Here is a 72089-nt window from a genome sequence, read left to right as displayed (position 1 = left end):
TGCTGTAACCTATGGACCAAGAATTTATCCAAAGTTTTAAGTCATGCTGTCATCAGCAAACTTTGCAGATCCTCATCACCTGCATAAACTATCAGACCCGCTCTTGCCAACACATCCACAGACCTGCTCTTTCTACTACATCCACAGTCCTGCTCTTGCTACCACATCCTACAGACCTGCTCTTGCTACCACATCCACAGTCCTGCTCTTGCTACCACATCCTACAGACCTGCTCTTGCTACCACATCCACAGTCCTGCTCTTGCTAACACATCCACAGTCCTGCTTTTGCTACCACATCCTACAGACCTGCTCTTGCTACCACATCCTACATTCCTGCTCTTTCTACTACATCTACAGTCCTGCTTTTGCTACCACATCCTACAGACCTGCTCTTGCTACCACATCAGCAGTCCTGCTCTTACTACCACATCCACATTCCTGCTCTTGCTACCACATCCACAGTCTTGCTTTTGCTAACACATCCACAGACCTGCTCTTGCGCCTTCAGTCTTCTGTTTGTTTGGTCCTGTCAAGCAGCTTCTGAGAGGAACCCACTGTGATAGTGATGACAAGGTTAACATTACTGTGAGCAACCTTTTAAATTCATTCTTAAGATTTCTATGCTGATGCCATTCAAAGCTGATACCTCGATAGCAAAATGATGCGTCATTAAATAGAGTCCATGTTAAAAAAGTAAAAAATACTATAAGCTTCTACTTCTAGAACTTCATTTTATAAATTGACTAGCTGTACAACCCGGCGTTGCCTGATTAATAAAAAAGTATTTGGACAAAAAATTGATTTGTATTTAACATATAACAACATTTGCCATTCTAATTTTCCAACTACATATCATGAGAGAAGTGTTTTGCGTAGTTGAATTAAATTAAAAAATAAAATAAAAACAACTGTAAAAGTTTTCAAACTTTGTCAAACACCTGTAACTTCTAAACTTCATATCATGAGAAAAAGGTTTTAAGCAGGACAATTAAATCAAGAATAAATAAAACAACTGTAAAGGTTCTCAAACCAATGTAGTTTTAAAATTTCATAACTTTCAGCGGCGTATATCTTTTAATAACGTGCAGTGGAACCTCGGTTCTCGAACATAATCTGTTCCACAGGGTTGTTCAAAAACTGAATTGTTTGAAGTCCGAAACAATTTTTTTCAATAGAATAAATGTATGTCAATTTTAATCTGTTTCAAGGCGAGAAAACAGCTTTGGTAAAACACCATAAGCACCATAAACTGTACTTTTTACTACATACTATAAATAAAAACGGGTAGATAGTGATCGTGTTTAATGTTACTAAAAGATTTTTTATTTATGATGATGGAAAAAAAAAAAATTAAACATTTTATATGTTTTGCTCTTAAAACATCAACAACATTAATGCTTAAGATACAATACCAAAAGTTGCAGAAGTTGATAATGAAACAGAAAAAAATGCAATAGATCAGTTGCACCAAAAATTGTAGGAAAAAGAACTACAAACAGCAATAGCACGTTCACTTCGCATCTTTGAAGGATAATCCTCCTCCAAAACAATTTAGGGTAACTCGGCTGGAGGGGTTATTTTTCTAGAAAATTTGTTCGGTAACGGAGATGTCGTCTCAGACGATGCCTACCTTTTTATAAAAAATTTATGAAGCGTAAATTGCTTCTCTGTTTGTTAACGAATGTTTCCAAGCTGTTTTTAGAGCTGTTATAATTCTAATGCCCATGCTCTGTTTTAATCGAGAACCAAATTTATGTTCGAGATCCGAGACGAACAAATCTCAAAATATTTGGTCAAAAACCGAGCTGGTCAAAAACCAAAGCGTTTGAGAACCGAAGTTGAGCTGTACGAGGGTCTGTCAATAAGTAGTGGAAATCTGGTCATAACTTTTGTTCTATTTTATTTAGCAATTTAATATTTTCTAGACTTTTATAAATGAGAGTTTTCATCACTTACCCAAAAATTCATCATTTTAGTGATTCAAATATTTAATATTATTTATATTCAAAATGGAAGCCAAGCTGAAAACATGCGCACTCATAGAGCAAAGAGCTGTTATAAAATTTTTGAGAGCTGAAGGCGTAAAAACAAGAGTCGTACACAGAAAAATGAAACAACAATATGGGGAAAGCTGTAGGTCACAAAAAAGCTGCTATTGGTGGGTTGATGAACTCTAAAATGGGCGAGAAGACGACCTCTCCTGTAAAGAAGAAGTTCAAATCTCAGAGACCGACACGGAAAGTAAAGCTCACAGTATTCTGGGATAGAAAGGATCCTATAACTTGGGATTTCAAGAGCCAAGGTAACACTGTTAACTCTAAAAACTACTGTGAGCTTCTGGCTAGGGTGAAGCAAGACATAAGGAACAAGAGAAGAGTCCCCCAGAATAGAGATGTCGTGTTTCACTAGGACAATGCTCGCCCGCATACTGCTGCCCATACAATGGCCAAAATTGAGGAACTGGGCTGGGAGGTGTTAGTACACCCTTTTTATAGTCCAGATCTAGCACCAAGCAATTTTCATCTTTTTTGACCATTAAAGAACCACATGAGAGGCAAGCGCTTCACTACTGATGCAGCCGTCATGGAAGCTGTGCGTGAATGGTTTAGAACCTAGCGGCCAGAATTTTATTCTACAGGAATTGAGAAACTTCCAGAAAGGTGGAACAAGTGCATAGAAAAAAGAAGGGGACTATGTCAAAAAGTGAACAAAAAATTGTAGCTATATTTTATTGTAATAAAATGTTATGACAAAATTCCCACTATTTATTGACTGACCCTCGTATATAATCAGTACACAAGTTGCCAAGTTTTATGTTCGAGATAAAATATTGTCGATATAGTGATATATATTTGCCCTAACGAAAAAAAACAAAGAAGTATCGTGTAGCATAAACTTAGGTCCTAAAATATTTTTTAACAGAGGCATCGTAACGCATGGACGCAAGGCTAAAATAATTAGCACGCACATGGTGTATGCCGTGTATGAAATGGTATCTGATTGCTATGCCGTTTTAGCTCAGTGGTAGAGCGTCTGGTTAAGAAACTTTTCGATGCATTCATCGTGAGTTCAAACTCATCAGAATGCGGATTTTCAATATCAAGATTTTAATACGTAGCTATAGCCGGAAAGCAGACAGACATAAGACATATCGGCGGACATATTTTGATGAATATATATATACTAGCCGTACTACCTGGCGTTGCGCGAGTATTAAAAATCAGCTTATAAACAATCAGAAGTAATGAGAGTTGCTTGTCACTTGCTATTAGCCTGGCAGATTGCCAAAGAAAATTTTTAGTAAGCTAACTAGTTGTTGTTGTTATGGTTGTTATTTTAGTTTCATCATAAAAACAGATGCATACAGAGACATAAACTAAATAAATATACATATATGAATGAGCAATCTTAATACAATAGGGAGTGATGAAGGCCCACGTGCACAGTAGCAGAGCTAATCAAAGTGCAGGGACCGAGTTGAAAATTTTCTTAATGTAAAAGTGCTCACATATTAAGACCTATAGCCATCCCAATGAGTCAAGCAGATGCATTTGAATTTGCAACAGATTGAATTTTCAATGTATCTGATCGACATTGGTAAGTCATTCCAAATACTGGACAACTGGTAAGTTACCTGTCGATGTCCAGCTGTAGATGTAGACTTAGGGTAAGGTAAGGTATATGAAGAATAACGAGTAGCATAAAAGTGTTGTTGAACATGAGTGTCAGAGTAGAATGATGAATGAGCAAGAATACCTAAACAGAGTTTGTATAACTCTTTAATTGGAAGAACATTAGCCATTTTGAACAGATCAACTGTGTAGTCTTTGAATTTTTTATGGAAGATTATTTGCATTAGACGCTTCTAAATCAGAAATATTTTATTCAAATGACACTCTGCAGCATTGCCCCATGCTTCTAAACAATAAATTAGTTTACTGTAATTTAAACTGTTATAAAGCAATATCAAATGTCTGTGTGAAAAATTTCTGAGGCTTTGAAAATTATACCCAAATTTTTATGCAGTTGACTTCTCAAATAATCAATATGAGAAGACCAGTTTAATGAGTTGTCAATAACTACTCCTAAGATTTTCACATTTGTAACATTATTTATTAGCTTACCGCTGATACTAATGACAATCACTTACTAACGCAATCACCCTGCGGGGTATGCAAAGCCTTTGAGTATGTGCGCCTATATAGCGACTTATATCGGCAAGCTAACAACTCATTCTTTGGCCTATTGGGTAGGGTGTCGGACTAACAAACGGTATGATCCGATATCAAACCTTCTTCTGTACAGATTCTTTATTCCAAAATTTTAATAGATATAACCAGAATACAGACACACAACCTACAGACATAAAACATACTTTGAGAAATATATATAAAGTTCTTTATGACATCTGTTTAATATAGATAGATTCACCTTGTTTATTGAATGGCCCTAAAGATCATAATTGGTTCATTCAGTTGCACAAATAACTAAAATCTCTGGCATTCTACAACTTCACAGTATTTCGTTTCATTGGTAGCTTACATTTTTATCTGCCTTTATTCAGGACTTTTGTTGGATAACAAAATTATAAATAGCGCTTGTACTATTACAAACAATTCTATAGTTTTCATGTCAGTTAAGCATCACATGAACTATTACAGGGTTTGTCTTCTCTTGATTTTGTGAACAGCCATTTCTCATCACGAAGGAGCTCTGAAAGTCTTTTGTTGTATGGAGCAAAGAAGTTGTCTAAAATTTCCAGTGTTGACCTCCAAACCAGATTCTTTTTGCCTTTATTTTTTACTTGACCATGTTCTCGAGCTTCGAAGACTCCAGATGAAATTTCAACGCCAAAAAAGTTTTTTATGACATCAGTTACAACATTTACCTGCAATAAGGTACAAGCTAGTCACTGCTAGCCAAGTGTACAAGAGTTGTGCACTAAATAAGACAGGGAATACATTCTCAGTCTATTATACTGTCCGACAATTCAATTAAGGTGTCAGTCTGGTCCCCATTGTAAGCATTTGAAAGGGGCCTTAGGCTACTGTGAAACAGCAAGTCACAATAAAAAAGGTTTATTGTAAAACTTAAAGGTGCCTTGATTTATTTTAGCTCATAAATCTAAGAGTAACATTGCCCATCAGAAATGTAGTCTATGATAGGTCAGTATTCAACATCTGACATGGACCTCACACTACAATAGCTAATGTTCAACAATCGAGATAGATTTCAACCTATTGCTGTCATCAATAGCAGTAACAGAGCTCAGTCAATTATAACTCAGTGATCAATATCTAACAGCCCTTTTCTTAATTCTAATATATTTTGTTCACCACTGGACAAGGTTCTCAGGCTACTATAAGCCGATGGTAAACTGCTGACTTACCCTATCATTACTGTATTCCTCCATAGTTTTCACTAGCACTTGCTCGGGGGGAACAAATTTGAAAGCTTCCTCCAGAAATACGACATATAGACTGTGAGTTAACAACGACTGCAATATGCCAGGTTCATGTTCGTTAAACGTAGTATTTTAATATCTCCAAAACATAAAGAGCGAATGATTTATTACAGTTGGCATGAACAAGATAGGATAGAAAATAATAACAATGATAGGAAACAGACATGAGCACAAGGATTATATTCCTAGATATGATCCTAACACAAGAATGCAAACTCTTACACCCAAATTTCCATCATGAGAGTCCGGTAGATAGATGCAAGCCACTTCTTCATTTACTGTCAAACACTTCTGCAAATCATCTAGTAACCTTCGCAGCAGATTGTCAACGAATTCAGAAGTAAATTCACTCGTTGGCATGTTTCTAAATTGACGGATTTTCTTATATTTCTGCCAGTGAAACAGATAAGAGATAGCTCTGAAACACACATGGTATATTCGTTTTATACAGCAGTGTAGGTAAGATCTCTGATAATAGAATATATTTCAAAGGAGCACAGTAGGAGTTATGAGTAAGCACTCTTCTTATTACCAGATAACCCTGTATATCTATTTGTTTTACAATCTATTCAATTTTCAGAATCTGGGTCGGATAATATCTAAAACATCTCTGGCTAGTCATACCTGTCTGTTGGGTTCCTTAGTTGGAGGTAAAATCTAGTAGCAGGAGTTGCCATGTAGCCTAAAAACTGCATGCCAAACACAATCTTTAGATGCGTAGCATTTTTCATCACCTTCGAATTTCCCATAAGAACGCCTAAAGCAAAGGGTTTAACTTTGAAGTGTTATCCTGCAGGTATATGTAGCTAATCATTGGTGGAAGGATTTATCGCATATGATGGTAGAATATAACATTGGTTACAATAGTTCTTATTTAGTTTTTATGGTTGCATTGGTGAGGGCTGAAAAGAAATATGTTCACCCAGTTTAAACAAAAGCTTTTTAATGATTACCTGGCAGCACAAATTTTTATTGCAATAACAGCAGCAGATGACATTATAGATTGATGTTTGAATAACATTTTTGTATAATTTTTTTCAACTACCAGGTTTTCTTACCTCTCTGATAATCAATCCTTTGGTCAGCACTTAAGGCTCCAATGAGGTTAGGCTGATGATCGATATATATATTATATGTAATATATATATAATATATATATTATATACACAAAGAGAAAAAAAATTTTGTAATTTGATTTAGCTAGGCTTAAGATTTAATAATATGTTGATAATGATCTAAAAATCACTGTTACTCATAACCCATATCCATACTGATTGAAAAATGATTTGATAATGATAATTAATGGCAAATTAATCAAGAGCTGGAGTAAATAGAGTCTATCCCACATTCAACTGACAACTCAAACTTCAATCACAACTGATCATTCTTATATCAGTGAAGCAAAATGAAAAAAATCAATCATATGACACTGAAGAATGATTTGATAATGATCACTAACTAATTGTTGACAGCCGGGACTATCAAAACTCAATTACATATGTCCTCATGAATCTGTTTTAAATCATTGTTGAAATAAATCAAATTTGAGACAGTTGCCATTTAATATTGATTCCACAATCCCCTGCAGTTTCCAATCCACTGCAATCTACATTTCTCTATATATACAATATATATTATATATATACTAGAAATTCCCCTGTCATACAGCCCACGACCAAAGTGATAATGGAAAAAGAAAGGGTACTGCCGGTTGAGAAATGCAATATTAGCAGTCAAATGGCACTGCAGTGCAATGGGAGAACTGCAATGGTAGCTGCAATGGTAGCTGTAATGTACTGGGTGTTATTATGTACAACAAACAGCAATAATGAAAGGAAAAGATTATATGTTTATATCTCTTCCCTGCAATAGGAGAAAAGCAATATTAGAAGTAAAATGGCAAGCTGCTGTGTAATATACACAGGGTAGGGGGCTGTATATCATTGGTCATAGGCACTAATATCAATAAGTTGTGATATTTATCTAGATTTTTGTATTTTGATCTAAAAAATTATGTTAAATTTAAAAATCTAAACAAATTTTAGCTGCTTGTCATAAAAATAGATGTATATCTATAAGAAAATGTAGGTCTATTACTAAATTTTGCAGATATTAAAAACAGCTTGGCAGTACCGCGATATTGGGCACAGCCACAGTATCATCAATAAAATCTTTAGAAAAATAATAACAGTAACATATTGCACACCATCGGTCACTATATACTTCAATTTTGTAAATTCAAATGATTATTCTTATAACTAAATCTTATAATAATCGTATAAAATCGAATAATTATTCTTACAATTAAATATTGTAACAATCTTGTAAGAATCGTTAAGAAAATATCATCGTAATTTCCTTTACTTGCACTGCTTTGGACATCAGTTGGAATACCAAAGTACTCATTATAAGTGTCCAAAATGTCAGAGTCCGGTAGAATCGGCAAAAAAGAAATTATTACTGTTCTGTAGTTCAACGTTAATTACAGAAACCTTCAGCAATTGGACAATGCCATAGACTGGTGAAATGTGCACGTTTTTCTCATGAAATGTGCACGACTTAATGATTCTACTCTCTGTTGCACAGCCTTATCGGCGTTTCGTTGGCTGGTTTTAATTTTGATTTAAAAAGGCTTGTCAAGTTTGTATGGCAATTTTAGGCCAAATTAATCTGTCTATTTATGTATAATCTGATCAGATGGGTTAGTTTTAGGATATTGTGTCAACCTTTCAAAAACTTGGTAAGATATTTAAATATGTTTACATGTGTTTTGTTTCATTATTATACTTAAACGACTCTACACCAAAATGGTTAATTTTTTTGATTGGATTTTGGTACAAGGGTTTGGTAACGGCCGTTGACGGATAATTTTTCGGGAGTTGTGTGCGCATATGCATTTATCATAAATCTCCTAAACAATCGCTTCGCTTGTATTTGGTCATGGGATAACATGTAAATAATATATATATAATAATAAATATATATTAATATATATTATATACATAACTATAAAGTATTCATATTTTCCCACGACCAAACGAGCGGAGCGAATGTTTGAGAGTTTTTATGATAAATGCATGTGCACACAACTTACAAAAATTATTCATCAACAATGTCGCAAACCCTTGCATCGAAATCTCATCAACAAATTTAGCCATTTTTGTAGAGTCGTTAAAGTATAATAACGATACAAAACACATATAAGCCTATTCGAATATGTTACCAAGTCTTTGAAAATTGTCGACATATTCCTAAATCTTACCCATCTGATCGGATTATACACAAATAGACAGATTAATTTGGCCGAAAATCGTTATTAAAACTGGCCAAGCCTTACTTTTATTAAAATTAAGACCGGCAAACGAAATGCCATAATAATATATATATATATGTTTATATATTTATTTATTTTATTATTTATTATTTTTAAGTTATATTTATATATATATATATATTTCTCAAAGTATGTGTGTGGATATGTGTGTCCCTCCAGCTATAGATCTTACAATCTTGATATTAACGTTCTGTTTTTTGATGGATTTGAACTCATGACGGATGCATCGACAAGGACAAATGCATCAAACTCACGACGAATGCATTGATATTCTTATTTGGACACACTACCACTGAGCCAGCACGACATAGTGATCAGTTATTTTATCATATACCGCATATCCCATGCACGTGCTAATTATTTTAGCTTTGCGTTCACGAGTTACAATGCTGCCGTTGAAAAATATTTTGGGACCTAAAAATATACAACGCGATGCTTATTCGTCTTTTTTCGTTGGAGATAATTTATTCGGCCCCACGATATCAACAATAACTCATCTCAAACTTAAAATTTGGCAATTTGTGTACTGATTATATACAGTAGAACGACGGCTCTTGGACCCTTTGAGTCTCGAACAACTCGGTTTTTGAACCAAGGTTCCACTGTACATGATTAAAAGATATACGTCACTAAAAGTTATGAATTTTACATTTACACTTACATTTATAGGTTTGAAAACCTTTACAAATATTTTCACTTTCTCTTTTAATTTTTTTCAACTACACAAAACACTTATCTCATGATATGTAGTTTGAAACTTATAATGGCAAATGTAGTTATGTGTTAAATACAAATCAATGTTCCATCCAAATTATTTTTAATTACCCGGGCAATGCCAGGCAGCGCAGCTAGTATATATAAAATGACCAAAGGTTGGTAAAATGTATAAACGCAAGCTAAGCAATTATAGGTTTAAAATAAATAGGATTAAAAGACACTATAAACAAAAGTTGTAGTGTCAACATTCGTTTATGCACCTCGCAGCAAATTTTTCATTTCCTAAATGCTTTCTATAACTTACAAGAGATCATGGAAAGCTGCAGATTAGGCGAAGTATTACAGTGTACTAGCACATGTTTGGTTACCTGGTCCTGCATTGAAGAAGTTACCATTCAACTTTGTAGGTCTTGCCATAGCTGTTTTCATAAAATACTCAGTTGGACATGCTGTAGTAGAGGCGTAGTAATCCTAAAAAACATTTTGTAATTATGGTAAAATGATTAAAGACAGTTATCATTCCTTTCTTCCCTTCAAGTGACATTTTACAAAACAACAAGCGGGAGATTATCTATCTGCAAATAGCTTCCTTCCATTAGAAAATTTAGCATATGACAGCAACTGCTTGCTTCCATTTATATACTTAATAGGTTTCATGTCAAAGGACCTCTGTAAATAATTTTCACATTCTTCATATCTTACCTGTTTGCGCTACTACTACTACTACTACTACTACTACTACTACTACTACTACTTCTACTACCACTACTACTACTAATACCACTATAACTACTACTACTATCACTACTACTATTCCAACTATCACTACTACTACTACCACTATCACTACTACTACCACTATCACTACTACTATTACTACTATTACTACTATTACTACTACTACTACTACTACTACTACTACTACTACTACTACTACTACTCTTAATACCACTGTTACTACTACTAATACTAATATTACTACTACTACTAGTATTACTGCTACTACTACTATTATCACTACTATTACTAATACTACTACTACTATTATTACTGCTACTGCTACTACTAATACTACTACTAATACTACTACTATTATTACTACTACTGATGCTACTACTACTACTACTACTACTAATGCTACTACTACTACTACTACTACTACTATTACTACTACTACTATTACTACTACTACTTACACTACTACTACTATTATTACTACTACTACTGACATGGAGCTTTTCAGCTATTACTGACCAAAGCTAACTTCTGTTATACCTAGCAAAAACATTTCCTCCTAATTTTGGTAAAGAGCATTTCTTGTGGTTGTTAGAAAACAGCGCTCGTTATTATTTACAACAACAATATGCCTTGCCATTATTGGCACTTTCTGCCATTACTAGCACTTTCTGCCATTACTAGCACTTCCTGTAATTACTAGCTCTTCCTGTCATTACCAGTACTTCTTGTTATTACTAGCACTTCCTGTATTTACTAGCACTTTCTGCCATTACTAGCACTTCCTGTAATTACTAGCACTTCCTGCCATTACCAGTACTTCTTGTTATTACTAGCACTTCCTATAATTACTAGCACTTCCTGTCATTACCAGTACTTCTTGTTATTACCAGCACTTCCTGTAATTACTAGCACTTCCTGTAATTACTAGCACTTCCTCCAATTACTAGCATTTCATGTCATTACCAGCACTTCCTGTCATTATTGTCATTACTAGCTCTTCCTGTAATTACTAGCATTTCCTGTAATTATTAGCACTTCCGGTAATTACCAGCACTTCCTGCCACTATTATCATATAACGTCCCTGCTATTATTCATAATTGTACCATCTGTTCAATGAAAACTATATTTCACTGAAGTGGAAAACTCATTATTTCCACAAAACTTATGCAATAATCTGCATATTCTGATAAGCAGTCATCTTTATCTACTACCTGTTGTCTGTGGACAATGCTGGATATGCCATGCATCCATATTCTATAGAAATCAGTTGTTCCTGACTTTCTGATCCCTATAAGATGGAGGTTGGGTGCGCAATAGATCTTCGCTCTACAACAGATTTTTCCTGGGAATATCCTACATTGATATACATATTCTCAGAAAGCCGAAATATAAAGCCAGTCTTTGGTGAAAGTTAATATATATCATTTGTTTTGGTGGTGACACGCTTGAAATACACATAAAGCAGTTTAAACTAGCTAGATAGCTGTATATGATCTACTGGGTATTAAGTTTTGAACGTCACAATGGAGTACCTGCCCTCAAATGTCACTAAGATGGCTGTAACTGAACGGTTTCTACTTTAACTATAAAAATGGCCGAGTTATAGTTCACATCTTCCATTAAAATACCAATAACTGATTATCTTACTGCTCTGCCGTCTTATGCAATGTCAAAGTACTGACTATTTTGTTTTCATAATAGATAAAGAAGGAAGTAAGTTGGTCAACTAAAATATCTTGAACTTCAAATAACACATCATTGAATCTTTGTTTATTATGGGTATAAATTAAATCATCATGATTTGATTCAACATCTGGATTATGAAATCTTCCTTCTGGTCTTGAGCTGTGGTTGCACCAGCTGATTCATAAATATAGATTTTTTGTGGCCAATCTCAGAACTATTTTATGTAAGTTATCGACCAGGTTTTTTATTCACACCAGGCCGAATTTAGATGAAAAGTGGGTGAGGTCGCCCATCTTTTATTTGCAGGGTAAGATAACTTTAGTTAATATATTTTAGTGAGTCATACTTAGCATTTTTTTACTGTTTCAAACAATGTTTCTTGGGGATGTTGTTAGCAAGTTTGCTGATTACTCTGCTCTGTCCAGCTTATCACTGATAATGAATAACTATAAGGAGGGCGATCTTTTGTTAACATAACCTGTTTCAACTATTATAACATCAGCAAAATAATTGAAGCAGATGTTTCAATTATTCTGCCATTGCTATAATAATCGAACACCAACAACAATTCTGTTATTACTACTATTATTACTCGTGAGTGAAGCTACAACAAAAGCATGCACAAATTTTAAAACTAGTGTGGTGTTTATTTCAAATGATAATGTGTGACTCGTTGTGAATGTGATTTCATTGGCTACCGGTACTCAAATTGTAAATTCATCTAGCATCGGTCATCGATCGAGCATTGCCCAATAAAATTTCTCTCTGGAAAAATCGGTTGTGGGCTCGTTTGCTCTGATCACTTCATGTAGTTTTTAGTCAGTGAGAAAATCAGGCCAAGAAATAGCCTAAAAATAGTTGATGTGAATGCAACTTCACAATCTGGTAAAAGTAGTGAAAAAAAATATAAAAACAAACTTGGTTAGCCAATAGCTTTTCTAGCTTTCATCATAAAGCCTTGTTCCCATATCGTGTGTGGGACCCTGGCGGTAATCTCACGCAGCAAAACACTTGGGGTGCTAGACTCGGCAGTTTAGTTCACATAAAGCTGCATCGCTGATGATTGCACAAAAATGGCCACTCACCATATTGTTTCAAAACTGCTGACCTTCACTTGTACAGTGCATTTTGGGAAGGTTTTTCCTGCGGTTCCTTGCAAAAGTTAAACAGCGTTAAACTCTTGTATTGATCGCCAGTAACAACCGGCGGTACTTGGCACGTAGGTTCCCATTTCACCGCAGACAGCAATGCAATCCTGTCACGGATGTTTTCAGCATATATAAGAGCCAGGCTTTAGCCTTGCCTGGCAACAGTAATGATCTCAACAAATTTACTATAACTTTTCTTAGCAAAAGACAGAATCTAACCGCCTAAATTAATTGAAAAACAAAACTGTTTTCCATGGTTACATAATCCATACCTCCTGTAATTAATACATGTTAGTTGAAAGCAAATCAGTTGTATAGTGATGTAAATACCCAACACAAAAGACTTGAGACCCTCATAACAGCAAAGTATTTTCAGTTTCATAGCTAATTGCAATTTAATTGATTATGAGACACTGGCTGCTAAGTCTGTCCAAAAATAGAAATGTCTAGAACGTTCCACAAGACACAGAGAACTATCTATGCTGCCTGTTACTGGCTCTCAAGTATCTTCTTTTACTAACTTTTAGATGAAAACTTTTTCATGATGAAAATCTCTCCGGTTTATACAGAAACATGAGATTTTTGATTAGTCTTGAGGAAATACAGAGATTTGAATAAATAGACCTTTTGTTAGCAATAATATACCTGGCTGAGTTGATGTCTTTCATGCCTACAGGCGCATTGCAGTTTTTTCCAGCTAGGCATATTCCCCAGCAATGTGCTCTATACTCTGGTAGGTATGTCGGTTTAGGAGGGCAGCCTGATAAGTCTCTGTAAACTACCTAAAAATGTGCCACTTGTTTAGAGAAAGTAATTCTGCAGTGACAGTAGAGTGTAAATCTAGTTCCATTCCCTAATACCTCTTATTTTGTCTCTATTGTTAAAGGCCTACAGCAGGAGTTGATTTTCAGAGAGTCCAATCAAACTAAAAATGTCAGTTTTAAATCTTAAATTCTTAAACTTAGTTCTTAAATTTAAGTCACTCTTAAATTAGTTTGAAGCTTTTCATATACTTGACACTACATTTGGAGATTTAATGAAAAGAACTGAACAAGTTAGAGTGGCACAAATCACCAACATTTTGACTTAATTTATACTAAATCAAAGCTCATTACTCCATTATAAGAGGTAATCCAAACAGAAGGGAAACAAACATTGAAAACACTTTGGGCATATACTTAGTAGCCATGATAGCAGAGCTGCTTGGCTTTTACCTGTATGGTAGTTGTGGTTGTTGTCAACTCCTTAGACTTTTCTTTTGCTGCTCTGGTTGGTGGAAGCTGAAAGGAGATACTCAACTGCTAGGGTGAATATAATTTAATAGTGCTCAGCTCCCTTTGGTAATATAACTGGCCACACTTGTAAATAGTCGGGTTTCCTATTGCAGTCTTGCTTGGAAATAATCCAACATAGTTAATATTTAATAAACATGATTGTGAACTGCAATAACTAGGACTATATACCCTGATCACTAGCACTGTCTACTCTCATTGATAGCACTGTCTACTCTCATCACTAGCACTGTCTACTCTCATCACTAGCACGGTCTACTATCATCACTAGCAGTGTATACTCTCATCACTAGCATTGTATACTCTCATCACTAGCACGGTCTACTCTCATCACTAGCACGGTCTACTCTCATCACTAGCACTGTCTACTCTCATCACCAGCAGTGTATACTCTCATCACTAGCATTGTATACTCTCACCACTAGCACAGTCTACTCTCATCACTAGCATTGTATACTCTCACCACTAGCACTGTCTACTCTCATCACTAGGACTGTCTACTCTCATCAGTCGCACTGTCTACTCTCATTACTAGCACTGTCTACTGTCATCACTAGCACTGTCTACTCTCATCACTAGCACTGTTCACTCTCATCAATAGCACTGTCTACTCTCATCTCTAGCACTGTTTACTCTCATCAATAGCACTGTATACTCTCATCACTAGCACCCTTTCTTCTCATCGCTAACCACCCTCAACTTTTCTTCAGACATTGAGCTATGAACTTTACTTGTAGAGCAGGCATCAAGTTGTATATAATACATAATTTGGTGAATCACAATCAGTCCCTTGTACAGCATTTAGGAAAATAAGCACATGTGACAAATACAATTCTTTAAAGGGCCAGACAACTCCCAGATTTTTGAGTTCATAGCTATCCACTATAATAAGGGCAGTTCTGTCCATCTATATAAAACGGTTTTGACAGCATTAGTGATAAAAAGATGTTTTCCCATAATTTCATTTTATGTCTTTATACAGTTTTATTTCCCTAATAAATGAATAAATATGATGGATATATATATGATGAATAAAAGCAATAAATTAATATACGCAATAGATGAATAAATCAGTAAATGAATGGGCATACAAGTTGGAAGTTTGACGAGTTATTATTTTGTAAGAATATCTACTCATCAATGCCCCCTCACACACATCACTATCAACTATCACACATCACTACTATGAACTATCACACATCACTACTATGAACTATCACACACATCACTACAATGAACTATCACACACATCACTACTATCAACTATCACACATCACTACTATCAACTATCACACATCACTACTATGAACTATCACACATCACTACTATGAACTATCACACACATCACTACTATCAACTATCACACATCACTACTATCAACTATCACACACATCACTACTATCAACTATCACACATCACTACTATCAACTATCACACATCACTACTATGAACTATCACACACATCACTACTATGAACTATCACAAACATCACTACTATCAACTATCACACATCACTACTATCAACTATCACACATCACTACTATGAACTATCACACACATCACTACTATGAACTATCACAAACATCACTACTATCAACTATCACACATCACTACTATCAACTATCACAAACATCACTACTATCAACTATCTCACATCACTACTATCAACGATCACACACATCACTACTATGAACTATCACACACATCACTACTATCAACTATCACACATCACTACTATGAACTATCACACATCACTACTATGAACTATCACACATCACTACTTTGAACTATCTCACATCACTACTATCAACTATCTCACATCACTACTATCAACTATCACACATCACTACTATGAACTATCACACATCACTACTATGAACTATCACACATCACTACTATGAACTATCACACACATCACTACCATCAACTATCACACATCACTACTATCAACTATCACACACATCACTACTATCAACGATCACACATCACTACTATCAACTATCACAAACACCACTACTATCAACTATCTCACATCACTACTATCAACGATCACACACATCACTACTATCAACTATCACAAACATCACTACTATGAACTATCACACACATCACTACTATGAACTATCACACATCACTACTATCAACTATCACACATCACTACTATGAACTATCACACACATCACTACTATGAACTATCACACACATCACTACTATCAACTATCTCACATCACTACTATCAACGATCACACACATCACTACTATGCTCAGGAAGGTGTAAGAATGTATTTACTTTTGATCAGGAAAGAAATGTCATAGAATGTTGTATTGAAAAAAGTTTTACATTAAAAAGCGTGTGAAGACTCAAAAGTTTGCCTCAAGTTTTTCCAGATCTTCAGCTTTCAGTTAGTATCAGTAAAATTTATGCCCAACAGCAACACTCTAGTCTGCTGCTGGACTGGTAATTTAATTTGTAAATATTGTTAGGGAATATTTGCTGCTTACAAAGCTAAGTTTTGTTTGCTTAGCGATAATGACCTTGCTTCAAAAACTGGATTTCATATTCTTAACAGCAAATCCAATTAAAGCAAATTAGCACAAATTCGTAGTTAACTGTTGAATGACAGCAAAACTTTCGTGTACAGTAATACTTCAACTTACGAGTGCTCTAACGTACGAGAAACTTGAGATACGAGCCAGCTTTCAAGCAAGTTTTAGCACTAACATACGAGCCATGTTTGAGATACGAGCACTTGAGTCAGTTGCCAAGTATGCCGGAGGTGTTTTATGAGAACAGCATCACTCTGTATTTTTCAACTGTTCAGGTTATACTGTTGTACCGTGTTTTTTGTGCACGATTTTCTGTGCAGAATTATGTGAATTAAACATACTGTGCGTAGACCGAAAGTTTGCCAGTAAAATGAAAGATAATACAAAGAAAAAGCAAATGATAACAATTGATATTTAACGGAAAAATATTGAAAAATATGCGAAATGTGTATGCGTGATTGAGCTAGCTCGGGAATATGACAGAAATAGATTCATAATATCAAACAGAAGGATTATATTCAGGGCATTTAGTTCGGAAAAGGACTAACCATAGTTTCTAAACGGTGCAGCGATCTTCACGACCGCTGATGGCATTGGACAAACATTTGGCCGGTGACAGCGTAACTGAAACGATGCTATGTGAAAAGGCCGGCGCTATCTATCCAAACTGTTTAATAGACATTCGGACAAGCTGGCTAGTGGTCGTGCATTAACCATTTGTGGCGACACTTGTGTTCGTCTTTATCGCAACGTGTTGCAAGGGCGACAAAGGTAAACGTCGTTAGATAGGTTTATCTTAAAACGGCCGGCTAGTCGTGAAAGCGAAAAAAAGGAAAGATTTCTCGCTAACCAGCAAGAAACTTCAAACTATGAACGCTGAAGAAATTTTAATTACGTTTAGTTGAAAATGAAAGTTTGCTTTTAGGTTTGCTTCTAAGTTTGTCTTTTAACACTTTGATAAAATCCAAATTTATCAAAGTCGACTGTTGTAACGAAGGATAACTTATATCTCCCTCCCTGGCAAACGCGAGTGTTAACTGCTATTGTATGTATTTAATTTTACATTTTAATTAATCACATTTCCTTGCATCATTTTTTATTTGTTGCTTTTTGAAAGCATGTAGTACGTAAGGAGAATAACCAACATGTTATTTCTGTTACAATATCTTGTTTTGAGTGTTTTATTTGCTTATTTTAGAGTATGGAAACCAATCAATATATATTTAATTGTTCTATATATAAATAAATTGCACCAACATGCGAGTAAATTGACATACGAGCACAGTCTCGGAACGCATTAAGCTCGTAAGTTGAAGTATGACTGTATATGAAAGATAGACTCTCCCTCAACAACAGTTTTGCATGAACTAGTATGATATTTTCAAGAAATATTTTGTGGATACATATGATGTATCATTTTAGGTTATCCAGTTCGAATGAGAAAAGGATGGGTGAGCGGAGCCTATACTCTCATTGTACAAAACCGTCATGGGCTGAGGCTACACGTTTAATATAGTGGTCATTCTGCAAGTAGTCTTCATTACCTATTACCATATACATGTACCAGACATATTGCAAGCATTGAAGTCTTCATATGCTATCTTCTCTAACCAGTCTGTTGATCTATTCAAGACCATGCTGAGAGCATTAGCAAAAAAAGATTGCCTCACTCAGGAATCGAACTAAGAGCATCATATTCTAAAGCGAGCACTCTTTTCCTACACCATTCAGTCACCTTAACATGTCATAAAATAATAATGAGCATACTGATTACACATGACGATCTCTCACGGTGCACAGGACTGGCAAGCCTACTACTTTCTATAAAGCGCTATCTATTACAGTAAATTACAGATGGGACAGATCAGTTAGATAATACGTGCTCATCGAATAACAGTACAAATGCTTCATATAGCTTTGCCACCGTAATCGTTTTCAGTATTTATTAATATGTCATATGATGTATCAATATTGATGTGCGCTTTTAATGAAGTAGAGCTATTACCGTAAGAGGAAGATGTAAATGGCCGTATTATACTAACTTAGGAAATGTATAACTACACTACTACACTACACGACGCTACACAGAATGTTGCTGCCCCCACCCCCCCCCCTCGTGCTGGTGCTAGTTTTTAAATTCTCAGGCAGATTGCAAGTTTTCTTGTTAATTTTGTAAGTAGAGAGGCGTTTTTTGGCATTTTGTTAAGGTTTTATTGAAAATCATGCTGAATGAATGACTTATTTGGCCGCTATGCAACCAGTGTAGTTATTATTACAAACAGCCAGCAATTGTAAAGCACTCTGGAAGGAAACATCACCGCAATGCTCAACCAGCATATATGTTGCTGATTCTACATGGTACCCCTTTCTTAATATCACTGCCATAGAACAAGGACCTTCATAGCCATTATTTCATATACAATAATCAATATGAATAACAATAATAACAATAGAAATAATGACAATGAGATCTGTTTTGCAGTAGATTCCACATGTATTTTATATAAATAACAATAGGACCATGGTCAGCAGTATTCTCTGAATTGAGTAAGTTAATCAATAATTGTCAAGAATTAGTAATCAGTCTTTTGATTCACAGTCGGTGCAGTTACTTCTAGTAAATGAATAATACTTTATGTTTAGTTACTTAGTAGCCAGGCATATTTACCATGCTGGCTACTAACAACCCGTAACTTTTGTAGATAAGTTGTAGGCAATGGCCTCTTAAAATTTGTAATGACCTAAATATGTTCATCCGTTTTTATAGTTAATATTTTACAACGATTAGCACAAATTATAATGTCCACTTTAGCTTGTTTTCAAATCACTTTTGCTTACGTTCTTACAATAACTACAAGACAACTTAAGAGAGATTTCAAAAACTTAACATGATGATGCTAATGTATATGTAGGTTATTCTACACTGTCGTTTTCATTTCTAAAGAGAGCAATGCTCTCTTTAGAAATAGCAGATAAATGGAAGCAATTATGAAGACAAATACCTTTGTTTCCATTTAAAGAAAAGAATTAATTTTTTCTTCTATTCACCATTCCTACTAGCGCTACACACTGGTCTTTTCACGGTCAATGATTTGTAAGACCAAAATGAAAGGTATGAATTGTTGTTTAATATTATTAGAGCAAACCAACAACTGCCAGGCTTACATGTCTACTGATTTACAGAACTAGTGCGTATTACAAGCTTTGAATGTCTTCATACATGTATATCATAATTTACCTTGAATGTCGAGGTAAATATTTGCTAGAACTTTATGCCAACATCAAAGAGTTTGTATGCAAAATTGGTAGTTAGTTGTTGGACTACACTAAGTGTAATAATTGTTATAAAACAATAAGTATACAGAGAGTACTATGTATACAGAGTCATTAATAGACAGAAATATTTGAGACACTTCAGTCTCTCCCCGCTCACCCTGATTGACATTCGCCGATGGAATGAACTAGAAAGCAACAAAGGGGTCGTTATGTTCTGTTTATACATGTAGTTCGTTGCAAAATACTAATAAATTGTTTTTCCATAATTTCATGTTATGCTTTCATACAGTTTATTTCCCTAAAATGATTTTCTAGACTTCCATAAAGTTCAAATTAGATAAATTATGTAAACCATTTCATAATCTAAATATTGTATGGTAACAGTTCTTGACAAATGAGTCAACACACTTTGGTTATAAACAGGCTAGGTTCAGTCTCCAGTTTATGAAGTAATGGAAAGTGATGTCACCAATAGCAAAGCAGCTAGTTATGGCAAGGACCTTGTTTAGTAATCAGCCAGCAAACATAACATTCTATATTGAGTTTGCAGGTATAACCTTGAGCAAGTTTAGAGTTGGCCTCTCCGCCACTGCAAAAGTCGAACTTGACAAACCGTGTTATAAAGAGTTTCAGTAGTTGTAAAGGAATTTATTTTTAATAAGGTTTGGTAGACCTCATATTCTATAATTATGGAATTGTAGGTAAAATGAGTATAGCTACACATGACAAGACACAGTCAACTACCTCATAACTCCAAGCTTTCTCATAGAACATAATGTTGGCAGCGTACATGAGATACAGGTCACAATCAACAGCCATGCAATAACAATTGTACAATTGATAGTTTTTAAAAGAACTGTTATGAGAAGCTCTGACAGAATAAATGGTTGTGCCAGAAGAAAGACCTTTTTATATGATAACTGAAGACAAGTGATGGTAAATATTAGTAGGTTTCAAAGAAGAAATGAATTGGCACACTATTTGGAAGCTTGACGAGTTATTATTTTGTAAGAATATCTACTCATCGATGCCCCCCTACACACATCACTATTATCAACTACCTTCTTTTTTCTATCAATTCTTCAGCTACTTCTCATGTCTGCCACTGCTTGTTGCATTGCTAGCTGCTTTCATAAATGACCTGCTTGTGACAGACGCCTGTTTCTATCAGTCAACACCTGTCATCCATTGGCATCAGCGCTTATAAATAGTGATCAACTACGGTGAGTCAGTCACCTAGTAAAACTAGTGTATTTATTTTGTGCACTAACCTGTCTAGCTTGAGGAACAATTCTCCTTGAGGATGGTCTGGAATACCAGACCATACATAACAATAAAAAAATTCCAGCACCGGTAAAGAATATCTTCTCTCTTGGCATGGTTCCTTATATACAAAGTAGACTTCAATATGATAGCAACGCTACTAGTACATGCTAGCCATGTAGCAATAAGCAACTTGTTGCTAACAGTGTTGGCAAACGTTCACAGCCTAGTGTTATTTAGATCAATGATTGGCTGTGCATATAGTGTAATCAATCCTTTTCATCAATACATTTCCTTGCATGTATTGTATACAAATATATGTACATGTATACAATACATGTGCATGTATACAGTACATGTATACAGTACATGTACATGTATTTACATTTGCCACTACATGGTTAAACTATCCACTAAGATTCATGAATCGGCAGCTGTCAATGGCTGCTGACTTGAAACTACCCACTTTTATAAACCAGTGTTCAGAGATTACAGAGTGCTAAAAAGGTTGTTCGAACAGGAATAAAAGTTAGCTATAATATTGGGGAGGCTTCCCTACACCATTCGCTTCCATCACCTTTATGAGCAGCTACCAGGTTAGCATTTGTTTCTTGTGTAAATAAACCAGTCAAACAACAGGTTTTTACACCTACATGTAACATAGTTGGCTTGTTAGGAGATATTGCTGCAAATAGCCCCATCATTTGAGTATTCACATGGACTCATCAACAGAGTGTTCGTTTCTAATGGAACAAAGTTGTGTGCGTGCTTGCTTGTATGTATGTGTGCATGTGTTTTATTTCTTTTATTAGTAAAACTATTACATTACATATTACATAAACATAGTTAAAATATTGATTGAATGAAAAAATGAAAGCTTGTTATAAATGCTCACATAAATAAGGTATGATGAGGCTCACTTGCATGGTAGAACTTCAGCTAGTCGAGGCGAAGTTGGAATAACTAGACAATCTAAATAACATTGAGCATTTCATTAAAATTAGAAAAGTAGGCTGGTCTTGGTTAATTTAGGTTTACTGGGAGATTCCTGATTTCTCTTTCAAAGTTACTAAAGATTGAAATTTTACATGTTTCTATTGTAAGTATTTTAAAAAATTGTGAAAAAAATTCAAAAAGATCTCAAAATGTAGTAATTTTATAACAAGGCTCATTCCCTTTTCTCATCTTTACCAGAAAATTGTTGTCAGGAACAAAAAACATAACATAAACAAAACATAACACAGCCAATCTTGCAAAGCTTGATCTCCCAACAACCAGTGCTCCTGAATCATGAGCTTTGGTGACATTCCCAGCATAATCTGGATGGCACGCAATACCTTCATTTTATTGCCAGTGCGTTCAGACCTATTCTTCTAGTTTGAACAAATTCAGAGAGCAATTTTTTTACTAAACCCAGTTGATAACAGTGGTTAGTTTCTGTTACCATAAACTCAGTCTGAGGAGACGATGCAATAAATACTCAACAGGTCTTGGGCAACAAGCTTATTGGCCACTTCTTGGCCAGTTCTTCTCCTACGAACAATTATATCGTCTCCACATGGTTGTTGTAGCAAATTGCGTTATGCGATCTGGTGTATGTTGCAAAATTACGTAGATATAAATCGAAGTCACTGCTGGTAGTGATGAATGTTATGTATTTATTAGTCACCACTACCACGGTGAATTCTAAAATAAGATTTCACAAGATTACAATATTGTAAAAAGCAAAATAATGATGTCACATGTAAAATACATTATACATGATAAATAAAGAACATAAATATACACAGCGTACATATGAAGTGAGAATAATGTATGCAAAGATAATTGCTAAATAAAAGTGCATAATATTTACCTTTGCTGCTCCAGTAAATCGCATGAGCAATATCATATCGTAGGTAGGTATATAAAGTGAAATATGAAAGCCTACACAGAAAAATGTAAAATGCGAAGTAAAGCTTTAGGTGGCAGAAAACCTACTGACAGCCCCGACAGAACAAACAGCCGCCAAGAGGGAATATTAAGTCACTTTGGACCCTATTGGTGGACACAGGATTACCCTACTTCCGCTGACCAATCACTGGTGACAGCACCGACATGACCCCGCAAGCAGGCCTGTGAAACGGCTACATAATAATGCACAATGTTCATGCTGGGCATGCTGACTTTTAATTGCTAAAGTACACAAATGAAGCAAACTAGTGTGAGAAATCTAGTGCGAGAATGTTACAGTTGTATTTAAAGTTTTGATAAATAGTTTCTGGTGGAACAGTAACTTTTTTTATATACACACTTCTATGCAAGAATTGTTGTTATTAATTCTACATATTCAGAATATTTATTTTGTTTTCTTAGTTTGTATTAATTTTATAATTCTTGTATCATCTTTTATTGTAATCGTAGCAAAACTGACTTAATTTAGTTATTATTTGCTAACTATTTGCTAATTATTTTACATTTACATCTAAACCTTTTTATAGTCGTTTTATCTTTTTCAATTTATTTGACCTGCATGAAACATTTCTTTCATGATATGAGTAAATATGAGTTTAAAAGTTGTTTGAAAAAGTTTGAAATCCTTTACAGTTGTTTTTATGTTCTCTCTTAATTTATTTCAATTATACCAAACACTTTTCTCACAATATGTAGTTTGACAGTTGGAATGGAAAATGTTGTTATATGTTAAATACAAATAAATTTTATGTGCAAAGACATTTTTATTACTCGAGTAACGTAGGATAATACAGCTAGCAGTACAGTCATTGTAGGTACCTAAAGTTACTAAAGTTAACATAGTATTTCAGTACTACTTTTAATGATGATGATTTTTACCAGGAGGTGATTGCATTAGTTAATGACTATGGGTTTCTATACCACTCTATGTATGTCTATAGCCTATGATATTTTCACATGTCAACGCTGAAACGAATGAAATCAAATAATTGTATACCAAATAATTTTTGATTGTAATCGTAGCGAAATAGACTACATATTTAGCCATTACTCTTTTATGATCTCACATTTACATTTAAACACCTTTACATTTAAATTTTCGTTCTAATTTATTCCAACAAAACACTTCTTTCAAGTTATGAAATTCTAAACTTACAGTTGTTTGAAACCCTTTATAGTTGTTTTATTAATTTTTAATTTAGTTGTCTTGTACAAAACATGATAACATGAAATAAAAATTTTCTCATGATATTAAGTTTAAAAGTTACAACTGTTTCAAAAAGTTTGAAAACCTTTACAGTTGTTTTTATTTTTTCTCTTAATTTATTTCAACTATACAAAACTCTTCTCTCATGATATGTAGGTTGAAAGTTAGAATAGCAAATGTTGTTATATATGTTAAATATAAATCAAATTTTAGTCCAAAAAATTTTTCATTACCCGTGCAACGCCGGTAGCACAACTAGTATATAATATATTGCGAAGGAAACTGCTAGTTCCCATTACTCTCTACAAGGTAGTCAAACTACATGTATAACACTGAGTGTTAAATGCCAATGAAATATATATTCACTGAATAATTATATAAGTATTCATGCATGACAGGCAGTCATGAACATACATGCAACGAGTGTGTGTGCAGTGTGACACTGCTTCAACAAAAGATTCCTCTTTCTTTTATATTTTTATTTACAGTCTAGACTCTACCCCTTTTTTGCTCTACACACGATTTCTTGTTGGTTCCTCGACTTTCTTCTCAGTCTCTCGGCTTTCTTCGCGGTAGTTTGAACAAAAAGCTGAGAAGAAGGGTAGTAGGAGAAAAGAATAGCGAAAGGTCTATTGTTACAGTCTTGATCACAGAGTTCTGCTTTTACACTCTCCCCCAGTGGAGGTTCTGGGGGCTCTCTACTGAGTTAGGAGAGGAGAGCAGTTGAGACCAGAACTCCTGCCTGGCCACCTCGGTCTCCGAAAATGCTCGGTCTCCCTTCAGGCGCCGCGCCCTGATGCGCTGAGTCGCCTGCAGCGCCATGCGCTGCCATTTTCTGCTGTCCTCCAACAGATCTCAGGCTTTTTCTTTCTGTCACCCCTACAGTTCTTCGTCGGCTGGCAGCATGCCGAGCCGGTGAGTTAGCCGCTCCACCCAACCTTCGGGCTCCGTTAATGAGGTGGAGGCATTCTCTGGTGGTGCCGTCCTTTTAGCCACCTTCTTTCTGAGCAGAGAGTTGTTGATTCCTTGTCTCGTCAGACTTAAAGGCTGACATGCATCAAAATTCATATTGCAGTTATTTGGTATCAAAAGATTCACCATGTCTTACTGTGCTGTGTTGTAGGTGCACAATATCAATGTATGTCAATTGTAATTGACAGGCTGACTTTTTGGTAGTTGTACTTTTTATGTTTCACGTGTGAAGTTATGGCATCAGTCAGTGCTGATGATGATAATAAACAATTCTAGTGATGAGAGTAAATAGCAGTAGTGATGGGAGTAGACAGCGATAGCGATGAGACTGAGCAGTCCAAGCTATGAGAGTAGACAGTGCTAGGGATGAAAGTAGACCGAACTAGTGATAAAAGTATACAGTGCTAATAATGAGAGTAGACTGTGCTAATGATTAAAGTAGACACTGCTAGTGATGAGAGTACACATTTTTAGTGATGAGAGTAGACAGTGCTAGTTATAAAAGTAAACAGTGCTAGGGATGAGAGTGGACAACGCTAGTAATGAGAGTAAACAGTGCTAGTAATGAAAGTAGACAGTGCTGGTGATGAGAGTAAGCGGTGCTAGTGATGAGAGTACACAGTGCTAGTGATTAGATTAGACAGTGGTAATAGTGAGAGTAGACAGTGCTGGTAATGAGAGTAGACAGTGCTGGTGATGAGAGTATACAGTGCTGGTGATTGCAGTAGACAGTGCTAGTAATGAGAGTAGGCAGCACTAGTAATGAGAGTAGACAGTGCTAGTAATGAAAGTAAACAGTGCTAGCGATGAGAGTAGACAGTGCTAATGATGAGAGTAGACAGAGCGAGTGATGAGAGTAGACAATGCTAATGATGAGAGTAGGCAATGGTAGTGATGAGAGTAGATAGTGCTAGTCATGAGAGTAGATAGTGCTAGTCATGAGAGTAGATAGTGCTAGAAGTTAGATCAGTCTCGATGTCAATCAAAAATTGAACGAGCAGCCACTCTATCTTTTCGCGGAAGAGGTAACTGCCAGAGTCGTGTCAGTCTAGCACTTGCATCTTGACCGGTTCGGCACTACTCCTGCCTTGTAAGACAAATTCCCGAGGCTAAGATACTCCTGAATCTGCTAGGGCAGTTTTCTGAAGTGTCCGCTGAGTCACACCGATCAGAGTGAGGCGAGCCGTTCATGCCGCATTTAAGGCAGGCTTGCGATTGCGTGCCGATCGGTTGCCTTCAGACTCTGTTCCAAGACTAGCCTCAGGGAACCACACTCCTAGAGGAAGTTAGTGAGATGGTGTCTGATCAAAATGGAAGAAAAGCGTAAAACAAGTCAGACCAGCCTTTAGGACAGGCTTTCGACGTTGCGCCGGCTTGGGTTCTTCAAGTCAATTTCTAAGCGCACTCCTAGCAGCGCAGTTTAGTGTGGCTTGGTCTGATTCAAAACATGTTGCCATTTCTGTGATGTCTTCTAAAGATTCAGTTTTTTAGTTCTTTTAGAGCCTCACAGTAACTCTGGATAGCTATGGCCAGAGTTTCCTGTACCGTGATTGCAGTCAGTGTCACAAGGTCAGACTTTCTGTGTCTCAGCTCTCTATTACTCTCCCGGCTTTTCTTGATAAGAGTTCATTCAGGCAGAACATTTTTGGCTAGCAGCTTGTTGGTTACTGGCATACTGTTCAAAGACCTTTGCTAGGCAGTCTGTCCTTCAGTCCCCACTCCTTGAGCGAGGGCCATTCATATTTTATAAAGACAATCTCGGCAAGTTTCGGGCGGCGCTGCTCATGCAACACGGCCTACCGAGTTCAGTAAAATCTTTTTCACTACTCACTCAAGCATTGCTCACCAACCCCTAGAAGACGGTGATGCTGTTTTCAGCACACGGCCTGCCAGGGATCAGGCATGCTCTCGCTTTTAGACTCAGTTTTCTGAAGTCGGGATCCTTGATCTCTCCACTGCCACAAGTGTAAAAAATACTGCCAATATCTTTTACTCTCCACAAGACTGTCAAGCATTAACATCGAGTGTTAAACTCTAATGAAATATATACCTAAATAAATAAATATACATCAGTATACATGAAAGATTGGCTAAAAACTATATAAGTACATGCAGAAAGTCCGCGCATATAGCTTCACCTTAACTCTGCCTTTTATAGCCTTTTTATAGGCTCCATCCTTTTTTCTTTGTTTTGTGTTCGGTTTTTTATTTCGGCCTTCTCGGTCGACCAAGCATCCTCAACAGTAACCGAATCGTCTCCTGTGTTTGGAAGTCTTAGCCCCGTTACCGGGGTAGCCAGAAAGTCAATCACCATGACCTTGGTGACAACGGTATGTCATAACAATACTTCACAGTTGCATAGTTATGAGATGTTAGAGATTCATTTTTTTACAGCAGTAATTACTAAGGGTAAGTTTTAAAGATGAACTTACACAAATTTTAAGTAGATTTTATCATAAATTGTTGATGCTTTTTATCATTTGCATTTTTTTTTATGTTTGAGGTGATCTGATTGCCAGAATGTTTTTAGATTAAAATTGAAACAATGTGATCACAATTAAAACGTTCAAATCAATCGAAACTGTGATTATGACGAAACTGATTATTATGGTAAAATTATGATTGAAACTGATGGTTATTGGTGAGTTGCGTTGGGCGCAACGTCATGACAGGCTGCAAAATTTGTGCTCTCTCTGTTGCTTTTTTTAAATTTGAAATAATTCTTAAAAGCAATGGGTAATAAGTCAAAAAAGAGGAAAAATCCATCTTCTAAAACTAATAAAGAAGGGCAGATAGACGAACTGGACAGTCAGACTTCTGAAGAAGAAACAAGTGGAGTATTAAAATCCAATCAGCTGCCATACATCTTGCCCAGGATCATATCTCTTCACAAAAAAATAGATCATGCCGAAAGGACTAAAACTACCTACGACATTCTGGGTAAGCCTGAAAACCCACAGATAGTAATAAATTGTACTGCTGCCGGTTATGAGATTTTCAATCATAGTTTCATGGTTCACCTATCATCTAACTATAAAGTGGAATCGATCAAGGAGAATATAGACCATTCTGGTCTAGTAGTGCGCTCGAGTGTTTCAGCCTTGCATACTGTAAATTTTTACAACACTACAAGTAGAATACTTGTGAACAAGCTTACAAATCTTGACATCTTCTTTTCCCACTATGAACAGATATTTACCACTTTCACAAAAGATCAAGAGAAGGCTCTTAATGTGCAAATAAAAACTAAGTGCATTGATGAGCTTTCAATGCTGTCTTCATCTAATTCTCCATCATATACTAAATCAGTACCTTTGTGTCTGTCTACAATCAATCATGAAGCCTCAACAAGTGCTTCATACACTACTTCTGAAAAAGCTACAGAAACATGTGAAAACTGCTCAAAATTGAGTACTACGGTAGAATTCTTAATCACCAGAGTTGCGGATTTGGAAACAAAAATTGACAAGTTACTATCAACATTTATTTCTACAGAAAATCTTAAGGATGAATTCATCAGGTATTCATCATGGTCATCAAATCAGTTTGATAACAAACTTTTAGCTATGCAAAAATCATTATCTGATGAGCTCAAGGAACAACAAAGTTCTTATGCTGAGACAACAAAGCGAAATTTTTATTTTCAAGATCAACCACTAAGGAAACATTCAGCTAATGCTACAGTGTGCACAAACCCAGAAAGTAAATCGTGCAACAAACAAAATACGCCGTCAACTTCAAATCTTACCCTAATGGATGTTGATCAGCTTATTCCAGCAACAGCTGTCAAGCAACCAGCTCAATCTAAACAACAGAAGACTGCTTTTGTTGGAAACAACAACATTGTGGTTTCAATTCGACCAAACTCTTCTCTCCGTAAATCATTTAATCAAGACATGGTACGGAAAGCTATAAACAGTCAGTACGGGCCAACCATCATTGAACTCGTTACTCGTTACAACTTCAAATCAAACAATCCTAGAATTATGATTCAATTCCGATCCCGGGATATCGCTAAAGGGATTACAGACTGCTGGAAATCTGATCTGTTTGATGGATCATCCTGCAGACTGTCCATTGATTCAGATTCTCTTAAAGAGAATGTAGTTATTGTTAAAGGTGTCCCACTTGATGCAGACGACAATAAAATACATCAAGATATCAGAGATATTGACCCTGATGCCTTCATAGAAAGATTGTTCAAAGATGGTAAAAGATTGAGGTCCTTGAAGATTAAATTCTCCTCTTCCCTATTCTACCAAAATGCCATCTCACATGGAATAAGTATACCATCAACTCATTGCTTATGTCATGCTGAACCTCTTAAATGATGGATCTCTCTAAAGGATTTTCCATTGCCCATTTAAATATAAGAGGTTTATCTTCCAAAATGGATGAAGTTAAGTATTTGACTTTTAAGTATAAATTTAAAGTTATTTGTTTTTCTGAGACATTTCTTGGAACTAGACATGGTGATGATTACTTTAAAATTTCTGGTTACAATATGATAAGAAATGATAGGAACTATAACCAGGGCGGTGGCTTATTATGCTATATTCACAACTCCATTAATTTCAAGCGTTTGGAATTTGCTATTAACGAAATTGCTGCTGATAGTCTTTCCATTAAAATCATTCTAGTTATTTCGAGACCTTACATAGTGTCTTTTGTTTATAGACCTCTAAATTCAACAGTAGATTGGATAACAAAATTTTCAGACTTCGTGAAAGAGTGTTACAGCAACACTGAAGAAATTTTGATATTAGGTGATTTCAATACAGTCATACTTCAACTTACGAGCTTAATGCGTTCCGAGACTAAGCTCGTATGTTAATTTGCTCGCATGTTGGTGCAATTTATTTATATATAGAACAATTAAATATATATTGATTGGTTTCCATACTCTAAAAAATGCAAATAAAACACTCAAAACAAGATATTGTAACAGAAAGAACATGTTGATTATTGTCCTAACTTACCACATGCTTTCAAAAAGCAACAATTAAAAAATAATGCAAGGAAATGTGATTAATTAAAATGTAAAATTAAATACATACAATAGCAGCTAACGCTAGCATTTGCCAGGGAGAGAGATATAAGTTATCCTTCATTACGACAGTTGACTTTGATAAATTTGGATTTTATCAATGTTTTAACAGACAAACTTAGAAGCAAACCTAAAAGCAAACTTTCATTTTCAACTTAACGTAATTAAAATTTCTTTGGCGTTCATAGTTTGAAGTTTCTCGCTGGTTAGCTAATTTTTCCTTTGTTTTGCTCTCACGACCAGCCGGCCGTTTTAAGATAAACCTATCTAAGGACGTTTGCCTTTGTCGCCATTTCAACATGTTGCGATTAGGACGAACACAGGTGTCGTCACAAAGGGTTAATGCACGACCACTAGCCAACTTGTCCGAATGTCAATTTTTATAGTTTTGATAGATAGCATCCGGCCTTTTCACATAGCATCGTTTCAGTACGCTGTCACCGGCCCATTGTTTATCTTTTAACCAATGTCTGCGTAGTCTCTCCATAAGCGGTCGTGAAGATCGCTGTGCCGTTTATAAACTATCGTTAGTCCTTTTGCGAACTAAATGCCCTGAATATTATCCTTCTGTTTGATAATTGTGGATGTATTTCTGTCAAATTGCTGAGCTAGCTCAATCACACATATATATTTCGCATATTTTTCAATAATTTCCCGTTTAATATCAACTGTTATCATTCGCTTTTTCTTTGCATTATTTTTCATTTTACTGGCAAACTTTCGGTCAACGCACAGTACTTTTAATTCACATAATTCTGCACTGAAAATCGCGCACAAAAAAAACACGATACAAAAGTATAACTTGAGCAGTTGAAAAATACAGAGTGATGCTGTTCTCATAAACACACCTCCGGCATACTTGGCACGTGACTCACGTGCTCGTATCTCAAACATGGCTCTTATGTTAGTGCTAACACTTGCTTAAGAGCTGGCTCGTATCTCAAGTTTCTCGTATGTTGGAGCACTCATAAGTTGAAGTATTACTGTATCAATTTGTTGAACCCAAAAGAAAGTTCCAATTGGAAAAGGAAAATATGTAATCCGCTGTCTTTAAAACAGCTGATTGGCGAACCCACAAGAGTAACTGTAAACTCCTCGACATTAATTGATCATGTGTATACAAATTTTTCTCATCACGCCAAGTTTTCTGGAGTAGTTAAATTGTCTATGAGTGATCATAATTTAGTATTTATTGTGAGAAAAATTGGTGTTGTACATAAATCATTTCCTCGGAAAATCACTTATAGAGATTACTCCAGATTCGTTCCTGACAATATTTCAAATAAGTTTTCCTTAATCAGTTGGAATGATATTTTGATTAGAAAGAACACTAATGACATGATTAACCTATTTAATCAAAAGTTTTCTATAGCTGTCAATGAGTTAGCACCTCTTAAAACTAGAAAATTCTAGTCAGAATCATTATCTATTTGGTTTGACAAAGAGGTACAGCAAAATATAAAGTTGAGAGGAAAACTGAAAAAATGCAAAGATTGGACTGCTTACAAAAAGCAGCGCAATTTTGTCACAAATCTCATTAAAAGAAAAAAAACAAAATGTATCGACGAACTTATTAAACAGTCAAAGCTTGGTGATACGCGTAAGCTTTGGCAAGCTTTGAATGTTAAAAATAAGAAACCTCAAAGCTGTGACACTTGATTGTCAGCTTCAGAACTTAACTCACATTTTGTGTCTATTGCAAGTAAACTTTCAAACTCAATTTTACCGTCATCTAATCCTTATTTGTCTTGTCAAAACACTGAGTTGAAAACCACATTTAATGAGTTTCCAAAATTTACTCTTCATGATATTGTAAAATATATCAGTAACATACCTAACTCCAAAGCCTCAGGCATAGACAATATTTCTGTAAAAATGATAAAAGCAACTCTTCCATTCATTGTACCTATTATCACTGATATGTTTAACAGAATATTGATTGATGGCTGTTTTCCTTCAGCATGGAAATATGCACGAGTTACTCCATTGTTTAAAGGAGGAGATAATAGCAACCCATCAAATTTCCGCCCTATTTCAGCACTCCCTATTTTATCTAAAGTTTTTGAAAAGCACTTAAATATTCACATCTACTCTCATTTGCCCAAAAATAATATTTTACATCCTTATCAGTGTGGTTTCAGAAAAAGTCATTCATGCACTGATGCTGTTCATAAACTAATCTCAGATTGCTTGGATTTGAAAACCAGAGGTGAGAAGATTTGCTTGATGTTTTTGGATTTCAGTAAAGCTTTTGACTGTGTCAATCACAAAATATTATTTCATAAACTAGAACTTGCTGGTTTTAAAAATAAATCGTTGCAAATACTTCAATCCTATTTTCACAAAAAAGCGCCAAAAGGTCGTCATGAATGACAAGGAATCATTGACACTAGATATTGATGTTGGAGTTCCACAGGGGTCACTTATTGCGCCAGTATTATTTTTAATATATATAAATGATCTTCTTAGACTTATTCCAAGAGGCTTTGCCTACGCCGATGATACTGTTTTTGTCAGTTATCACAAAGATCTGCAACTTCTTGAGACGAACTGCAATCTCATCATGCAAATTATCAGCAACTGGTGTACAGCAAATCATATGACAATCAATTTACAAAAATCACACTTTCTTCTTTATAATACTGATGGAAACCTTCGAAACAGCTTTACTCTTAAGTTTAACAGTCAATCCATCACTTGTAGACATGAGACAAAATTGTTAGAATTTGTTTTGACAGATCGACTCTCTTGGAATAATCATGTCGACACTATTTGTAGTAAGGTCACGAAGTCATTGACTCTGCTCCAGTTTTGCAGGCCATACATGAACTCAAAATCTGCTATTGCATTTTATTACCAGTTTATATTTTGCTATATTATTTATGGTATCTAAATTTATTATAATCTAGCTCCAAGATATGTCACTAAGGATTTATTTTTGTTGCAAAAAAGAGCATTTCGACTCATTGCAAATCTACATCATATTCCTGCATATATTATTCTAACGAATGATCTTTCCAAATCTCTGCGTCTTCTGACTCTGCCTATGCTAAATATTTATTTTACTTCAATTCAATGTTTCAAGATTTTTCATGGTTTGTGTCCTCGTTTTTTACATGACAATTACAGGTTCTCGATTCATTTCAACTTACGTGATGTGAACAAATTGCATACAATCGCTAACAATCATTTTGAAAATGCCATTGCCAGCTGCTTTAACAATCTTCCACCTAATATCCATTCTCTTAGCAGAGAAAAGCTTTTTAAACACTATTTTTCAGACTATTTATTCAATTTTAATGGCTAACTGTTGCTTTTTTTCCCTTGTTTTTTGTTTTACTATTGTTGCATGGCCTAATTTGAAAAACATTTCTATTTGTGAAATGAAATTATTGCCAATAAAGTACATATATATATATATATATATATATATATATATATATATATATATATACTCAAAATATGTAGGATGGGAGGCCCCCTAATAAGAGGCCTTCGTATATATAAAAATTATCTAAAATGTGTATAGCAAATTGATAATAGGAGGCGGAACATTTTTGCCTCTTATCGAGGATATATTTTTAAATTCGTTAGAGGTAGTTTTGAACTTGGAGTTGTCTCCTCAAGGATATGTGTCCAAAATTATTGAATTCATAGGTAAAATTTGTACACACTTAAGAGTTAAGTCTCCTTACCCCAAATTTTGCAATAAAATGCACACCTGATGGCTGCCAGCTGAGCTTTTATAGGCAGGTTTTTATCAGGCATGAAATCAAAGTGTTATGTGATGTGAATAATAAACAAACCAATTATGAATTGAATTAGCAAGAAGTTATTTTTTGAATATAAACCTTTAAAACTGATGGTTTGATTTCGATGATTGTGGTCTATTTTTTGAACTTATGTGTAAATTGGCTACTTTTCCTCAATATAAAAAACTCATAGCATTTTATTTATTGTACAACAAATATAGTTTGCAAATGTGGATGTTGGCTGACTGGTTATTGTCATGGCAAGAAGGGACTGAATGGTAGGTACTAAAACAGCTGGTTTACCTAACATTTTTATCCAAAAAGTTGTAAATGCATTAAAACCAATTAAAAGAGTTTGTATTTTATTACTTCACAACAGTGCTAAAAATAAATAGCAAACAGCAACAAATTTATGCAAACATAGTATGATCATGCAGAACTACGCTAAAAAAATCATCTCTTGATATTAATGTTAAGAAATCAACAACATATTGATACTTAATTACAAAAACGATATAATACCAAATAAATTTAAAAGATATATTCTACAAAAGTAGAGACATTATTATTCAAACACATACAAAGTATTCACAATGTGTTTTTATTATTTTTTATGATTCATCAGTGTCAGTTTATAAAACAAAATATTATTATAATGTTTTACTTCGTATTGTAAAATGACACTATTAAACTATACAGTTATATATCCATGTACATATACATATGTACATGTATATAGTTTTAGTGCGCATGTAACAATCGTAGGATATGGAATGTTCAACAATAGATAGAATGTTAATTTTGACTTCTCCCCTGGTATTCTAAATCACTGCAAGATAATTTAGATAAAAATAGCAAATTTGATGCTTCTATGGAAGAAATCGTATTTACAGGGGAGATAAATCCTAAAATGTCATTTTTGCCAGATCTCTCATAGAAGTGGAAATGACAGCTACGGCAGTTCTTCAGCTTTGAATTATCCATACAATAATTAGTCTAAATCACTGCAGAAATTTCCACTGAAAAACTGTGCCAATGGAAACGCAAGATAAACTGTCTTGGCCCACGGCCTATACGGCATCAAAGTGTTAATTGACTTCATAACAAGTGTTTGGAAAACCATGAACAGGCCATTAGGCAAGCCACTAATTAAAAAGCTTACACTGTTCTGGCTACATTATTACAAACATACTGTAAGAATCGCTTGCAGCTAGTTTTCTGATGAAGGCAGCAAAAATTCAGTTATTTTATCTTAGTTCATTGGCTATCATTACAACAATGCATCAATAGTTACAAAGAACATTTTTTTGCTTCTACTAGCACTTTATATTTGTATATTTGTATTGAATAAAACGTTGACGTTTGTCAATAAAATGCTACCTCACCAAGCGGAGAGTGGTTAAGCGAATTACTTCATCTAATGAAGAACAGGTTCAGGCTTTCCTTTTTTACCGGTTTTAATAGGCAAACATCAAACAGAGCAGACAGTAGTCAATAATTTCTATAGTACGCAACAATTTTGTCTGTGCCTCTGAAGCTAGGGGCAGAGATTAAAAAAACTATTTTTATTGGTTTGGCTACTGGTGGCATACAGCTTAAGAGTCGACTACCCTAACACATGCAATAATGAGCTGTCTTCTTTAAGGGTAGAATAATTGTGGATGTAATTATTCTCTGCACTTTATCAACACGCATGACCATCCCTCAAAGTACAGCGGACTGCCATGGGTACTAGTAATAACAATACAATGATAATTGTAAAGTATGAAAGCCGCAGTCTGAAAAAATACATATTACATACATATACATATTTTAAATAAACTGATAACTAACAATGAATAAGACATGTAAGATAGATTTTAGAAAAAAAAACTAGAAGGTGCTATGCTAGATAATGAACACCAAGACTGATGAATGAACTATAACAAATAAAAACAAGCAATCAGACAGTAGGGGACACAAAAGTGGATGACAAAAAGAGGCCTTAAGAAAGAGGCAGGGTGTCTAATAACAGCAGCGCAAGACTAAGCACTGCAAACCAATTCCAGGAATGGTAACTAAGTGCAGGTTGTGTAAGACAAAGGGTGAAACAGCCATATTGTAAACAAGTGCTCAAAGATTGCACAAACTGAATACAACCTCTGACTTGATCAAGTGGCCTCAGCAGATTACTGGAGTATCTGTAAGAAGCATAACATACCACACACAGCATAATAGTATAACCATAGGGTAGAGCCAGTGTCTGAGAATGACAAAGTGAAAGGTTTAGTACTGATCAAAAAAGAAACAACAGATTGTCAGATTAGTTGTATAACCATCATATGTGATGCCAGAGTAAAAAGAAGAAGGAAATATATAAAGGAGATGTACAAAGTGCAAGATTTGAGCATCGAAGGCTGTAGAATTTTCAACCGAAAGTAATATAATGTATGTAGTGATTGGAGTGATTGATACATTATTCAGCCAGCTTGTGTCATATCTCATTGAGGTCAGTGCTCAACAGTCTTTCAAACAACTCAGAAAACAGTGCTGCTAGGAGCTGGTCAGATTTTAAGGACGACTATTCAGTAAAATGACTCGTTAAAGTCAAAATCATCAGGCTAAGGCCTTGGCTCACCTCCTACCAGCCACCCGGTTGTGAAGACAGTTTTTAGAATGACACTAATAATATAAATAATAGCAGTGTCTGTCCATATGTCTAAAGCTAGATATAGAGGTTAGGAAAAACATTGCATGGGAAATTGAACTCAAATCTTTGGCTGAGCAGCTGTGCACACTAACAACTAACACTAAAAATGGCTCAGCTTAACCACCTTGCAGCTATGTTGGGCAGTGGGCCAAGGCAGTTTATTCTTGCATCTCCGTTGGCACCCCCTTTCAGTGGAAATTTCTGCAGTGATTCAGACTAATTTTGGTATGGATAATTCAAAACTGAACAGTTGCCACAGCTGTCATTCCCAATTCTGAAAAAAATTTGATAAAATTTTATTTTAGGATTTATCACCCCTGTAAATAAGATTCTTTCCATAGAACCATCAGATTTGCAACTTTTTATAATATTTATTTCGCTGCAATTTAGGATGTCATTGGTGAAGTCAAAATTCATCTTCTATCTACTTTCTAACTTTCTATATCTTACGATTGTTACAACCACATGTAAACTATATACATCTAAATAAGTATATGTAAATGTGTGTATAGTTGTATGGTTTATTAGCTTTATCTTACACAAAAAATTCAAAACCTCTTTAATTATGTTTTATAACCTGAAGCTGATGAATCATAGAATATAATAATTGGTGATTATTATTAGCATTATTATTAGTGGTATTATTTACAGCTAATATCAGCAGTCTTACAAAACGAGCTGGGATATTTCAAAATATCGCATATCCTAACTATTTGTTCAATATGTTTAGTTCTTAATCATTTTCCTCACTATCGGCATCTTCTGCTACTCCTGCTACAGTTTTGTTTCAGTGCATGCATGTGTAAAGCTCTGTGTAAGGCAGCTCTGCCATGATACTGGCACATCAGTTCCCTCGGAACCTGGATTTTGACACTCCCATAGAACAGCTTGTAGAATTTCAGGTGGGGCGATAATTCTGGTATGACACTTTACTGCATACTCATCATTTTCCTTACCCAGTATCCACCGATGTAAAGAAGGAAATTGTGCTTTGGCAAGTTGTGTTGTTGACCCTTTCCATATACATGTATGTATAGCTGCTACATAATTGACACAATGCACATGGTTTTCAGCGATTGAAGGGAGGGACTGACTGGTTTAGACCTAGACACAAACAGCCGGTCTGTTAGTCAGTTGAAGTCTGTACCATTTTCCTGGGTGCTATCTCCTTGGCCATAGAGTCTGCGTGTGTAGGTTTCACAGAGAGAATAAAGTCGCTTTGAAACTTAAATGATTCCCAGAGTCCTATCATTACCTGCTGAAGGTCGACTTCTGAAATACTCACTCACCTCACAGTGTTTTCTCATAACAAGCTCAATTTTGCTGTTATTTGTCTCTGATGGCATATGTTCTGTGAATCTAGTAGCGATTGCAGACAACTTGAAGCGTACACTATTTGAAACAGACCATTCAGGCTCTTTAAAAGTGTTTTCCAGCTTTCTAGACAGTGACTAGTCAATGTTTATTAAGTTAATTTTTTGAGAGTCATGTATGTGAGCTACACAAATCATGTCAAAGCTCAAACAGTGAATGCACTTATCTTGTATCTTATTATTTTCTATTATTCATCTGTGTCAGGTAATAAAACATAACTAATCTGTGTCAGGTTATAAAACATAATTATAGTGTTTTGAATAGTTTTTGTAAAATAAAGCTATTAAACCATACAATTATTTACATACATGTATGTACATATTCATATATACATGTATATAGTTTACATGTGGGTGTAACAATAGTACGATATGGAATGTTCGAAAATAGATAGAAGATAAATTTCGACTTCACCAATGACATCCTAAATTACAGCAAAATAATTATGATAAAAAGTTGCAAATCTGACGCTTCTATGGAAATAATTTAATTTACAGGGGAGATAAATCCTAATATATTCTTTTTATCAAATTTATCATAGAAGTGGGAATGGCAGCTGCGGCAACTCTTCAGTTTTGAGCTCTCCATACCAAAATTAGTCTAAATCACTGCAGAAAATGCCACCAAAATGGGGTGCCAAAGGAACATCATTTCTAGAACTGTTTTGCCTGCTCGGCCCATAGCCTATGTGTAATAATTTTACAAATTCAGCTTGCCAGACTGACAGGGTACCAGTTTTTCTGTAATAAGAATTCTGGGCCTCCTTCTGCTCTAAGCCATGGTTGGAGGTTTGGGAAAAACGTTGCGTAATAGGTAAGGTTTCATACTGGGTAAATATTGAAAAGTTGCAACGAAAAAATTATTTTTTACAAATAAATTGCTGCTTTGATAATTTCCCGAGGTAAAGTTTTTAGAATTCAGCCCGTTCATGAAACATCACTGCCAGAGACAGCTAGAGGAAAAGCACAAGGATAGCGACAGCTGAGAAAATTAGGTTTTCACACTAATCAAGAACAGTCCCAGCAATCTTGTACTATGAGTAGAAAATCAGCAAGGAGATGCAAACAAACATTTGTAAAAAATATTTAAAAGAACTGATCAGTTTACACTCTCATACATTTACAAGTAGAACTGCTTGGAGTTTGTATTTGATGGAGAACAGGCTAATGAAAAGGCTGTACTAATGAACTACCAATACAATCATCCAGGCACCTTGCTTGTAGCTGTGCATATATGCAGGATAAGACAACTTGTGCTTAGAGGCCACTGATGATGGATAGTCAAAGCTGCCATGATTTTTCACAAGCTTTTTAAAATTGTGTGGTTCTCCTTGCTGTCTGTTACACTTTAATATAACGCTTGCTGTGCTTCTGGAAATGTCAGCAATTATTATATGGTTTAAACAGTAATTAAGATGCTTGCGACATTTTAGTCTCAATTTTAATACATAGTTCATTTGCTTTGATGTCTTAACGGCCTCTTTTCCTGTCAAATTCAAAAATAGTTGGTCAAAAAGTATTGAAGTTTTTCCATCATTTGAAATTTTGTTGGTTGTTTTTGGTGTTCTGACAGACAGGATGTTTTAAGATTAAAATTAGCAAAACTCAATTCCAGTGACAATGCTCACACAAAAAAAAGTGCTCAGACCTCTCCAAAAATTACATCCATAGTCATGCTAGTTGTTTATAAAAATAGACATACTGTCACGTTATCAATGGATACTCACGTGTTCATACAGTATTTAAAGGAAACCAGTGGGACTAATTCTAATCAAACTATCTTTATAATATTTGAAACTGGCTATAGCGGTGTATCTAAGGATAGGCTTACATTCTAATTTGCATCTAAACACTCATAAGCAAACACAAATAATATGTACGTCAATAAATATGCATAACACCGCAACTTGGCTGCAATAGCCGATGACATCACTGGATGAAGAACAGGAAGTGCAACGATTGACATCTTTTTGGAGTAAACATTTTCTTCTGAACTTTATCAATGCAATCAAAAATTCTCAATTTTAATTTTGAAACATCCCTGCAGCCAAATCACATAAAACAACATGCAGAAAGTCAAAAGAAGGAAAATACAACGATTATATAACGATTTTTAAAACTTTATGCAATGGACAATTTCAAAATATTGGTTTTAAAAGGTTTATAGGAAGTATTTGCCAAATAATGACATCAATGTTAGTTGTACGTCCTACTCAATAAATAATGAGTAAGAGTTGCAACATTTTCGATGATATCAACATTTTAATCTTTTTATGAAAACGCTTTGATAAATATAATTAGCTCGTGTAATACATTGAACTTTGAAACAGAGAGCTACATTGCAAATCTCACAAAAAGTGATGTTTTTAGACGTCTGTGAATTTTTTAGTTAACTATATCATAACTATTGTGTCACACATGCAAGAGTACACCACATTTCATCCAACATATATAACAAGAATTTTAATCTAATTTTTAATTTAAGAGCTTTTAATCAAAAGCTGTAAAGGTTGACTTGCACAAAATAAATTCACATTACAGGTGTATAGTATCAAAAGATTGACCATGTCTTACTCTGCTGTGTTGTTGGTGCAAAATATGTGTAAATGTAATTGCAAGCTTTTAAAACCTCTAAATCGAACAGTTAATCGCCACCGGTTGGAATCAATTTATTTTACTGACGTAGGCTAGTCCAGCATTTTTGGTTATTGTTTTGACAACTGATGTTCTCACGTGAAATTGAAGGCCAATACAAGGCTCTATAGAAAAGTTCTCGTAGCATTAGTTTATGACAAACACTTCGGGTTTTATCGAGAAACCCATATCAAATATAGATGTTCGCTACTTTACAGTTTTGTTTCGGCTTGGTCTAATCATCTAGTCGTTATCTGATCATGAAACTTGGGGAACTTGAACCATTTTTCGCCCGAGTTTGAGGGCATAGCATATTTAGCTGACTTTAGACTCTTATAAATTCAAGAATATACCAGTGAGAGGTATAGATTTTTTTGTGTTTACACACAATTTGTATATTTACACAAGCAAACGAATGAAAATTTTCAGAAGAATAATGTGGGAGATAACTCCGACCGAAAATGACCAAAAATGCTTTTTAGCGACTATTCAAAAACAATTATTGCTCCTAACATATAATTTGCCTTTGTTTCTGTTATTATTTCTGAATTTCCCCAAGCCTCAGCTATCCAAAACTAGTCTCGTCTTCTCTGTAGATGCATCGGGTCTGCGTATAGAAGCCATAAGCCTGCAAGATTCACGTCTTAGTCGAAATACTGCAATAGTAGAGGTCCAGGTCAACTTGTGGTTTCAACAAAGTCACACATTTTTCTCATGTTTACACCAATTCACATATGCAGATTTTATTAAAACCATCTAAAGTTTGTGTTTCATACTGTAAACCACTTAAAATTGAGTTTCAAATGGCCTCCAAACACCTTTTTAAATCGCCTTAATTAAATGAGATGATCCCGCTTGTCAAGCTTTAACTTGGCTGATTATTATCCTTTCATTATCAAATTTTCTGTTTTCTTTTGGTTTGTGATTGTGATAATAATGAAGCTTGAATTATTTTATTAACATATATTCCTAAATGTTATCAATTGTTGTAGCTTCAAATGCATATGTTTTGCCTGAGTTGGTCGTAGGTGGTGGCACCACTGCTAATAAAAAACCGCTCTTGTGGTACCCAGCAGATGTCTTCTCGCTTTCATCGTGTGAAATTGTTTGTTGAGCCTTTGCACATGAATCTCACATTAACATCATTGTTCTCTTGATCATAGCCAATTGCCATCCCCATATACTACCGACCATCATATATACAGGCCAGATATTGTCCAGGTTGAGGTGTTAAGGTATTGCTGGTAACATGTGAGTCATCAGTCTTCTCAACTTTATATCTTTGTAGCATACATTTTTTTCAACAAGTGGTGAAAGTTTTCAAACTTCAATGGCTTTCCTACTGAGTGGCTTGAACCAGTGCTGTTCCCGACAACCAATGACTCGTTGTGTTGATTTGAACCTTGGTTCCAAAATCGCTGCTTAATCTGCGGCTTCATCAGTGGGTACATAAAACACCTCCACCCCAGCAATGTTTTCCCTAGCATACTTGTACAGTTGCTCAGTACTGAGCAGTCTTTCTTTTCCTGACTTAAAGGTTGACCTGCAACAAAATTCACATTACAGTTATTTGGTATCAAAAGATTCACCATGTCTTACTCTGTTGTGGTGTAGGTGCCAAATGTGTGAAAATGTAATTACAAGCTCTTAAAAGCTCAAAAACGAAAAGCTGCCGTAGATTCGAATCTCTTTATTTCTTGGACGTAGACATGATATTTGGTTATTGTCTTGTCACGTGATGTTCTCATGTGAATTGAAAGGCCAATAAAAAGCTCAATATAAAACTTATCGTTGAACTGGTTTATGACAAACACTTCGGGTTTTACCGAAGACACCGTATCAAATATAGATGCTTGCTACTTTACCATTTTCTTTTGGTTTGGTCTAATTGGCAAGTCGTAATCTGATTATGTGACCCAATACATCGCAAACAATTTCTGCAGCACTTTTCGGTTACAATCCAAAGCGTACAATCTGGATAACGCATTTTAGATTGTATACATACATTCCAGAGAACGCTCATCAGACTCATTAAAAAAACCTACCTCAAGTGACTCATGTGAATTATTTCAGTGATGGATCTGGCGCCCAATACAAGAATTACAAGAACTTTGCCAACTTATGTTACCATGAGCTTGATTTCAATCTTACAGCATCTTGGAGCTTCTTTGCCATCTCACATGAAAAAGGTTCGTGAGATGGGATTCGCGGGGTGGTCAAGAGACTGGCCACCCGTCACTCCAAGCAGTTAGTTAAGTCAGGAAAAGAAAGACTGCTCAGTGCTAAACCACTGTGCAAGTATGCTAGAGAAAACATTGCTGGGGTGGAGGTGTTTTATGTACTCACTGAAGAAGTCGCAGAACAAGCAGCGAATTAAAAACCAAGGTTCAAGGCAGCACAACGAGTCATTGGTTTTCAGAACCAGCACTGTTTCAAGCCGCTCAGTAGAACAGCCATTGAAGTTTGCAAACTTTCACCACTGGTTGATGAAAAATGTATGCTACAAGAATACAAAGTTGGGAAGACTGATGACTCACATGTTACCAGCAATACCTTAACACCTCAACGTGGACAATATCTGGCCTGTATATATGATGGTCGATGGTATATGAGGATGGCAATTGGCTATGATCGAGAGAACGTTTGTGTTAATGTGAGATTCATGTGCAAAGGCTCAACAAACAATTTCACATGGCCACAGCAAGATGACATCTGCTGGGTACCACAAGAGCATGTTCTATTAGCTGTGGCGCCGCCATCTACCACCAACTCAGGCAAAGCATATGCATTTGAAGCTACAACAATTGATAACATTGAGGAATGTAAGTTAAGAAAATATTTTAGGCTCATTACTATCACAATCACAAATCAAAATTACACGGCATATTTGAACTTGATAGGATAATATTCTAATAATCAGCCAAGTTAAAGCTTGACAAGGGGGGATAACCTCATTTGATTGAGGCAAGTTTTAAAGGAGTTTGGAGGGCATTTGTAACTCAATTTTCAGCGTTTTACAGGCTGAAACACAAACTTTTGATAGTTTTAATGAAATCTGCATATGCTAATTGGTGTAAAACATGAGAAAAATGTGCGACTGTTGAAACCGCAGGTTGACCTTGACCTCTCCTTTTGCAGTAATTCGACAAAGACCTTATTCTTGTATGGCTTCCAGATGCTGACGTGATACATCTACAGAGAAGATGAGACTAGTTTTGGATAGCTGAGGCATGGAGAAATTCAGAAATAATAACAGAAACAAAGGCAAATTATATGATAGGAGGGATAATTGTTTTTTAATAGTCGCTAAAATAGCATTTTCGTTCCTTTTTGGTTTAAGTTATCTCCCCCATTATTTATCCAAAAAATTTCAAACCTATTTGTTTGTGTAAATATAGAAACTTTGTGTAGACACAAAAATCTAGATATTTAACTTGTATATTCTTCAGATCATATGAGTCTAAATTCAGCTACATGTAGATGTGCTATGCCCTCAAACTCGGGCTACAAATGGTCAATGTTGAAATCTTCTTAGCACCTGAACCAATGACCCTAGAATATCAAAATTTGGGATATAAGCGCTTTCCAATATGGGCAACAACATATTAAAAAAATCATCAAAATCTGAGACTATGAGGTTTTTTTAGTTAAACTTGGTAAATTATATGCCAAATATATTTTTGCAAAACTACAATTTTTAAAATAAAGCCAAAACATGTGTGCTTAACTGAAATGGTTGATTTTTACAGTCTCATTTTTATTTAATGAGTTTCCAACATACTTTTAATTTGTCCATGAATGACATTTGAACGAAGATAGCAACAGGGATTCACACAAACATCTATTAACAAGGGGACAAAAAGATTCTCACTTTTACCATATATCTGAAAAATATTAGGAAAACTTGGAAATGTTTATAGTACAATAAATTCTTTATACTTCAAAGTTTAGTATGTCATAACTCAAATTATTTTAGAGTGTTTTTATCATGACCATGTCTAATAGTTGTTGAGATGAATTGTTGAAAAAATGCAACCAGATGCGAAAATTCAATTATTATCACAATTTTCTTATTACACACGCTGTCTGTTGGCATGTAGCAGCCACAAGTAAAAAGGCTTGACCTCAATATTAATTAACATCTATGGAGCCAGGTGCCCTTTTTGAGAACCCGCAAGGTTGGCCTTGGTGTCATGAAAGCAACCAGCATGAAGTTTTGGCCTTCAGTTACCACAGTTCTTAGATGGGTTATTTAAGAGACAGGAGTGGTTTTGAAGTATTTGACGGTGCGATTTATAAGATTTTGAAGCGATGTTGAGGCCTTCACCGTTGGTTTGCACCTTCTTTAAAAACTCCATGTATCAGGAGGGGAGGAGTCTACAAATGCTATAATATAGTTATTTTGATTATACTTCAACATTAGTCATATTGGATGATGTAGCAATGAAAATGTGAGTGAAGCCAAGATTAATTAGTATCATCAGCTTGCATTCAGCTCTGTATTTGGCCAGATCATCAAGCCAGACCATAAAACAATGTTACCTAATCAACCTCAGAGCTAACCTTTAGAGCTAATTGTGGTGTACCAATTCATTGCCTATAGTTGCTGGGACAGGCACGAATTTCTGTCTGTTACTCCCTTTATTCTTAGCCCTGCCTAATTTAGGTGCAGGTGACCAATGGACTGAGAAATATGGGTCAGAGTGGTCAAGTTTCAGCTGATTGCCGGGTTTATCCTGTGGGCCTATAAATACACCTATTTATGAAGCAAGAGTAACATGAATCGTCACAGTATTTCTAGATGTGACAGAGATGTTATTTACGGCTGCTGCAGTCAAAGCAAGGCCAATGTTATTACAGCTGCTTATCTAGTATTTTGCAATATTATCACATACTCGTTATATACGCATTATGTGGCTCTCAGCCTGAAGGGCCAGGTTTGTAAGGCAGAGCTAGTTAAAGAGTGGTAGAACACACATGTGAATAATAAAGCCTGCTCTGTAACACTTACTAGAACCAACATGTACATTCAAACATAAAACATTAAAAATACCTATTTTTGTTACGGTATATGCATGCATGCTATATGCTGACCTTAGAGCAAATCAGATGATGCAGTTTACAGAAAGCTGTTTGGAAAATAGAACTGTCTGGGCCCTAGCTTGTATATTATTTATGTTAGCCGTTTGGCCTTGCTGCTAGAATTTTTAAGATAACACAATGGCAGTTTGAACAAGCTAGAATAAATAAATGCAGGGTTAAATCCAGATATATATATATATATATATATATATATATATATATATATATATATATATATATATATATATATATATATATATATATATATATAATATATATATATATATATACACGAATCTCAATGTTTGTCTGTCTGTCATTCATTCACCAAATTATAGCGATAAAGCTTTAGCAATGAGAAAATCGCCTTGCAGTATATTGGACTCATGACATTCAGACCGCAAGTCTACTAACAAGAGTGACTAACCACAAGGCTAAGCCATTCTTATCATTCCCATCACTCTTACCATATACAGTATGCTCCTATAACGTAGGCCTATACCTCTTAGAACTAAAGTCTAGACGACATACATTTCTGTAAAGTTTTTGCTTCCGACTACCAAAAAAATTCCATATTACATGCTAAGTCGAGTAAGTTCTCAACTTTGATTTAAACGTTAGTTTATATTGATTGCTTCACATGTAAGAGAAAAGACTATGTGAATATAGCATTATACATATTATGTATATAATTTTTGTAGCAATCTAGTTGGTTGTGACAGATTGCCAGATGTACCGACAAAACAGAGAATAGGGTAATTGTGCAATGTTCATAAATATAAAGGCGATTGATTGGCGCAGGTGTTACAGCGTAAGTCCACCAATGTGAATGTAACGAGTGGGAGTATCATCACTAGTTCTATTTTTTCCTAACCTTGACCTCTGAATACAGATAGGTGATGAGCAGGCAGAACAGCTTTTGTAAAATATTTTGTTGTTTTGTTTCCTTGTAGACATAAAATATTTGTTATTAGTTTTCCTTTGCAGATTATACATTGCTGTTTAGAAAAATTAGTAAATCGTTGTAAATGAACGTCAAAGATGTACGCTCCCCAAGTTATTGTGGAAGTACTGAAAAATGGTAAAAAACAAATGAGGTTGATCAAAAACAGAGAAAAGTTGTCAATGCACCCTAATATTACTGCAGTTACAGTACACCCCACATATTTAAAAAAATTACGTCAAGTTTTTCCTCTTTGTATGCCCGAAAGGTCAGTTTGGAAAGGTCTCTGAATGGGTTGTGCAATTCACATGTATTTTACTGTTCTTATATTGTACAATCAATATATTGTAAAGTTCACTGGAAAATATTATTTATGCTGCAGGAGCTCGTAATGTAGGCCTACTGTATATTCTTTCAACGATTGGAAAAGCCAAAGTTGCACTTCCTATAGGTAGCTAATTGATATTACCTTTGGTGTTTTGTTTTTTTTAAATCTAATTTTTACCATTATACATTTTTAGTTGGTAGTTTTCAATGGATTTCAATTTTCAATTTTCAATTTCAAAGGTCCTGGTACACTCATGTTTCTGGTTTTCCTAAAATTCGATCACTAAATATACATATGACTAACAATATACAGTGTCGTATACGCTTTCACCGCCGTATGCTCATTTATGTGAAATATATGGTCGACTGCGCATTTTCGCGAACTTCCCAGTAATTGCGTAGTAGCCTGATTTTATTATCCGTTGACAACATAACCAGTGATATTTAGGACTTTTATGGTATTGACAATGTTGTCCAAAATTTGTTGTATAAAATTAGCATTGAATCACAAGATAATTTTAAATTTTTGTTTAGAAATTTCCAACCGAAAAAACCAACATTATTGTGTAAGTTTTATGTAAGAACCTTCCGAGATACATGTGAATTGGATTACCTATCATAAGCAGGGTAGGATTAAACCATAACTGCCACGAACAACTTTTATCATATTTACTAGGTAAATCAGACATGCTGATTCCGATTTTGTAATCAAAATAAAGATTAGGCCACTAACTTTCAGAGTAATAAAGGATTTTTTATAGCGTTTTAATATCGGTCTCGAAAACAACACGATCGGCATAACAAGCTCCGCCCATAAATACTTGACGTAACCTAGCTTTTTAGGAACATAAATTACGTAGAGATGTTTAGACCGATTTAGAATAATAGAGATGGGTGTTTTAAAATCTATTAATATCTAAATCCAGCTTTAAAAATAATATCAGTCTTTTCTGAAAGGTAGATGAGCTATTTAGCATTGCATATTTAAAAAGCACGATAACAACGCTAGCTCGTGATAAAACCGCGCTTTTTGAGCTCGTTTTTCTCGGCGTCCAGCCCATTTAAACGTCATGTAACAAGCTGCGAGCAATTTTAAATAGTTTATATCCCTTTCATAAAAAACTGAAATTATTTTACAGGCTGGATTTAGATAATAATGGGTTTTAAGACACCCATCTCTATTATTCTAAATCGGACTAAACTTTCCTAACTTCCGTTTCTGAAAAAGCTAGGTTTCGTCACATATTTATGGGCGGAGCTTGTAATGCCAATTGTGTTGTTTTCAAAACGGATATTGAAACACTTTAAAAAGCCTAAATGACTTTGAAGGTTAGTGGACTAATCTTTATTTTGAGTACAAAATCGGAATCAGCGTGTCTGATTTACCTAGTAAATACAATAAAAGTTGTTCGTGACAGTTATGGTTTAAGTCTGTCATTAAATATGTCATTAATATTAGTTTTAGCGCTGGCTCACATTCAATCATCTGTTAAAGTATTCATGATGTTTTTCGTCATTAGTTAGTCTTGCCTAAGGTATGTTATGGTATGCTATTATAAAGCAATTATGCTGTGGTTTTTGTATCTGTTTTTGTCGTTGATGAGTTATGCTAGTAGCATTGTTTTGCTGGAGTCAGTGAGCTATGTATGCTTTAACAGTAAAGGAGAGTATCACAACAGTGCTGAAGATGAGAGGCATTTAGTGAACTTTAGTAGACCAAGATACATAACTTACATTAGACAACAGATAATTACTTATGTTGATGATATTATAGCTAATTCAGATTTACTTTTTTTTCATTAAACCGACAAAAAATAGCAGCACTGACTCTGATGGTAGTGAAAGTAATATTTTTGTAAGAGTAAGAAATATTGAGGAGAATTGTTTTAGCTTTGTAGTGATTGTACTTTACATCGCTTTATCAATGCACAAAAAAGTTATAAAAACAAACTGAAATATTGTTTCCAAGTCTATTTATAAAAGCATTTTATGAAATTTTTTTATACCAAATATTCCAGATTTATAGGTTCATAAAATTATTGTTATGAAAATGAAATACAGATCAACAACAAACTATAGGGCTCAGCAAACGTTCAGAGTATGACATAGCAGAACGGTAGAACCTCAGCACATTTGCTATTACGCAATCTAGACAGAAACCGGTAGCCACTCCCAAATTGATTCATTATACCAACTACCTAACTGTATATGTAGAAGTGAAAGCATTAGCTCTTGCTACTATGCTTTTGAACTGCACAAAATGCCATTTATTTGCGTTGCAATTAAGTAGCTTGGCTATCTATCACAAACAACTCAAGAAAACATGTTTTTCAACTCTTAATGAAATTTTTGCCATAAAATTTGGCCAATATCTTATAATTGAGTTATATAACATCTATTATAGTTGTTATATAACCCAATAATAAGATATTGGCCAAATTTTCTGGTACAATAATAATAATACATTAGTTACTTATTTGGCTTCAGCTGTTAGCCAAACCTAAAAAAACAGCAACCTATATGGGCTAGGGGCGCTTATCGGATCCAATAATTAGTATTTACAAGTTTGGATTAAACCAAACAATGTTCTTCTGTTTTTTAGGTGTGAGCTGTCATCACAAACTTGGAGAATGATTAAGCTAGGCTCCTTTTTAACTTCCCAACCTTTCATAAGTTTCATTATCTTTTTAGACAGCCGTTGCCTGTTCAATTAGAACTCCTGGCATTCAAACTGTGGTTCATTGTTCAATTCTCAAATAAGCTCCTGTGGATGGCCAGATCTACATCAACCCCTGAAATGTTCTCTTAGCCAATGTTCTCCGCTAATAACTGTTACTTGTTATTGTTATAATAGTTCAAACAGATTGTGTTGGCAGAAGATTGTTCCATCATACCGTAGTTTTCAATTATTATCATGTATGTTTTAATAGGAGTTGCATAATTTCCAATTAGGGATTTTAAATGTTTTTCAATTTGATGAATCCAAACATCTATGTTTAGAATGATTGTGATTAGAAATAATCACTGCCAGAGCAACGAGCTATGGGGATCAGTGAATGTCCAATTTGGCGCAGCAGACCCTCAATGCGAGAGTAATTACATAATACCTATGGAGTGTCTCCAGCTGGACAAAGGATGAGAGAAATTAACAGCAAATGACACAGCAAAAGTGTAGCAGTGCCCGGCTTTGATAGAGACACACTAATTAAGGCAATGCCATTTCACTGTCACTCTGAACTTTGACGTTCTTACTTACTCCAATGCTTTTAGTAAAAGGCTTTCAATAAATTTTAAAGATGTTGTATTTACTCAGATATCATATATATTAAACTGAAAAAGAAAAGATTTAACAAAAGTTTTTACTGCCGCCTAATGTAGCAGTGTTTTTAAACTACTGTCATTGACAATCAGCCATGATGGGTTAAGCATGCCGATAGCTTGTGAACTGTATACTGTTTTAAAGCATTGCAGAAAGCCCTGCAGTCTTAAAATAAATTTCATAGACATACCAGATAGGTGAGCCTTCCAGAAAGCATTTAAAAAGCATTAAAAGGCACCTATATGCTTCAAATATATTTTTTTCTAAAGCATTTTATGCACTATGCAAATATTGTTTTTTAAATTTGTGCTCAAATTCATCCCCGCTTTCATCATTGCCTTTTGAACTAATGATTTGGCAAGTCTCTTGCAGTTATTGTTTTAAAAATATAATGATATATTGTATATATATATATATATATATATATATTATTGTGCACGTGGTAGCGTATAAATTAAAACCATAAAAAATTTACAAATTCTGTAGTGAAGTTTATCTTATCTTGAAATTATCAGTGTGGCACTCCTTTGTCTGCGCATGCTAAGGTGAGGCCGGGTTCAGACCTGGGGACAGCTGCGTAATCTCGACTCATTATCTATCCTACAGCATGAAAGCAAACAAATTGTGTAGCTGCGTATGGGCATCAAATTAATTTAATTGCGCAAATGACGACATTTCTTTCTGTAGGACATAATAGTCGCGCACTCTGAGCTTGTAGTCCATGAGCGATCGCTTGCATAACAGGTACTCTGTCACACGTGTCTTAGATGCCATATTGGTTTGAACCAGGCCTAAGTAAGGCTGTAAATCTAACTCATTCCATCTTGTTACAGTCAGGCTTTTAGCTTTAGTTTCCGATTTAGACAAACAAGGATAGACTAAAACTCTATTTAAGAAATAGGACAGATAGTGGAGGTAGCAGGTATGTGTGCTTATGCTTTAGCTCTGGCTTACCATGTACTTTGGGGATTACATTGAACTAAAGAATTTATGGTTGTCACTCATCCAAAGTAACAAAAAATGAGGACTTTTATTAGAAGCCTGAATGATTGTAGCCTAACATTTATTTCATATTCATGTTTTTAGCGCAGTCATTCTGACTTTATATATGTGTTAGTCGTATAACAACTGAAAAGCAGAAAATCAAAGAAGAGAAAGGCTGTTATGAATGCTTAGATATAAAGTTATAGGGAGCAAAAAATATGCAGGTACAAAAACCCACCTGACCGCGCAGGCCAAGACAACATATGTAGTTTTAAAAGCTGAAGATAACTGTAGAAATGTCAAGTGATTTGCAAGAATTGAGAGTCGCTATCCTTGGTAATGTTTCCGTAGATATGGATTACAGAAAAATGTTGTCTTGCTAACTGGTTGCTAGATGCATGCTTTACATTAAAGCTTCAAGGTCGCGAATGATAAGTTTTTCAACTTTTTAAAGATTTCAAGGGATTCAAAAATGTACAGCAACTGTTTCAATAATATGGTTTACAGAAGGATGTTTAAGAATTGAATAGTGAAATGGTATATAATTTATATTGTAATATTCATACAAAAATTATTTCCGTACCATATGCTTATCAAAGCTTCCATTGCAAGGCAAAAGTTAGCAGTAGTTCATTTTTCAGTATAGAAATTTAGGACGAAAAATGGATGTAAAATGAGCAACATTGTATGGTAACTGGACTTTTGGGCGACAGTCACTAGGGCGACAGACACGTAGGCGACACTTTTGGTTCGAAAGGCGACAACTTCAGACGGAAAGGCGACACGGCAGACAAACCGGCGACAATTCTAGACTATAAGGCGACAAATTAGTTTGCTGTTTGGTTGAAGGCAAGGTAATGTACTGACAAACTATGAGATGCTGTCGATGTGTGCTATGCTTACGTATATTTTTGAAACGTAGCCTTGAAAGTGTTATTGTTTTTTACAGACTTTTTTATAAATCGAAACTGCAACGTGTATTTTTAAACGCCATTGGTGGGATTGGGATTTCTCTAATTATGCTAGCCCAGACAATTAACAAAATATTAAGGTTTTTTTCTAAAAATGCATCTAGCTTATTCAATTAAAGCACCAAAACTTGTTTTTGTATCAGCATGTTTGTTCAAAACTGTTCGAAAAGTCACGTTCTCGGCTGAATTGTCGACAATCTTGTCTCTGAATATTGAAACTTTAGAGATATCCCTTCTCTGATTGTTGAAATTTTAGAGTTATCTTACCTCGAAAAGAAATAGTTTTATAGTTTCGATCGTCAAAATTCACAGTAGCTGGGAGAAGAGGTTGCTCTTTGTGTGAGATGAAAAGACAATTCCCTATTATTGTAATTTCTCATTTACTTGTGGAAATAATAATTTCCTTATCCTTGTTTCTTTACAATTATGATAATAATTCAATGTCATTATAATGCAGACTCAATTGGCTAAATTGCGGTTCACACTGATCTATGTTTGTTGAGATTTTATTTGAGTATGAAGAGTGAAGGCTTTTTCTGACATAGGTGTCTAAGATATATCCATATTTTACTAACTTCTGCAGCTTGTTGCAAGAAGACTAAACAGCATCACAGAAAGCTTATGGAGAAATGATCCATTCCAAAGCATAGAAATCAACTGGTCCTGATGCCATGTTACCCTAGAGTCACTTGAGATATTTGACCGAATTACCTTTGTCACAGATTCCGATGGCACACACAACCTGTAGTTTGAGACAATGAGGAGTGATCAACACCTCAAAGACCTTTGTGATATATACTCAGTTGCAGGTTAATACTGCCATGTACCACATCATATACTATATTTTGCATTTTAACACGCACTATGAATCTTTTTTATATGCGACTATTTTAACAAAGGACAGACTTCAGAAAAGATGGGAAGATATTACATAGACAGCCATTGGCTTGAACTTTAATAACAACTTTATTAAATAGTGGTGTAGGAAATTTCCTGCAATTATTTTTGTGTATGATTGGAAGTGCAAGTGCATTCAAGCACCTGCAAGTCACTGTGTACAATTATACTCCTGTAATTCAAATTATCTTTTCATGTAAGTTTTAGAATTAGTAGAAAGTAATATTCAGTTGCCAATTTATAATCGTGAACCTGATCTCGTCATTCTAGATAGGAAAGAGAAGTTATATCGCTAGATGGGTTTATCTACATATTATCAATCAGTATAAAGTCATTGTAAAAAAATTAATGCTGCAAACTATTGATATACGTATTTTTGAAAGTTATATATGATAAAAAATCAGCTTTACTATTTGTATAAATATACCAAAAAGCAAATTTATGAAAATGTATAAAGCTAAACTCATATGTATGTATTTATTTTCATACTGCAATCAGAACAAGAATATACATTAATTTGAGATCTACTACTGAGGGTCCTAATACATGATACATGAGCCAAAGGTAGTATAATGACTCATCAACAGCGGTATGCTAGTGACTCAAGAATGCATCGCTTCAAAGGGGTTGAAAAAGTTGGTACCTCTATGATGTCATAAATTAGGCGGTAAGGAATCTCAGACTTTTGCCACACTGATAAGCAACTTGCCAGTTTTTCCAAGCATTCAAGGAAGGAAGTGAAAAAGAAAATAATGACAGGCTAAATGACTTCTGAGCGTGTTGACAGACTCTAAAGTTAAATTTGTGGAAAAGGATGAACAGAAGAATAGTTGGGCGATTAAAGACAGATTAATCTCAGCAGTTTTTTTAAATAACAACTATCTCAATTAAATAAATATTTGGTACATTCATTAATACAATATGAAATTCTACTGTGTGTAAAAGAATAATGTAATCAGATTAATGGCATTAATGAGGATATAAGCAGGTAATAGATGCCAAGGAAATAAGGTGGAGCAATGCGTAAAAAGTATGCTAATGTAAGATTTCTGATCTGGGCATCAATAAAGTTGGTGCCTTGTTAGTGTTCACTACTAATTCACAACAACATAACAGGCCATAGCAGGACTTAATATTTTGAATTAATCCTACCCTCAGAATTGTCGTCTCAATGTCCAGAATTGTCGCCTGTTTGTCTGCTGTGTCGCCTTTCCGTCTGAAGTTGTCGCCTTTTGAACCAAAAGTGTCGCCTAAGTGTCTGTCGCCCTATTGACTGTCGCCCAACCGTCCATAATTCCATTGTATAATGCTAGAACTACATGTAGCATCAGCTTTGCTAACAAGGCTTTGTGAAGGATATTAGATACGCATGACATGAGAAAAATCTTTTACCATGGATGTTTATATTATTGAATGATATTATTAATATTCCCAGTTGCAGATATTACTTAAGAGAAAATGACTATTTTGCCATAAGCTTAGCTTTTGAACATTTTTTTGATTGGCTAATCAACCATGATACAGATACATGCAAAATAATTAAGCTCTCTGTATACACATTAATATGCTAGTTAGCAACAAATTTGTGTGTAGCATTAGCAAAATCAATGACTAAAATTTGCTTTATAGTTTCCCAGTGTGCTGCAGGACCCTTTTTGTCTCTTGTGAGCTTTAGCTTTCAGAGCCAGACATTACCCAGTTCAAGAACTGAAGGTCATAATCTAGTAGCTAGCATTATTTAAACATCCATTTGTATATAGCTGAGGGTATGGCATTATGTAATAGCATGGCTGGTGGTTGTTTAGTTCAGGCTAATCCCATCGGCCACTGTCAACACCTCGCTGGCACTTGTTACATGCATTACTCATGCTTCTTTGTCTAATGGTGCGTGTACACTGGCCGATTTTGTCACCCATTTTGTCGAGCACAGACCAATTTGATGAGTCGGTGTCGGCATCGGTAGGTGTGAGCAGAGAGATCGGTGTTGGTGCTGATTTGAAAGTCGGTGTCGGTGAATCCCAGCAGCTCATCAGCCAATCATAAGCTAGGAGCCTCTGATTAAATGAGCCTAAGCTTTAATGGCAGTTCTAAGTTTATGAAACGAAAGGGCTAGGTTTAATGAGAGGCTAGGAGACTGTCATTAAACTTTCCCTAGTGCTCTTTCTGATAGTGAGCTTTTATTTAAATTAATTAAAAGTGAATAGCCAGTTGTATGACTACTACTAGTACTACTACTAGTTCTACTACATGTACTACTTTAAAGGAATTTGCCGGCCCTTACTTGGCACGATCTAAATTATTTCATACAGAAATAAATTGAGTGTGATTTTGTTCAAGGTTTTATTAGCGAAGGAAATTTACTAGCCGAGGAGCGTACGGCCATTCGCTCTGTCTACTAAGTGAGCGTTGCGCCCTTATATACAATAAAATTGCCCATTCCGGCTAACGGAACCGAGTAGGAACACCAGGTAACAATGTTTAAATGGCCAATAATTAGGCACGCTAGTGCGTTGATATGACAACATAAACGACGACAATTGATAGCCTAACGAGTAACAAGGCTATAATAAAAAGGAAAACACATATAATAAAATATTTATAGACATAAAATATATACAAACATATAATTACATATAATACAGACTGTCAGAGCTCCCGCAGCTGATCCTGCCATCAACAAAATCTAATCGTCATCGGAAGATTCCATTCGGCATTCAGTAGTTGCTTCTAGCGGTAGTAGTAGGAGCAGTAGTAATAGTGTAGTACTAGTATATAATTTTCCACATCAAACGCGTTGATTTTTATGTGTACTCGTCTTTGCGTGGTTGGGTGAAGGTCAGAACGGCGAAGCGCTGTGATTGGCTGTTGGTACCGAAAAAAATGGTTTGATCGTTGCAATGTAAAGGGGAGTCGGTGTCGGCACCCATTCGTGAAATGTCTGAGGTACCGGTCTGAGTCAGGGTATTGGCACCTAATCGGAGTCGGTCCTGGCCAGTGTAAACACACCATAACTTGTGATGTACTGTCTAACTGGTCTTGGTCAACATGAATGCATGCTCACCATCAATTGTCTTTTTTTTTCTGTAGATTCTGCAATTGTGTTTCGTAATGATGCTATGATGCCTGACTTGCTTTTGGTTGCAGGTATGTACTGACAAGATAAAACAGTGTGACTCTTTTTTCAATTTTATTTTCAGGGTTTAATTATATGGTCTATAATTTTGATAACAACTGTGACTTAGTCTTTAGCTGAACGCCCTCTTTTCTTGTTATTTTGTTACTGTTACTCATGCCAACAAGAAATTTAAAAATCATATTGTTTTAACTAATTATAATAGGAAAGGGTGGAGTACTATTTAAGATAGCGTTTTTCTGTAGACCCACATTACAAAAATCATAATTAGCAATCAATATAGCTCTGGTCATGACATTAAAATTAACATTTTTGTGGTTTAGTTTCATGCTTAGCCTCTGAACATTGATTTCAATGTTTTCCAATGTTTCTAACTTGAAAGTTTTGAACTCTTGAGATTACACCATGCTGACCCTCTTATAAAGCTTAACCCTGTCTATAACAAATATGATTTCATCTAGTTCTTAATAGCCTAGCCGACTAACCTTACCCACACTGTGTAGTACTGTCTTGATTGTATTGTGGCTGATTTTTGTTAGTACAAATTAGGGTTTGGCACTAGCAGTGAAACTCACTGAAAATGCATGGGGTTATCTTCTCTCAAATCTTGTAATTAGAAAGTTTGAGTATTTTTATCTTGTTGGCTAGAATTTAGACTGCTGAGTTTGAGATTTGGCGCATGAAATATTTGAACAGAATGGATTAATGCTGGGTTTACTGGGACTGAAAGATGTGTGATATTCAACAACCAGGCTTGCTACGAACTAATGCAACTATGGAAATAATTATAATTGCATTTCAATATCATGATGACTAAGCTGGTGTCTTGTAATAATTTAGGTTGTACACATAAAACACCATAGATATAGCATGTTTCAGTCAGTTCTACTAGTACAATTAAATATGACATGGAGTCGTGTAGTGTTTTTATAATTTTAGTCTCCATTCTTCTTATTTGAGATTCTGACACTTGTCGCCAATGTTTTTGTAGTTCTACCTGCAAAATGATAAAAAGTTATTTTCACCTGTAAAATTACAATTTAAGTATATATATTGAACAATACTTAAATTGTTCTATGTACTCGAAGAAGAGATAGAGATAAGGTTTGAGTGATCAAAAAAGATATATGTGTATGCAGGGACAAGAACACTCCAGATAACCTAATCGCAAACCAAGAAAACCTCTGTAGTCATAAAAGCCGAAGAAACTGTAGAAATGTCAAGCGATTGGCAGTAGTCGATAGTTGCTATAATTCATAATGCTTTGGTAGATATGAATTACTAAATAATTTTTCAGCAAGCTTAGCTTTTGAACCATGATACAGATACATGCAAAATAATTAAGCTCTCTATACGCATTAATATGCTAGTTAGCAACAAATTTGTGTGCAGCATTAGCAAAATCAATGACTAAATTTGCTTGATAGTTCTCCAATGTGCTGTGGGACACCTTTTGTATCTTGCGAGCTTTAGCTTTCAGAGCCAGACATTACCCAGTTCAAGAACTGAAGGTCATAATCTAGTAGCTAGCATTATTTAAACATCCATTTGTGTATAGCTGAGTGTATGGCATTATGTAATAGCGTGGCTGGTGATTGTTTAGTTCAGAGAAATGGCTAATCCCATCAGCCACTGTCAACACCTCGCTGGCACTTGTTTACATGCGTTACTCGTGTGTCTTTGTCTAACTTGTGATGTACTGTCTAACTTATCTTGGTCAACATGAATGCATGCTCACCATCAATTGTCTTTTTTTTCTGTAGATTCTGCAATCGTGTTTTGTAATGATGCTATGATGCCTGACTTGCTTTTGGTTGCAGGTATGTACTGACAAGATAAAACAGTGTGACTCCTTTTTCAATTTTATTTTCAGGGTTTAATTATATGGTCTATAATTTTGATAACAATTGTGTCTTAGTCTTTAGCTGAACGCCCTCTTTTCTTGTTATTTTGTTACTGTTACTCATGCCAACAAGAAATTTAAAAATCATATTGTTTTAATTAATTATAATAGGAAAGGGTGGAGTACTATTTAAGATAGCTTTTTCTGTAGACCCACATAACAAAAATCATAATTAGCAATCAATATAGCTCTGGTCATGACATTAAAATGAACATTTTTGTGGTTTAGTGTCATGCTTAGCCTCTGAACATTGATTTCAATGTTTTCCAATGTTTCCAACTTGAAAGTTTTGAACTCTTGAGATTACACCATACTGACCCTCTTATAAAGCTAAACCCTGTAAATAACAATTATGATTTCATCTAGTTTTTAATAGCCTAGCCGACTAACCTTACCCACACTGTGTATTACTGTTCTCATGGTATTTTGGTTGACTTTTGTTAGTAAAAAGTAGTATTATACTGACTGGAAATTCGGGAATTATCTTCTCTCAAATCTTGATATTTAAAAGTTTGAGTATTTTTATCTTGTTGGCTAGAATTTTGACTGCTGAGTTTGAGATTTGGCACAAGAACTCTTTGAGCAGAATGTATAAGTGCTGGGTTTACTCCACTTGACAGATGTGCAATATTCAGCAACTATGCTTGCTATGGACTAATACAACTCGGGAAATAATTATAGTTGCATTTAAATATCACGCTGACTATGCTGGTGTCATGTATTAAGTTAGGTTTTACAAAAAAAAAACACCGGAGATGTAGCATGTTTCAGTCAGTTCAACTTGTTCAATTAAAATGACATAGAATGGTGTAGTGTTTTTATAATTTTAGTCTTCAATCTTCTGATTTGAGATTATCACGCTTGTTGTCAATGTTTTTGTAGTTGTACCTGCAAAACAAAAGAAAATTATTTTTCATTTGTTTTTACAATTTAGGTATAAGGAACAATGCTAACCAAAACAGTAAATAATGCAGTATCTCATCAATGTTAGCCCTCTGAACCCTCACAGCTGGTATTACGGAATTGCGTAGGCTGTGGCAGAAACCTTAATGGCGGAATACAGGCTTCCATATGGTTCTGTTTACAAAATATGTTTTTAAGCAACAGCAAAAACTAATAAAATTAATTCTTTTGCAGGATGTTAGATTCTAAATTTCACTTCCATTTGTAACATTTTTCACTTATCTTTATCTACTTCTTTCATTATAATAACACATTTTATTAGAATGATATCGCGAAACAATCAATATGACTCATTCGTTGGTAGGTCATAAATGACTGTGATACAAATGTGGAGTTTTATGATAATAAATATAAATTTCCAGTATATTTTAAGTCATGAAAGGATGATGAGCATGCTATGGATGAATATTATCTGTAAATGTTTAATGAGTGTTTAAAATCGTGCGAACTTTTATAGTTTTAGCCCGAATAATGGTGACATACTGTTTTTTTCTGTTTGATGACATCTGCTGTAGGTTGTCCGACTTTTTGTACTGCTGTTTCACCAAATATCATTGCATTGTTAGCACGTTTAGATATATTTGGTAAAAAATTAATAACTTCGGATTGCTGGACATATTGTCTAGGTTTACTGACACGCATTGATTAGATCGAGCAAGGATCAACGGGTTAAAACTCGGTTTCGTATCATGGATTTTTACAAGTTTGTATTTATATTTAACAACTATGATATTATCTTACATGTATTTACATAGCATTGTCTAATTTATTTGAAAATTAGAGCTTTAACTAGCAAATGTGGTTGCTGTCTAATGACACAGGCTTGGGTAATATTTCATACCAAGGGTTAGTACAAAGCCATTTGCATAGCTATTCATCCATAACATCTGGTGTATTGCTTTTCATTTGACCAGCACTTTATGTATTTCTATATCAAATTCATTGACATACAAACCGGTGGTGACTCACGGTTCTTTCATCTATATAGGCCTGGGCGGTCATCAAGGTCCTCTTCCTTGCATTGTCTTCCGGAAGATTTTGGCGATGAGTAGATCATAAATGTCAGTTGAACGCTTCTTCCCTGTCATTAGACACGTACCCAACCTAACTTTGAACAGCTGGTAAGTCATCATTGACTACTTGACTTGATGGGCTTTGTACTTAATGACCTCCCATATACTCTCAACACATTAGTCATAACTTATAATAAACTTTCATGGGTAGCAAAATCGTAAATGATACAGAATTTGAAGCGAACACGAGTCAATACACAAACCGGCTATAGGAAATCAATTGATTCTTCAGAAGATTGTGTCAGTCTACCCCAAACCTTCAAAATAAATATATTGATATATATATATATATATATATATATATATATATATATATATATATATATACATATATATATACATATATATAATATATATATATAATATATATATACATATATATATACATATATATATAATATATATATATATATATATGTATATATATATATATATATATATATATATATATATATATATATATATATATATATATATATATATATATATATATAACAATAACCAATGAATAGATTTAAGAACTCAAGCAATTTATGTTTACACAAATTCTGTACCATTCACTATCTCACTACCCACTTTCGCCTTGAAATTCTAGAAAATTAGAGATGCGAGCTTGCAAGGTGGTTTTTGATGTATCACTAAATGCCCAAAGATGCGAAAGGCCAGTTACGGAAACTACATCACTTGGTTTTCCTGTCAGGTCTGCTTCAGATTTGTTTTAAAAAGGTTGGCTGAAAATGAGAGTATAAGCAAATCGAGAAGTTTCCAGCCAGGAAGAGATGATTTAAAAATTAAAATGAAGAAAAAATAGAATTAGCTCTAATATAAGATCAGAACGTTTTTTTCAAGAATGTTTTATTAAGCTGAATTCAGTTATATTAAATTTATACTTTAAGTTTGTTTATGCGATGCCACAAAAGTGTAGCGTACCAAGCGTGTTGCATCAGGTCTCTCTCTCACAATCATTAGTGCTATGATTCTCTGAAAGGTAAGAACTCCATACGGTATGCTACTGTATGGACTGCTGCATACTGCCACTACTCAAAATTATGTTGTACATAATACTGCTACATTTTAATGCAGACCATAACCTTTACATAGGTATTTGTAGCCTTGGGGGCATGGGTATAGAGCATGAATAGATAAAATCATGTATTTTTTCATTGTAATATCTCTTATTGGTAGTTTTTTAGAGGATGGCAACACAATAATTTATCTTTAGTTAATTTATATAAAAAACATTTTTGAGATAGGACTTTAAGAAAATTAACTTGCGAGCTTTTGTCCCAGAATGCATTTTGCTCTCATATCAGACATGACTGTACAGTAGGCGCTGCTAAAATGAGATGATCAGTTCTAGGAACGTTTACATGATAAGGATTTTTCATTATAAGAATGTTAACATACATGTAAATTGTCTAAACCATTTCAGGACCTTTCCAAACTCGCTCATGTGAGAATCCGACTTAAATTCTTTTGAATGTATTGGCGGTGCCTTAACTGTATTATTGGTTTTCATCGACAACTTTTCATGATCAACCTCATTGGTTTAATAGACCATGATTGTGGTAATTTGACAATAATTTGATGAAGAGCGCATAGTTTGACGTGACAGCGACTTACAACAATTGACTAAGAAAAAATAGTTTCACTATAAAAAAGCGATAGTACCTTTTCGTCATCTATTCGTTCTTAAGAGCTCAAGATTGCAACTTCAACTCGTGACATTCAGATGCACCGACCAATAGCCTTAAAGTATTTATCAACAATTGCACTGCTATATGTACCTATTCTCTGTTCCGTTGTCACTTCAGACAAATTATCACAAGAGTCAGAATGTCATGGAAATTGTATGTATTATATGTATAATGCTTTATGTACAGTGTTGGGAAAAAATCTTTGTCTGCCTGTTTAAGTAAGTGTAGCACTGCAATAAATTCATCATAATTTGGAAATATTTTGCACTGCATACATAAAACCCTGTATCAAAACAATCCTAATGAGCTGAAAAATAGAAATAACCAGATTTTAAAATTGCCAAATATCTTCTATTGTATCAACCGCTGCCTACTAATTCACACTGCATACCAGAAAATATGTCATCGCAAATTTCGTTATTATCTCTTTTTTAATTATTTTCTAAATTGAAAATAACAGTCTTGTACTGTTATGGGCCCAGAAAAAAGCCATTGGGGTTGTTTTGCATTTTAATATTTTATCTGGTAGCCTTTGCAGACTATAACCATTCTGCAGCCTTAGGCATGCTGTGAACAAGCCTCACGAGCGCTTGAGTGTTCATAATCTGAAACCAGCAATCATCTTGGACAGCTGGTTTTTTCAAACGCCTTGATCGTGGTAGATCTTTGGTGGTTTGATGCTGCATTCATTTCTTTACCACTTAATTTTCTTTAGATTGAAATACTCTAAGCTTCTTCGCTATTTTTCTATTGCTCAGATTGCCCATCGTATGCAGGCGAATGATGAGGTCGTTGACACATTTCTTATCCATGGTTGATGTTGACGCTGGTATGAATTCTGGGATCTCTAGCTGTTCCTCTTTTAACAAGCAAAACTGTAAACCTTTGCTGCACATGCTGTCCAAAAGGATCTCTATTGTTGTGATAATATTCCACTTGAAAATTAATAATGTCATATTGCGTTTGAAAATGAGTTAATAAGCACTGATTCACATTGATTGGCCTATAAATGATTATTGATCCCTGATTAACCGTAATTTTATTACTGATGGTTGTAGTGTATCAGGGTCATAAGCATGCCACCTAAATCATACTGTCAACAATTGCAATAATGTGGCAATATGTTTGTTTCTTGGTGCTGTTGTCTTTGCACCTGAAATCGTCACTATGGTGAATCATTGATGACTTGCATACACATATATATTGCTTGTAATGTAAAAATAAAACAGTCTTAAATTAGCCAGCCACCAGAAGTCTTGATACACTAAATTGGCGACGAGGATGCCGGATAATAAAGCCATGGCTAATTTGCCAGAATTTGACAACTCTACGAGTGTTGAGTCATATTTGGAGCGGTTGGAGATATATTTTGCTGTGAACAAGGTTACGGGAGACTCTCGTCAGCACATGCTGCTCATGGGCTTGAAAGGCTATCAATACGATACTATACGAGATCTGGCAGCCCCACAGAAGCCTAAGGATTTGACATACAGTGGCCTAGTTGACCTTGTATGTAAGCACTTTGGTACGTCAAAGCACTGGCTGGTGGAACGACTTTCATTCAGAGAGATGAGACAGAATTCGGGTGAGAATCTCAATGAATATGTCAGCCGCTTGAAAAGGACAGCTCGCCAATGTGAGTTTGCCAGTAGTCTGGACGTCAACCTAGTGGAACAATTTCTACGTGGCATGCGGGACACAATGCTGAGGTCAAAGCTGATCGCACTTGAGGAATCAAAGCTAACTGATATTAGTGTGTTATTGCAAGAAGCAAATGCCAAGGTCGCTATAGAGCAGATTACACTTCCAGATGTGAAATCTGAAATGAATGCAGTCAAGAGGAATTGTTTCAGCAAGGGACAAGCAATCTGTGGTGATTGTGGTTTAGAGCAACGGATTAACCACAAGTGCCCAGCAAAAGGGCGCACATGTTTTAAATGTGGGGGCAACGGTCATTTAGCAAAAGCCCCTGCCTGCCCAAAGAATAACATCAGAGCTGTTGAGAAGGCACAGAAATTATTTGACTACGAGGACGACGATTCCCTGTTTTAAGTCAGTCAGCTTAGCCAGTAAATCTACTAGTCAGTTAGCCAGTCAGCACTGTTTGCTCAATTTTGAAATGTGACGTTATTCAGCCATTCACTGTGTGTGATGTCTCTCTGCTATCTACTGTGTGTAGTGCTTCTAGTTTAGTCCAGCCAGAATTTGAGTTAGTACTGTGTGAACTTCTCAACCGATCTTGCATTTGTTTCATGTGAATATTTCTGTTTTTGGAAGAAAAGGAAGGAATATGTTTATATGTTTATTGAATTGTCAAAGATTGTCATATCCTCTTTTGTAGCTTATGTACCTTATTACGTAAGCTTTCAATCTTGTAAAATTGGTAAGGGATGTAGTGTATCAGGGTCATAAGCATGCCACCTGAATCATACTGTCAACAATTGCAATAATGTGGCAATATGTTTGTTTCTTGGTGCTGTTGTCTTTGCACCTGAAATCGTCACTATGGTGAATCATTGATGACTTGCATACACATATATATTGCTTGTAATGTAAAAATAAAACAGTCTTAAATTAGCCAGCCACCAGAAGTCTTGATACACTAAAATGGTGTCAACAAGATCTAATGTTAATTTACTTTTAAATGATGCATGGTTTGTCAGGGTTCAATCCCTCTACATGACTACTACAACAAATTTACCTAAAATGGGCAGTGAGGTTTGAGGTGGACAAATACTTTCTGACACCGCTGTATGTCGCTTTCTTTTCTCGCAGGTGTGGCGAGACAGACTAACACTCAAATCAAACTTTAGAACTCGCCCGATGATACACTTTAAGTTATATGGAGTTTTTTATGCGGTACGAAGCAAAAACTTCACAAAATTGCCCGACTTTTTCTAGAATTTATGCTATAGGAGGTATACATTATAGGAGCATCTACTTTACTCTAAAAGACCATGTGAGTTTGTGAGGTACAAATATCATGTTTAAAGTGTGCAATAGCTCCCATGTAGGATACTTTTGCTCCCTCATCACTAATTGAACTTGAAAGTTTATTGTGTATTATCTAATTTTTATCACTTTTAGCCTTGCTTGTCCTCTAGCGCAAAGCCGACCTATTGCTCCTAGATGTGACTCTGGCACTTATGGAATAAAAGTGCAAGCTGAGTTATCAGTAAAGATTTTGACAGAACTGTTCATGAAGTGAGTGTGAGAGTGCTTTAATTTCAATGCTGTAGTTTATCCCATTTTCTTTCCACTTAACATGGAATGTTTGATTAGTACGATATTTTAGGCAGTTTGAGGCCGCTTGTTTTTGGGACAATGTTTAATTATGACTGCTGATGTACTGGCGGTTAAGACATTTGAAAAGCTGATAATGGTGTTTTTATAAAACCCCGACAACAAATTCAGAGTAATTTTTTGCTTTGTAGCATATTTGACTCAATAGAACAAGTGTTATCGCTGAAGCATTCTCTTAAGGTGAAAACAAATTAGGCGATAATTAGAGCGATATTGCGTTAGAGCTAATCTGCGTTAAAATTCACTCAGCGTGTTCATGCAGAGCGATAAAGCTAGAATTTCTCTACACAACTTTATTGCTAACGAGATGCATTTCGATTGGTTAGTTCTTACCAGAATGTAATTTTACGGCGGGTAATTATTTCTTACCGATGTTCAACAACGTACATCAGCTCCAATTTTCTATTTTGTTACAAAACATCTTCAGAACGAACACTCAATTGTTCATGAATTTAATAATAGCACTCCCAGTTCTGTCCATCATAACAAAATTTAAAAAAATCTGAGTTGAAAACCAACATCCGGAGTCAATCGTTGCGCCGGTTGACCATCTTGAGAATGGTAAATATTTAATATATTAAATATGAAAAACCACTACAAAATAAAATATGTATAAAAAATTGTAAAAACAATACAGCTAAAAATACAAGAATCGTTTTTCTTTTGTCTTCTTGTAGTGTAGGCAGTGTACACTCTTTGAAAGGGAGATAGGTTTAATAACAAATGTGGAGGTTGTTTATGTTGTAGCCTAGACGACGACATTTTGACTGGCCTAAATTTATCAACAACTCCGAAAAAACTAATGATACGGATTTTTATTGGCAGTTTGTGAGCGTGCCCATTATATCATTTGCTAGTAAATCGCTCAAGTGTGTTTATGCACGCACCAGCGATATCTTCGCCCTCATGACGCTTGCAATAAAATCGCCTAGTGTGTTTGGACCTTAAAAGCTCCTTGCTATATTTTCACAAAAGGCGAATATACCTAAACCTATACATATACTGATAAGGTAACTTACCTCCTCAAATAGAGTTGGCGTTCATTAAAATCTCCTGATGTGGTCCCAAATAGCGGTGCCAATCAAATCAAGGTGCATTCAAATATAGGTTTAACGGTAGCTCACTTTCAACATTTTTTCCAATACCAAATTGAAGGTGGTCAGAGACTCTGTGCATAAAGTCCTCATCAACTTATTTTTTTATACAATGTTAAAATCTTTGTTCTTTTGTAGAAGTTGTTTAATCTGGAGAACGAAGATGAGCTCACCACGCAGAACTATTGTTCTTTAATCATGTTCTCACAGAACTAATCATATTGGCCTACAAGTGTTTTGAAAAACTGAAAGGTAAGTTGATGAGTCCTCTACTTTTTGTAGTCCTAATCTTCTGATAATTAAATTAGGCTTTGATGACTAAAGTGAGCTCTGGAGACTGCAGTCATTACATTGGGTAGTTGGCTACACTAAAATACTATAGCACTGACAATCCGCAAAAACAGTAAAACAATAGTTATGAAGCAAAATAACCATGTATGGAGTGGCATGTACAATTGATATTTAAATTGTACAAATACAATATCAAAGTATTAAAATATTAACCATTTTTTAAAGATTGAATGTATTTCTTAATGAGTGTAGCCTGGGTTTTCCGAATGGAAAAAGTCTAAAACACAATCAGATTTTGGTCTAGTCCATTAACTGAGTGTGTACAACAGGCTGCGCAGTGCAGCTCAGCACAATGTACGCTTATAACCAAGAGCAATGCGCTAAAAAAGTCTTTGTTCAAAACATTTCTTATTAGTGAGTAGGCAATTAGTTAGCCGGTCATATGTGTACCTTATAGGAAAAAACCAATCGCCATCCTGCATCTAACTAATAGAAAACATGTTAACAGCCAACAGCGACCAAAGTTTTTTGAGAATCATTATTTTTGTTTTTACAGTTTATTATTGCAATAAACAGCTGTGTTAGACCTTTACAGCTACCAAGGTTTTAGAAATGGGCAATAAATAAACCTTTGGAAAATGGACTACTGATTGCTACCTATTGTATCAGCAAAAGAGGATGAGAACCTGACCAAGCTCATACTGCAACACACTTTTTAGATTTTTTGTCGGTAACATTAGGCGTAAAACCTTCTGCTGATTAATGTGTATGTTAAAAAACTCTGATAGGCGGTGTGGTTCATAAATAAAGTCATCTTAATCTGAGGGCACACTTCATTGGTGAAAATTAGGTCTTTAATAAGAGCCATCACATGTAGGACAAATTAATGTACCAAAGTCTGTTCTATTCTAATAAAAAGTGTATTACGTTATTCAATAGAAAAATGATATGGTAATGATGCTACCACTACCAGGCACAATAGCCTTTTAGCTTTTACTTTGAAACAATTTTCATTTACCCTTTATGGCCACAATGTTTGCGCTTTAATTCTGGAATTGTCTGTTTGTGTAATAATGTTCTATCTACCAATCTTTCATACAAATAAAAGTGTCCTCAAGAACCCTTGCCATCATTTTTAGCTGTTTTTTTATGAAATTTAGAGGCATTTGAAACGTTCTCTCTTCCAACAGCGTCCATAATTTTTTAACCTTGTCTTAGCATTTTACAACATATTGAAGGGTAAAGTAACAATTTGTTCAAAACTTCATGAACTTGTAGTATGGCTCTTACTCTGTTTTTTTTACACTAAGCCTGCTTATAAAAATGCTGATGAAATGCAGTTGCATTTAAGTTCTGCATAAATTGTCTAAATTGTTTTTTATCACGGCTTCATTAACAAATTAAAGACTTGGTAAATTTTGATCTTGCAGCCATTTTTCCTAATTGTGCGCGCAGTATGATGCTCAATTACAACAAGGCATGAAGTAAATGTAATACGAAGCAGTTTTTGCACTGATTTCTTATGTCTTAATTTTATGTTGAAGCTGTTTCAGTGTGAACTCTTAAACTACCAATAGTACAGCTCGTTTGGCAATGTGTTTCTGTATGGCCAAGTGCTGCATGATGCGGCTTTAGCAAGCTTTTGTACAAATTGTTTCCGATTACTGATTAATTAGTAAATTATCTTATTACATCTATACCTGATTGAAAAAAGCTATTATTTGCATGTGTTGAGCAAATAAGAATGCGTTTACAACCTGAGCATAGTTTTGCTTTGCAAAAATTTGTTTTATGAAATCTTCTTACTGATGACCAGTAATTTCAGAAGCAATACAGCCATAAATGGTTACTAACTTCAGATCTATAGACTGAGCAACTTTATTGAGCAATAGTACTAATGAGAGTAATTATGTTCATCAGATTAATTAACATGTAAACTAATAATATTCATAAATCATCCGACTAGAGTTTTGTGCTTACCTCACAGTAATTTCAAAATGGACGAAAAGTGGTCCCTCTCACTCGACAACTCGTTTGTAATATTTTTGGGGGCATGAATTAACATAAAAACTTATGCTGACAAACTTGCTATAAAAAATATTGTTAATAAACAATTGGGGTGTAAAGTTATAACCATTTATACACTCTTTTAGAAATTAAGTTTCACGAAACACTTATGTCGCGGTAGAGAGATCCATTTGGTAGTAAAGGAGTTGAAGTTATCAACAGGTAGATCATATGGGTTGCGGTCACAGAAACCATGGTTAAGTCGCAAATCACGAAGTTGAGTTATTCGACTTTGAAGTTGCACCAACTGAACTTATAATATTGGTAACAAATTTTGTAACCTGTAGGTCTGGACCAATCAAAGAGTGATCTTTCTGAATCCGAAGTCAGTTTAGCCAATAAAAGTATTTTACCATCGAAAAAAAACTTAAAACCGTTGCTATGCTAAACAAGAAGTACTGAAAAATGGTGTCCGCTAAAAATAATTGTTTCTTTTTTGCCGATTTTAAAGGTAACTTTGACATTTTGGACGCTTGTAATGAGTACTTTGGTATTCTAACTGATGTCAAAAGCAGTCAAAGTAAAGGGAGTTGTGGTGATATTTTCCTAACGATTCTTACAAGATTACTACAATATTTAATAATAAGAATAATTATTCAATTTTTATGAAATTATAATCAGATTTAGTTATGAGAATAATTATTCGAGTTTTCAAGGTCGAAGTATATAGTGACCGATGGTGTGCAATATGTTACTGTTGTTAATTTTCTAAAGATTTGGTTGATGATTTGGGTGTGCCCAATATCGCGATACAATCAAGCTGTTTTTAATATCTGCAAAAATAAGTAATACACTTTCTTATAAATATACAGCTATTTCTTTGACAACCAGCTAAAATCTGTTTAGATTTTTAAATTCAGCATAGTTTTTTGGATCCAAGTACAGAAATCTAGATAAATATCACAATATCTTGATATTGGTTGCTATGTCGTTTTGAAATGTAAACAAAACTTTACATTGGTTTTCGTTTCTCAGACTTTAATACCAGTTTTCTTGGAACTATGTTTTTGCACTAATGGTAAACGTGCTTCAGTTTTTTGACCATATAATCTGCTGTAATTAGGCTAGAATCAAAATTTTGTTTGCTAAATCTTGTAATCCCGACTTACCATGAATTCTGCGATCATGACACATATTAATAGTTAATGCACTGTTTGGAACTTATAGTGCTATTGTAGAACTACAATAAAAAATATGTCATCACTAACAGAAATTAACTACCAGTTTTGATTTTGTATAGGTGTCTTGTTTTCTATTACAGATTTTAATGTGTTTGCAGGACAAAATGAAGCAACTGCAAGAGGTTTATTATAGAATTTATTTCAAATTATGTTCTTATGATAGAACTTTCCGTAACAAACTTTCATTTGGCTAATACTTGTATCCATTTTTGACTAAAATAAGTCGAACCAATTTGTTTCACTCCTACTACCTGCCCTAAATTGGTGCAAATGGTCATCAGAAATGTGCTTTCTTTGCGCTGCTAAAATGGCCCATTAAATGTACTTTAATTTGATGAAAACTCAAATATTGGTTAATTATTGGCCTTTCCAAAATACCGTAAAATACTCATCTGATTTGCATGTACGACTTAGCTGCCCAAGTTGTCAATGCATGGTACTGGAGCTTGTTATCATTTTGCTTGTTGAAGGTTGACTTGCAACAAAATTTCATTACGGTTATTTGGTATCAAAAGATTCACTATGGCTTACTCTGCTGTGTTGTGGGTGCAAAATATGGAGAACTGTGATTACAAGCTCTTAAAAGCTAAAAAAGAAACAGTTAATCTCTGCGATCCCGAAACCGCCGTAGATTGGAATCAATTCATTTCTCTGACATAGTAAAATGATTTGGTTATTGTTTTGACACGTGATCTTCCCACATGAATTGTAAATTCTGTAAAAGGCTCAATATAAAACTTCTTGTAGCACTAGTTTATGACATAAACTTTGGGTTTCGCCAAAGAGCTCTTACCAAATATAGATGCTCGCTAGTTTACAATTTTGTTTTGGGTTGATCTAATCGTCTAGTCGCAATCTGATCATGTGACCCATGCTTCCTGCCAAACAGCGCGCATAATTTCCGCAGCATTTTTTGACTATCACAGGTGACCAACAGGCTTGTCATGCTTATCAGATGATGATATGCATTCCTTCGAGCTAAGGTTAAAAATTAAACCATTTTTTACGGTAGGTTTTGAGATATCAGTGCTCAAAGTGACATCAATACAGTGATGAGGAAACAGATGCTTGAGGACAATAGACATCGGTTCATTGAATGCGTGAAGTGTAATTGTGAAAATATTTGAATGAATGAGGTTGCATGAAAGTGTAAACAGAAGCCATCTTGTTGAGCTACGTTCCATTTGACCCATGTTTGGAACAGGATTCTAATCTTCGGCAATTTCGTGATGGCGGCGATTAACTTTTCGCTTTTGAGCTTTTAAGAGCATGTTATCACATTTCTACATATATTGCACATGCAACACAACAGAGTAAGACATGGTGAATATTTTGATACCAAATAACTGTAGCGTGAATTTTGTTGCAAGTCAACCTTTAAGCATTAGTAATCTTTTAGAAAAATGACAAGATTTTCTTTTGGAAACATACCTTTCAAGCAACAACGGTATGCGAGTGCCACTGTACGTAATTTTGATTAATATTCTTAAACTTCATAATCATTCTTAGTATTGACTAAGTATTATTGCTTTTTAGTTTGTGTATTTTCTTATGTAATTATTATCTGTGAATGTTTAGCTGAAGCTTGTGCAGAGCTGTCATCAACAACAATTTAGTTGAATGTCATTTACTAGTTATTCCGTTTTACAAATTGGACTATGTCTTGTGAAATAACTGCTTTATTTTAATTGTGTATACAGCTCCTATTCACCCTTGCATGTTTATAGTTGTCATGTTCTTGCATTCTGGTTGCCGGTCCACTGACG

General features: G+C 35.0%; 1 protein-coding gene and 1 long non-coding RNA gene across 2 annotated transcripts; both read left to right on the top strand.

Moving 5' to 3' along the window:
- The first annotated feature begins 51559 nt into the window (after positions 1–51559).
- LOC137387520 (uncharacterized) lies at positions 51560–58572 on the top strand. The gene is made up of 3 exons (XR_010977915.1): positions 51560–51688; positions 56706–56762; positions 58515–58572. It is a non-coding gene; the product is annotated as an uncharacterized lncRNA (long non-coding RNA).
- Positions 58573–63668: 5096 nt separating this feature from the next.
- Positions 63669–64439, top strand: LOC137387891 (uncharacterized). The gene has a single exon (XM_068074404.1). It carries the CDS (start codon positions 63669–63671, stop codon positions 64437–64439), a length of 771 nt encoding a protein of 256 aa, XP_067930505.1.
- The last annotated feature ends 7650 nt before the right edge of the window (positions 64440–72089 follow it).

Source organism: Watersipora subatra, chromosome 2 (genome assembly GCF_963576615.1).
Source record: "Watersipora subatra chromosome 2, tzWatSuba1.1, whole genome shotgun sequence".
In the NCBI taxonomy this organism is placed as follows: domain Eukaryota; kingdom Metazoa; phylum Bryozoa; class Gymnolaemata; order Cheilostomatida; family Watersiporidae; genus Watersipora; species Watersipora subatra.
Note: the sequence above shows the minus strand (reverse complement) of the source record. Positions and strands in the feature narration are given on the sequence as shown.

Coding starts and splice junctions, on each gene's coding strand:
- LOC137387891 (XM_068074404.1), top strand. CDS start 63,669: ATGCCGGATAATAAAGCCATGGCTAATTTGCCAGAATTTGACAACTCT.